This window comes from Carya illinoinensis, chromosome 14 (genome assembly GCF_018687715.1).
Source record: "Carya illinoinensis cultivar Pawnee chromosome 14, C.illinoinensisPawnee_v1, whole genome shotgun sequence".
Taxonomy (NCBI): domain Eukaryota; kingdom Viridiplantae; phylum Streptophyta; class Magnoliopsida; order Fagales; family Juglandaceae; genus Carya; species Carya illinoinensis.
The window spans coordinates 30,365,218-30,437,306 of NC_056765.1; the positions used below are offsets into that span (position 1 = coordinate 30,365,218).

Genomic DNA, 72,089 nt, shown 5'->3' on the forward strand with positions numbered 1-72,089 from the left:
AAAGTAGATCATACATATATTATAAAATCATGTGATCAGTCTATGAGTTTAATTTTATGCGATCTTTTCGTGGCTATATATATTAATAACACTTCTCATTTTCAAAACCAATCTCTTCAGGTTCCTAAAGGTAGTAGTAATAAATCAGACATCCTTAATTTATTTACACATTTATTTGAACGAGAGAAGTTTTATATCTATAAAGAGATATTACAAAAATAAGTTTGCATGTTGTATGTTGTTGTAACTTAATATGCACTACAACATATGCTATTTTTTGCCGCGCTCGATAGTCGCCGTAACAACTACAAAAACTATGACTAAAATCACTTTTCAGCAGTTTTTACATCGCAGATGAAACGCTAGGATTTAGGCGTGACATCTGCTCTGATACTCGCCGCAATGATGTCGCTGAAGAATATGGCATCTTCCTGTTGATCTACCTGTCGAGAATGGGGAGCATAGTAACTTCCGCTATTGACAGCAACTCAAGTCGAGCCAGCACCGCTAAGGCTTTCCTCTTTCTTGCGAGCGTGCATTCGTTGCGGACTAAGGCCACCGCGTTCGACGATTTACAAGATGCAGATCATATCTTTTCGTGACGCATGTTTCTCGCAGAGAAATTGGACCGGCGATTTAAGATCGGCGGGCAAACTATGGCTAAAAGACCCAATGGCCGAAGGTGAAAATCTTCCCCAAATTTCTTGCGATAAACACTCACCGGATTCTTGCGTCTTTCTCGCGGGTGTGAGGTTGCTACAATCAACGGCGGACTGGTTCATCGTGGCCAGCAACAATTATCGACGACTACCCCCAACTAATGCTCCGACGCTAGGTATTAGTTTTCTTGGCGACCCTTTTTTCCCCTGAATTTTTTTTTTTTTCACATTTGCTAATCAAAATTGGGTGTAAATTTAATGGCAATCGAAAATCTCCCACATCATTAAAACTTTTCACACTCAAATTAACTGGAAGTGTTAATTTGGCACTAATTAAATTCCTGTAATTAATCTTGCTATTTTGCTCCTCCCAATCGATATTGTACTCATGCTATGGATTATTTGACACTTTATTACCAATCAACTCTGTTTTCTCATATTGGGTTCTGGTTTATATAGAGTTACTTTTCACACACAATTATGCACGTATATATCCTCTTCAACACTGGTCTTGATTGAATCTGGTTTTGCAACTTTGTTTATATATTCTACCACACACTTGAATCAGGTTATGCACACATGATGAATATCAGCACATATAGGCGCCTATATATATAGGCATCAGTGTGTTTATATCAGAGTGACAGAGAGGAGATTGCATATCTTCGTGAGTATATAAATATAAATATATATATATATATATCTCTATTTATCAACCATGCAAGTATAGAACACCTTCTGAAAATAGCAGTATGTCAAGTATCAAACTGTTAGATATTACTCTTTCCTTCAATTTTGTCCATAACTTAGTTTAGCAATGAGAGGGAAATTGTCATCCATACATATCATTTCAACATGTCAGCAGTCATATATACTATAATTCCTTTACAAATACATACCCCATATACAAGGGGGTAGAAATTTGAACACATTGATATTTGGGATCTGGGTAGCACATCTAAGCTGGACCACACTATTGGAGGCAAAAAATTGACCTGTTCCAATACACAACAATGGAATGAAAATCAGTATGCGTAAATATTACTTTGTATAACTTTTTAAGTTTTGCAAATTTCACATCTTCATGTGAAATTTTTTGTACAATTCAACTGCCAAAACCCATACAAATAATGTGCTTATTGTGTGCTGGGCAACCTTAAAGTCATTTACACATTTATTCCTCAATCAGCTAGAAATTAGTCTCATTTTTCCTTCATTACAAGAAATTGACTTATGACATTCAGATTCAAGTGTCTTTACAGGAAATGCACAACTGCAAACATGTGTATCATGATACAACCACTGATACACATTATGTCATTTTTCATATTCATTTTGTTTGTAGTGGAATTTGATGGATGTTATTTGCTTTTTACATTACTGTCCACGGAGCCATGAACAACCTTTCACTCACTACCACCTTGCTAGTGCAGCTCGCTTCTAACATTTCTGTCCTTGTAATACAAGATCCCTGTGATGTATATATAACCAATGTAGAGGGTCAGCAAAACTGTGATTACTACATAATGGCAAAGTAGTTATATTGACATATATCTATAGCACTATAGATAATTTGAGTGTAGGCAATAATTAAGTATGGTGGTCATACAAAGCACTAAGCATGCCTAGTTATTATACATGTAAAGGCAAAAATTAGTTAGGATTAGATGACTAAATGATAAGGTTTATCTTATCATTATTTGATTAAATTTGGATGAATGATAAGGTTTATCTTATCATTATTTGATTAAATTTGGATGAATGTAAAATAAGTATTGATTTGTATCTAAATAATATTGAGTCTATCTAGAAGTCTTAGGTGTTGTTTAGATAAGTCTTTGAGGTTAAAATCGAGTTATGAAAGATTGGCATTTATCCAGAAGAAAACTGAATAGAGTTTAGTCAATAACAGAAGATGTTATCGCGAAATGTTAGCAGTCTGTCGGAACACGTTTTCGCGTCTGTTGCTAACTGTCAGCAGAGTCCTACTATGACTAGAACTCTTTACAGACTTTCTATTTAAAGGGATTCAGTTTTGTATCTTTTTAAGGACTTTGAGCCACGAATTTCAGAGAGGATATTCTGAGCATTTATGAGAGAAAATTCACTTGAGAATTTTCATGGAATTTTTCATATCTTCTTGAGTGTGATCATGCTTTGAGTGTGAAGGAACATCTATTGGATTTCAGCCTCTGGAGTTCCAGAAGGGAAGTTAACATTTGAAGATCGCCAAAGGTTCTGGCTGCTACTGCGGTAGAAGACAAACAGGTCGTTTGTCTAGGCAAGTAAGAGAGTCAAATTGCAAAGATTTTGTAATTGATTATTGCTTGTAATTTTTCTTCAAATAATAAGATTGACTTTCCTGAGTTTGGCTGCCCCGTAGGGTTTTACCTTTAAAGGATTTTTTAAAAGGTTTCCCTTCGTAACCAATCGTTGTGTCTTGCAAGTTTGATTACTTATTTTAAAGTATTTGATTCGTTTAATAATTTTGATAATTGAGATCTAACTTATTTGTTTAAGGAAATTGGTAGACAATTTCGTAGTTTTACAAAGGTACGTTGGGGATTTCAATATAAAAAGGGTAGTAGGGTATAACTAAATCTATGTATGCCAATTGTAGAGAGTATAATGTACTATAATAGGCCACTAAGTAGAGAAGCATGCTGAATACTCAAGTTTATGTGTTGTTAAAATTGGGAAACATAGTAAAAATCATTACCCAAAGAAAAGATTAATTAATTATAATCTATATTTATATAACCATCACTACTGAGTTTAAAATTGGCCAATAATACCCATTGTTCGTGCACCCAAACCACATTACCACTCATGGGCTGGGATTTCTCATTGGGTATTTTTAGTCCATTTCGAAGACACAATAAAACCGAACTTGGTAATCCCCATCCTTCAACCTCTATTTCAATGTGAACCGATATTTGTCCTAAAAACAAATCGTGGTTTTCCTAAGTTATAACATACAATTCATCATGTGGGTAGTTTAAATCAAGACAAATTCTTACATACAAAAAATGAAAAGCAAATATTCAACCAAAATCATATGTACTGAATGACAGAGAATGGATCGAAAAGGTAGAGAGACAGAGAGCATATCGCAGGTTGTATAGTCTGGCCATCGGCTGGTGCGGCAACATGGTGGGCAACAAATCACTCTTGGTGGTGATCGGCGAGAGACAAGAAGGGCCGGAGTAAGAGTTATATTTATGGAGAGAGAGAGAGAGAGAGAGAGAGAGAGAGAGAGAGAGAGAGAGAGAGAGAGAGAGAGAGAGAGAGAGAGAGAGAGAGATAACCACGGAGAGAGAAACACCAAGCTGATTGCAGGGAAGATGATGCGAACCAGCGGCAAGAATTTCACGGTGCCGATCTGTGGCTACAATTGGCGTGAGGAGATCACCGAAATATGAGCAAGAGTGATGGCAAGAAATCCCAGAGAAATATCAGGAATGAGGGGAAACCCACGAGCGGTGCCTCATCGAAATTCCTAGGAAATGAAAATATATATAGTCTACTTATAATAGCAGCGACATCTTGACGTTAAAAGATTTCAGATATGTGAGAAATTTCTTGCGGTGACCTTGATTGCCGTACGACCCCCGATTTCCCACAATTGAAGTCACTGTCGGCTTATGAAGAAAGCCGTTAACTGTTGCGGCAAATTACTGTCGCCGCTGTAGCTCCTTCATAGCTGCGGGTCCCCAAATTGCCGTAGAATGATCCCAACTACGGCAATTCAAAATAGCTGCAACCATATCTTGCCGCAAAGCAAGATATTTTGATCGCGCTTCAGTAACTCCCTTAGAACTTATCTACCCATCACGAAGTCTTTGAAACTATCGACGGAGTTTTCATCCCTGGTGGAAAAAACGCCGCAATTGGCCATAAATGTTGTAGTGATGATATGAAAATTCTATTTTATATCAAATATTTTTTTGCAATTTAAAGTATCAAATCAAATTATATTAGTTTATAAGTGTTTTTTTTTTGTAAGTAATACTACTAGTACTACAATAGCATAAGAAATCTCCATCCAAAGTTCAATTATCCATCAAATTAAGTCTCATCTCATGATTGTTGCCATTTCCATATGTATAAATGTTACAATGTATACTCATTATTACTTTGAATTTGTAAAAGGAATGAGAAATTGAGTTGTGTGCCCAATCAAACTATTATTTAAGAACTTGATTGCAACGTACGACTTGGGAAAAGCTCAAACAATATCAATCGCCCCATCGATGTTTAACTTAATTATCAAATCAACATAGATTGGGGGCCGGTGACCCCAAAATGATCTAGATAGTTACGATATAGAATATTATTAGTTCTAGACCATCCTAACAATGATATATATTGTCAATCGATGCATGTGGCCAGTTGGCGCTTAATGCATGGTTGACACATCTATTAGAATTAAGTGCATTCAAAGAAAGGAAAAGTGTATATATATATATATATATATCCGTCACTCATTTATAGAACATAGTGAAATAATAAATGGTATTATGGACATGATAATTATAGTTATAATAAATTTAAAAGGGTTTATAGTACTTGGAGTGAGTGAGAAAGGGAGGCCTGCGGGGAGATCAGGTAGGCCAGCAGGGCATGCAAGAAGGTGATCAAAGAAAAAAAATTATATAGTTTTCAAATAGCTAGAGACAACCACTTGCATATACTCTCGATAATTGGATCAGCTAGCTTCTTAACCTCCTTATAAGAAAATGAACATGGATTATCAACCATGCGTACATGTTATTAATAAACTAATAGAATATGCAAAGGGCATGTGCATGGCATTGTCTTGTTTTCTGCAATAGATATAGGGCATAAAATAATCACTTAATTTAAGGAAGTAGGTATTAGAAACGCTAATGACATATAGTGATCCTAGATTGGAGGGAGCAAGGAGACCTTCTGAAATTTGATTTTGTTTGTTCATTCAGTCATACTAGGATTCTTTTGAAGCTTAAGGCGATGGAAATCATTTGTTTATAAACTGCAACTTGGATCTTATGTGCGGGCCAGGAAATGTTTTGTTTGTGTTATAAACAAGTGACCATAATCATTATCATCATTCAAGCCCAGTAAGAAGAAGATAATGATATAATTTTCAGGCCTGCATGATGATCTTTTGATTGGAATATTCGAACACATGCAAATACATTAAACACGTACGATTGCATGCATGCAGTTGTACTATGCGTACACATATTAAGCAAATAAGCCAAGTACTACATACATATATTTCTAAGATTAAACGTCGAAGGAATTACAAACTAAAAAGAAAAGAAAAGAGGAAATGAAAGTAAAAAAAAAAAAAAAATCCGTCCAAGAAGTACTTAGAGATTTATCTAATGCGTTAGTACGTACGTACTAATTATCCATGCTATTAAGGCATCTCGCCCAGCTGCAGCAGCACAAGCATCTGCCCCTCACCTGGCAGCAGCAGTGCAACGCACTACACCTGCCATGCACGGCACACGCAGTACAGCACAGAAAGAATTATCTGGAATCTGTATATTCTAGACTATAACCGAATGTAATTGCTAGAGTGACATCTGTACGTCAAAATATGATAGGAATCAAAAGGAATCAAAGTTATATATTATGGAAAGTGTCTATATATAGAATGATGTAATACAATTTCAAGCAATAAGAAAATGATGGGAATCCGAAAGCTTTTCTAAAAGCCTGCTCTGTGTTAGACATTTCCTCAAAACACTTTATGCCTTTCCTACTCTGTCTATTATTTAGTATGGTATCACGAGTCTCTTGACTAACGTCTCCCTCCTTTCCTCATGGCCAACTCTGATAAACCCACCACTTCACCCACTGCTCATTCCATCCTTTCTTCCTCCACAAACTTCATCAACATTAAGCTCACCATCGATAATTTCCTCCCCTGGAAAACCCAAATTGTTCCTTTCTTAAAAGGTCATCAACTTTTTGGATATATTGATGGATCTATTCCTACTCTCACAGCCTTCATTGATGGCTCTCGCAACCCTGCCATGCTCAACGGGTTTTACAGGATCAACTTCTCATCTCCACCACAAACTCATCCTTATCAGACTCGGTTCTAGCTAGCTCAAGTTCTAGAATTTTCTACCTCCCATGAAATCTGGACTACCCTTCAAAATCTTTTTTCAACCAAATCAAACGCCCATATCATCCAAGCACAATATCAACTTGCTACTCTTAGGAAAGGACCTGAAATCATCACCGAATATTATAACAAGCCAAAATCCCTTTCTTCCTCACTGAGTGCGGTAGGTCATACATTGACCGATCAGGAATTTTCCATTTATCTTTTTGCTGGACTTGGGACAAAATATGAGTCCCTTGTCACTTCTATAACCAGTCGCCTAGATCCTCTTTCACCCCCATCAAATCTATAGCTTCCTCCTTAATCACGAATCTCGTCTAGCTCATCAGACTAAGGCTTTGCTTTCAGGTACTCACTTTTCTGCTAACACAACTACTTCAAATATGTTATAAAAAACCAGCTTCTGTTATAAAAGCTTAGCTTATTGTGATAATAAACAAAACCAGTTATGAATATAAAAAAACCTTTCGGGCTGTTTAAAACACTGTGTTTTGAATCCAAAGAAAAAACTCAGATGCAAGAATCACAATAACCTCAGATTGACATCAACTACAATATCGAAAACAACAGTATACCAATACATGACCATATCATCAATATATATACAGAAAGCTATTTACTCGCATGCTATACAGATTCACAAGATAATCTATCAAAATATAACAAGATGCAAATATTATCAATAAAGAATATGAAAGAATATTAAAGACTATGAAAAACAAGAAAGAACACACCAATATACGTGGTTCGACCCTAATGGTCTACGTCCACGGCATGAATGGGTCTCAGAGCTCTTTATTGATGAACAATACTTCACAAAGAAGCCTCAGTACATTTAGAGTAACAAGATCCCTCTCAGAAAACACCAGAAATCACTCAGATTTCTTCTCTCTACAAGGAAACCAAGAAAACCCTAAAATCCCTCTCTGTTTTCTCTCCCGAGCTCTCTGTCTCTCAAAGCAGCCGCTTTGTACAAAAGGAAAAATGAATCAATCCAAAAACTAGGTTTACACCGTATCGCTATGTATAAGGCTATGTACAAGAGATGTCAACACGTGTAATGATCCAGCGGCTCAACCCTCAGACCTTCGGCAAGGATGCACGGGCTAGCTCACGTGATCAGGCAGCTTAATAGCCTTAACTTGAAAGGTCCAGATTTTGCCACTTGTCCACCATCCATTTAATAAACACTTCAAGAGAACATAAAGCAGATTAAATGGTACGTATCATATAAATGTATTGACAACTATATACTATATATATTACAAATCTCCACCTTGGCAAACATTTATTTACCAGAAAAAAAAATTTCCTCATCATTGGCTCATTCCTGCATTGTCCCCTCTAATGGGGACTTATTCTAGACTCCATACCAACTAAGTTCAAACAGTGTCTGAACTTAGACCAAGGGACTGACTTGGTCATCATATCTGAGGGGTTATCCTCAGTTAAGACCTTCTCCACACTTACTAGCTTAGATTCTATAGCATCCCTTACAAAATGAAGCCTTACATCAATATGTTTTGATCTTTCATGAAAAACTTAGTTTTTAGCTAAGTGCAGTGTGCTTTGGTTGTCACAGTGTACTGTGATATTTTCATTAAAAATATTTAACTCACTAGCTATTCCTTTAAGCCATATGGTCTCTTTAATGGCTTCTGTCAATGCTATATATTCAGCTTCTGTGGTGGACAATGCCACCACAAATTGTAAGTGTGACTTCCAGCTAATAGCCCCCCCAAAAGCAGTAAACACATAACCAGTCAATGACTTTCTAGTGTCTATGCTACCAGCATAATCAGAGTCTACAAAATCTGCCAGTTCACACCCCTTCTTCACATTGTTCCCAAAAATAATCCCCAAGTTAGTAGTACCAGCTAGGTATCTTAATACCCATTTAATGGCCTGCCAATGAGGTTTTCCTGGGTTTCCCATAAATCTACTAACCACACTCATAGCATATGTTAAGTCAGGTCTGGAACAAACCATTGCATACATTATACTTCCCACCATGCTAGCATACGGGATTTGTTGCATAAAACAAATATCAGAGTCTGTTTTTGGGGCCTGATCTAAGGACAGTTTGAACTGCTGTCCTAAGGGTGTAACTACAGGCTTTACTTGTTCCATACCAAATCTAGAAAGAATTTTAGAGATGTAATTTTTCTGAGATAAGAATAGCAACCTAGCATTTCTATCTCTTTCAATTTCCATTCCTAAAATTTTCTTAGCAGAGCCCAATTCCTTCATTTCAAATTCTGACTTCAACATGTTTTTAACTTGATCAATTAAAACAGTGTCTTTACAAGCTATCAACATGTCATCAACATATAAAAGGAGATAAACAAATATTCCTTTTTCTTCCTTGTAATAGACACAACTATCATAGCAGCTTCTTTTAAAATTATTGTTAATCATGTGTGTATCAAATCTATTATACCACTGCCTAGGTGATTGTTTAAGACCATATAAAGATTTTTTAAGTAGACACACTTGATTACTTTTAATTTCATTTGTAAAGCCTTCAGGAGGCTGCATATGAATTTCTTCCTCAAGTTCTCCATGCAGAAATGTAGTTTTAACATCTAGCTGTTCTAAATGCAGATTTTCATAAGCAGTATAAGCTAACAGTAGCCTAATTGAGGTATGTTTAACCACTGGAGAGAAGATTTCATTGAAATCTATTCCTTCTCTCTGTGAAAATCCTTTGGCTACAAGTCTAGCCTTATACCTGGTCCCTTCTACCCCTGGTATGCCTTCCTTTTTCTTAAAGATCCATTTGGATCCTATAAGTTTTACCCCCTTAGGTTTAGGTACTAAAACCCAGGTTTTATTTTTATTTAGAGATTCCATTTCCTCTTGCATAGCAAGAATCCATTTTGAAGAATCCTTGCTATTCACTGCCTCTTTATAGGTCCTAGGTTCTTGTAAACCACTTCATCAGCTACAGTTAGTGCAAACATAGTGAGATCTGTCTGCCCATACCTTATAGGTGGTTTTATAACTCTCTTCTGCCTATCTCTCACTAAGTTATAGGAGTTAGCACCACCTTTTTCAGTGTCCCCTGAGTCTTCTTCCTCAGGTTTGCTACTTTCCCCAATTTCAGGTTCAAATTGGACACTTACTTGCTCCACCTCAATCTGAGATCCCCTTGGGGTTTGGTTAGTTTTTAGATCACTATTTTTCTCCTGTACCCGAGCCATTTGTGACTCATTGAAGGTCACATCCCTGCTCATAATGCAGTTATACCTACCAGGTGCATCTACCCAAAGTTTGTAGCCCTTAACTCCTTCAGGATACCCTATAAAGATGCACTTGAGTGCCCTGGGTTCCAACTTGTCTGTTTTTGAGTGTGCATAAGCAACACACCCAAAAATTCTTAGGTAGTCATAGCTGGGAGGTTTCCCAGACCACAACTCATGTGGAGTTTTAAACTCTATGGCAGATGATGGGCATCTATTTATGAGATGTACAGCAGTAGTGGCAGCCTCAGCCCAAAATGTTTTAGGCAGCCCTGAGTTTGACAACATACACCTTACCCTTTCTAGGATGGTTCTGTTCATCCTTTCAGCTAAACCATTCTGTTGGGGTGTTTCCCTCACTGTCTTATGCCTAAGAATTCCTTCTTTTTGACAGTACATATTAAACTCATTAGACAGAAACTCTAGGCCATTATTTGTTCTAAGGATTTTGAGTTTTCTACCTACTTGGTTTTCCACTAGAGTCTTCCACTCCTTGAATTTTTCAAAAGTGTCACTCTTGTTTTTAAGGATGTATATCCAGACCTTCCTAGAGTAATCATCCACTAATGATAGAAAATAACTCCCTCCACTATGTGAGTTTACTCTTGCTGGACCCCATAGATCAGAATGAACATAATCTAGAGTTTGTTTGGTGTTGTGGGTTGCTGACTTAAAACTAACCCTCTTAGCCTTTCCATAGATACAATCTTCACAGAAAGGTAAGTTTCCTAAGTTTTGGTCACTCAGCAGCCCTTGTTTTTGTACTTCTAAGAGTCCCCCTTGACTTACATGTCCAAGCCTCCTATGCCATAGTACAGCTTTGTTTTCTACTATGTTCTGAGTTTGGTACGCTTCCCCAACTACTGTTTTCCCAAGAAGTGTATACAACCCATTTTTAATTATTCCTTTCATAATAACTAGAGACCCTTTAGTAACTCTAAGAACTCCTCCTTCAGATTTAAAGGTGTAGCCTGCCAAATCAAGCATACCAAGAGAAATTAAGTTTCTCTTTAGTTCAGGTATGAACCTGACCTCCCTCAGAACCTTTTCAATCCCATCATGCATTTTGAGTCTCACTGACCCTATACCCATGACTTTATAGGACTTGTTATTTCTTAGAATTACTTGCCCCCCTTCCATCTTAGTGAAAGTCTCAAACCACTCTCTAATTGGACACATATGAAAAGAACAACCAGAGTCCATTATCCACTCTGTTTTAGAGTCCACTTCACTCACAGTAAGGACCTCAGCACTTTCATACCCCTCTAAGACCACAGAAGCATCCCCTGCCTCTTTGGTCTTGTTCCCAAGGTTTGCTTTCCTTTCAGGACAGTCCTTCTTAAAATGCCCTTCCTTGTGGCAATGAAAACATTTAAACTGTTTTCCCTTTGATTTAGACCTAGATTTCTTGTTTTCATTTTTAGTCTTTTTCTCCCTTTTTTCTGTTCTACCCCTAACTGATAAACCTTCCCCATGACTTTGTTTGGTATCTCCCCTATTTTGAAGTTCCCTAGTATGGAGTACAGATTGTACTTCATCTAGTGTCAAAGAGTCTCTACCATACATCATGGTTTCTTTAAGACTTAGATATGATGAGTCCAAAGAACTCATCAAGAGGATGGCCTGATCCTCATCCTCCACCTTAATGTCTATGTTAGCTAGGTCTAGAATAATCTTGTTGAACTCATCAAGGTGCTGTCCTATTGGTGTTCCTGGGGTCATCTTGAAGGTATACAATTTGGTTTTCTTGTGTAGTCTATTTGCTAGAGACTTTGTCATATACAAATTTTCTAATTTTAACCATATGCCTGCAGCCGTGTCCTCACTAGCCACCTCTCTCAGGACTTTATCTCCAAGAGAGAGGATTAGGGCACTATGGGCCTTCTGGAGAATGTCCTTCTGGACAATCCCTTTTTCTTCCTCTTTTGAGGAAGAGCCCTTTAATTTCTCACCAAGAAGGGCATCTTGCAGTCCATGTTGGACTAGCAGTGCCCTCATTTTTATTCTCCATAAGCCAAAATCATTGTCTCCAGTAAACTTCTCTATGTCAAACCTCATTGTCCCCATTGAACCTAGGGCTCTAGATACCAGTTGTTATAAAAAACCAGTTTCTGTTATAAAAGCTTAGCTCATTGTGATAATAAACAAAACCAGTTATGAATATAAAAAAACCTTTCAGGCTGTTTAAAACACTGTGTTTTGAATCCAAAGAAAAAACTCAGATGCAAGAATCACAATAACCTCAGATTGACATCAACTACAATATCGAAAACAACAGTATACCAGTACATGACCATATCATCAATATATACAGAAAGCTATTTACTCGCATGCTATACAGATTCACAAGATAATCTATCAAAATATAACAAGATGCAAATATTATCAATAAAGAATATGAAAGAATATTAAAGACTATGAAAAACAAAAAAGAACACACCAATATACGTGGTTCGACCCTAATGGTCTACGTCCACGGCATAAATGGGCCTCAGAGCTCTTTATTGATGAACAATACTTCACAAAGAAGCCTCAGTACATTTAGAGTAACAAGATCCCTCTCAGAAAACACCAGAAATCACTCAAATTTCTTCTCTCTACAAGGAAACCAAGAAAACCCTAAAATCCCTCTCTGTTTTCTCTCCCGAGCTCTCTGTCTCTCAAAGCAGCCGCTTTGTACAAAAGGAAAAATGAATCAATCCAAAAACTAGGTTTACACCGTATCGCTATGTATATATAGTTTACAAGAGATGTCAACACGTGTAATGATCTAGCGGCTCAGCTCTCAGACCTTCGGCAAGGATGCACGGGCTAGCTCACGTGATCAGGCAGCTTAATAGCCTTAACTTGAAAGGTCCAGATTTTGCCACTTGTCCACCATCCATTTAATAAACACTTCAAGAGAACATAAAGCATATTAAATGGTACGTATCATATAAATGTATTGACAACTATATACTATATATATTACAAAATACTTCTTCAGGTCACAACTCTTCTAGTTGAGGCCACTTTTTCTCAAAATCGACCATCAAGGTCGTGGAAATGGGCATCACAACTTCAACACAGGTTGCAACTTAGCCTCATCTCCAAACTACTTTCAAAACCGAGCTTAGACACGACCCTTTTGTCAAGTCTGCAATTTGGCTGGTCATATAGCTTTTACCTGTTACAATCGGTTCAATCAAGCCTACGAGGCATCAGCCCCGCGATCAGTTACAGCGAACTTCACGGCATTTCCACCTAATGATTAGGCGTCATCAAGCTGGTATCCTAATTCAGCTACCACTCATCCTTGCATCCCTCAACTTGGACTTAGTTTCTTATCAGGGGTCCGACCAAGTGAGCATCGGTGATGGTTCCTCCTTACTTATCCAGCATGTTGGCTCTGCCCAACTCAGTTCCACCTATGGCAAATTCTTTCTTCACAATCTTCTTCATGTTCCTTCAATTTGTCGAAATTTATTATCTGTTAGGCAGTTTTGTACTAATAATCGTGTGTTTTTTGAGTTTCATTCAACTTTTTTTCTTGTGAAGGATTCAGCTTCTCAGGCAGTGCTTCTCAAGGGTCTCGTTGAGGATGGACTCTATGTTCTACTGTCACCCTCTTCCACTTCGTCCTCTGCCTCTTCACTAAAAGCTTTTCTCAGTTCACACACCTCTATTTAGCAATGACATTCTAGGCTAGGTTATCCCTTTCCTCGAGTCACCAACATCACTCTTCAAAAGTTCAACCTTCCCATCTCTGATCGCCAGCTTTGTTTTTTCTCATCTGTGCCTTAGCCCAGGCCCATTTGCCCATTCCCCGTTCCCCACACGGTCCACTGGACCTTTTATCTTACTTTTTGCTGATGTATGGGACAGTACCTCGGTTTTATCCAATAATTCAAGTCGGTTTTATTTGTCTATCTTAGATGATTACTCTAAATATATGTGTTTTTTTTTCTTTACAGTCCGAATCCAATGTGTCCTCTATCATTGTTTCTTTTATTCAATAGTTAAGAATGTCTTTTCTCGAAACATTATTTCCTTCCAAATGGATTGGAGCGGAGAGTTTCACTCTCTTCGAGATATTTTTAAGAAATATGACATCCTCCATAGGGTTACTTGCCCATACTCCCATCAACAAAATGGGAGTGTTGAAAGGTATCACCGCCACATTGTAGAAACGTGCCTTTTTCTTTTATCTCATGCATCCATGCCTCAAAAATATTGGGCCAACGCTTTTCAAACTGCTGTTTTTCTCATTGATTGCATGCCCACTCTAGTCCTCAATCACAAATCACCTTATGAAATCTTGATGGGACAATCACCCGATTATCATTTTCTTTGTGTCTTTGGGTCATCTTGTTAGCCTAATTTAAGGCCTTTAAATCATAATAAGCTTGATATTCGGTCCAAATACTTTGCTTTAATGGGCTATAGCCTAGACCACAAAGGATAACTTTGTTTTCACATTCCCTTTTGGTCATACTTACATCTCACATGATGTAGTCCTCAATGAATTGGTTTTCCCATTTGCCTAAGAGCCCCACTCAGCAATTTCCTCTCCCTCCGTAAGGTCACAGCCCATGATTCACACACCCATACCTCACTCACTACCTAGTCCTCCACCATCAGCCTTATCCTCACCTCATTCTATAAGTCCATCTATTGATACCCACACGACCCATGACTTACCCAGGCCCTTAATTGACTTGTCTTCACCTCAGAACCCTAATACTCCTTCATCTCCAAAACTCCCAAACCCTAGCCCTATTCTTCCATCTTCCTCATTAGTGCTAGAAATTTCCTCATCTTCTCCACCTTCTCCTCAGCTTAGTCCTCACCCCATGGTTACTCGGTCCAAGGCTCATATATTTTGCCCTAAAAAGCACATTGATGATACAATATCTTGGCCTCCTCCTTGACCCTCCACCTCCACTATCACTCCCTCTACTTCCTCTTTGAGCCTCACCTCTGAAGAGCCCACCTCATTCTCTGAAGCCTCAAAATATCCTGAGTGGAGGGCTGCTATGCAATTTGAGTTTCAAGCCTTGATTCAAAATCAGACGTGGGATCTTGTTCCCCTTCTCTTGATCTGAATATGTTAGGTTCCAAATGGGTCTTGAAGACCAATAGTCATGTTGATGGGACCTTGGAACACCGTTAAGCATGACTTGTGGCCAAGAGCTTCCATCAGCAGCCTAAGATTGATTTCTCTGAGACTTTTAGTCCAATTATCAAACTTGTAACTGTCTGACTCTTGATTTCTCTTACAGTCTCAAAACAATAGCCACTCCACCAATTAGGTGCAGAATGTGTTCCTTCATGGTGACCTATAGGAAGACATTTTCATGAAACAACTGCCTAGATACCTTCATCCTAATCACCCAAACCATGTTTGTAAGTTGAGAAAATCCATTTATGAATTAAAGTAGGCCCCTCGGGCTTGGTTTGCAAAACTCACTGAGAAATTACTTGACTTAGGTTTTCATGGTTCTCGATCAGATAATTCTTTGTTTATTTTGAGTACTCCCACTGATTGCATTTATTTATTAATATATGTTGATGACATAATTGTCACTGGTTCAAGCTCTGCTCTTATCTCTGATTTTATAGCATCCTTAAGTTTGTCATTTCTAATTAAAGATTTGGGTTTGTTGCATTACTTTCTAGGGGCTGGTTGAGGTCCATGGTATACCTTCTGGTCTATTCTTGTCTCAGTAAAAACAAATTGTTGATCTTCTAGTACGCACTAACATGAATAAGGCCAAAATCTGTTTCAACTCCAATGGCCACCTCTATTAGGCTTTCTACTCTTGATGGACATACGATTGAAGACCCCCAACTATACCAAAGCATAGTAGGGAGTCTTCCATACCTGTCATTTACATGGCTTGATATATCATTTACTATAAATAAGGTCTGTCAGTACATGCATTGTCCTCGCCAGTCCCATTGGCAAGTTGTTAAGTGAATTCTCAGATATCTTTAAAACACACAACATTTGGGCTTATTCTTTTCTACCTCATCAAATTTTAAACTTTCTGTATTCTTAGATGTTGACTGGGCAGGATGCCCTGATGACTGAAATTCCCCGCAAGGTTTCTGTGTTTACTTTGGCTCTCACCTAATTTCATGGGAGTCCAAGAAACAAGCCACCATAGCTCGCTCATCTACTGAAGTGGAATATAAGTCAGTGGCCAACATGGCCTGTGAGATCCTTTGACTTCAATCTTTGTTAAAAGAATTAGGCATTTTTTTGACTGACCCACCTACTTTGTAGTGTGATAATTTAGGAGCCACTTATTTAGCTGTTAATCCTGTTCTACATGCTCGTACCAAACATGTGGAGTTAAACTACCACTTTGTCTGTGATCGTGTTGTTGCCAAGACACTGCAGGTCTCCTTTGAATCAAGTAAAAACCAATTGGCTGACATCTTAACCAAGCCCCTCTCCAAAACTTGATTTCTTCAGTTACAATGAAGCCTCACACTTACAGTTGTGCTGCTTGAATCACGGGAGGATATTAAGGCATCTTGACCAGTTGCAACAGCACAAGCATCTACTCCTCACCTGGCAGCAATAGTGCAACACACTACACCTGCAATGCACGTACGACACACACAATACAACACATAAAGAATAATTTGGAATATGTATATTCTAGACTATAACTGAATGTAATTGCTAGAGTGATATCTGTCAAAATATGATAGGAAAAGGAATCAAAGTTGTTATGGAAAGTGTCTATATATAGAATGATGTAATACAATTTCAAGCAATAAGAAAAGGATGGGAATCCGAAAGCTTTTCTAAAAGCCTGCTCTATGTTAGACATTTCCTCAAACACTTTGTGCCTTTCCTACTCTGTCTATTATTTAGTTATGCCACCTTTCAGGACAAACCAATAGGCAATAGAAAAGAAGGATGAAGTTTGGTTAATTAGAATGTTAAACGTGTTAATGGTACATTAACTGGCCCATCTGCAGTCAACTGCACATGATTATAAGTTCATGATGATCACGATCAGTGCAGTCCATGCTGATATATATATTATTATATATATATATATATATATATATAGGAAAGCCCAGCAAGCAGCGCTTATTTCTTTCTAAACATTTGTGCAATCGATCTGCAGGTCAAAGAATTTGGAGACCCAGCTGCATGCATGGCTTGTAGCTATATATACGTACTGAACCAATATTACGTACTACCATTATATACACATGAAATATACAAGAAAGAGATACTATTTCTATATGCACATGATCATGATGTTTTGTGTTTAAATATATGCATGTTGATCTGCATCAAGTCTTTGCAGCCAACAAAGCTGGCTCGGAATTGAAATTGTTTAGAAGAAAATTAGGGGAATAAAAAAGAGTTGCATGGGTTCTTTGAAATGATAATCTAATAGATAGAAGAAATATACAGTCCTACTGGAACAATATCTCTATATGTGCATGTGAAGCACAACTCTCGAACAACCAAAAGAAATGACCATGCGTGCAGAGTAATCATATAAGATAAATGATATTTACAGTCATGATTATGCAAGTTTCATGTAATTATTTTGAAAAAAGTAAATAAATATTAGATTTACATAAAAAAATTAATTTTTCAAGAATGGACTTTACTCATTTTTAAAGCTACTATGCGGTACTTACACATTTTACGACTGTATATAGTATTACTCAACGTATGAATATAAGCTAGCATGACCATCGATCTGAAAATTATAAAACCGGCCTGTTCTCATTATTTAATATTACACAATATATTGTAAATTAGATACAAATTAGACTAGTTTTATATGTATAATGGCTAGACTTGAAAATATTTCGCTAGGAATAATTATATATACAAATGCAATTTTTTTACAACTCTCTTTTAAATGGATAATAATTTTAAAAATTCTTATAATTATTTCATAATTTATTTACAAAAAAGGCCCTCAATTTAAAAGGTTATAAAGGTAATTATATATTTAATATTTATATTTTAATCGTATGATTTTTTATCTTAATTTTGAAAGTAACTTATGCAAAGACAAAATTATGAAAAATTTCCATTGAAATAGTTTTAGATGTAATTTTTAAATATTTATATATATACAAATAATGAATTTTTATAATATTTTAATAAAATAATAAATATAAAATGATGAAAAGTTGTATATATACAAACAGTTTAGGGACAGATGATATAATAATCGAATAAGTGAACTGACAAATGCAAATGTAATTTTTTTATTTTTTATTTTATATTTAATTTTAAATATTTTTTGAAAATAAAAAAATATTAATTCATTAATATTAATTTTCTTAATCATTAAGTAAATTAAAAAAATTAAAAAAAAATTTAAACAAATCATTTTTATCAATTCAACTAGCATTTTCCTATATTTGGAGAGAATTGAATAAGATGAAAAGCTTTTGTGGTAGAAGAAAATAGTTTTTAAATATTCTTAAAAACTCTTTAATAAAAAAATTAGGTCGTTTGAATGTTACATATTAAAATACTTTGATCTCAAATAAGTTAAAAAGTACGTTTAAAGAAAAGTATCAAACGTTCTTTTCTGAATAATGAGGAACGTAATTCAAATTTTAAAAAGACTGTCAATAGATTAAAATATCCCTACAACTTTAAGATAATTACAACTTTCAAACTTTCAAATATATGATCATAATCTTTACAAATTTAAATAATTTTTATTTTTACTTCAGAAAGTATTTTTTAATTTGTTTCTAAATAAACATAATATGTTTAAAAGTATTTTAAACGTATACATATAGTTATTAAATAGTAAATAAATTTTTAATAATAAAATTTATTATTTAAATTATAAATTATAAATCTTAAAATTATAAGTATATTTCTACAACCATCCCAAATATGCACTAAAACATGGGCTTATCTTTCTACGTCCAAACATGGGCTTAATCAGACAACGAAACAGGATTGGGATATGATAAAACCTGGCTAAAGTTTCGAGCCAAACGCACCTTTCCTCCTTCGAAAAAAAATCAGGGTCACTGCCTCCTCGCGTCTCCACCCAAACCAAAAGCAATCGCACCGCCCACCACATCTTCGAAATGGCAATTGAACACAGCACACCCAATGCGTGAAGACTGTAGGGAAGAACGATCCACTCTTCAAGGTATGGTTCTCTCTCTCTCTCTCTCTCTCTCTCTCTAAAATTAATTGTAAATGGAAACAGATCATCACGTTTCAAAGAGATTCGGCTGTGGTCAGCTTCTCTTCTTATTTTTATCTTGTTTGTTTTCTGAGTGGACTCCAAACTAACTGGCTCTGATACCAAATCGATAGGAACCTTGGAGATTAAAAATAATAATAATAATAAAGGAAAAGCTATAGAAACGAATATAAATTTATTTTAATTTTTAATTTCTTTATCAATTTTTCTTGGATTTTAGCTTTAGGGTTATTAATTGATACCACTTTTTCAATGATATGTGTATTTACTTTTAGTTTTGGTCGTGAAATGTTTTTTATTTTCCATTGCAGACGCATAGATTGTAGGATTAGTGTGTGCTCCGGGGGTTTTGATTAGGTTTTAAAGTAATATGGCTAGAAAGTACAGTAGTGAGTCTTCGGATTCTGAGAAAAGAAATGCACATAAACGTGATGACAAGCGAGGTGAACGCCACCGTGATGATAAAGATAGGGACAGAGCCAATGGTAGTAAGGATATGTTGGATTCTGATAAAAGAAGTAGAAAACAGCATGAGAGACGAGATGAGCATAATGGTTTTGATAAGGATAGGGAAAGAGTAAACGAGAAGGATGTTAGGGATGGAGATGGTAGGTCGCTAAGTGAGCATGTAGGGCGTAAGCAATCTCGGCAAAGTTCTGAAGAAGATGGTGAGTGGGTAGAGAGAGACTGGGGCAGGCAAGAAAGAGAGCGAACCCATCGACATGAGGGGAAGAGGCGTGGAGAAATGGGAGAGCTTGATAAGGTGAAAGAATCTTATCCAAGTTCTGATGAATATGATAGGCGATTTGAGAGAGAGAAGCAAGAAAGAAAGAGATCCCACCGGCATGAAGGTGGGCATAGACAACGGGAAACAGAGGGTGCCAGTAGAAAAAAGGACTGGCATGCACGTCATGATTCAGAGGACGACAATGACAGGAAAGCACGTAGAACTTCAGAACGACGAAAGGATAATACTGAACAACAGAAAGATAGTCAGAATTTTAGGAGTAAAGATGGTAGAGATGGCCAGGTGCTGGAAGAATCAAAACCTCAGAGACAGCCAAGATTGCAAGAAGGCAACGTGAATGCTGACACTTCAAATTTGGGCAAGAGTGGTGGAGTTTATATTCCACCATTTAAGTTGGCTCGAATGATGAAAGAGGTTGAGGATAAAAGTAGTGTTGAGTATCAGCGGTTGACATGGGATGCCCTTCGGAAGAGTATAAACGGGCTTGTCAACAAGGTTAATGCTGCTAATATAAAGAATATAATTCCAGAACTCTTCTCAGAGAATCTGATCCGGGGAAGGGGTCTTTTCTGCCGGTCATGTATGAAGTCACAGATGTCATCTCCAGGTTTCACAGATGTGTTTGCTGCACTGGTTGCTGTTGTCAACACCAAGTTTCCCGAGGTGGGGGATCTTCTTCTGAGAAGGATTATTTTGCAGCTCAAGAGAGCATACAAGCGTAATGACAAGGTGTGTATTTATCTCTTTTCTATAATTTTATTTTTGTTTACTGCAGTAGGAACCTTTTTTTACACGATTTCATCCTAATTTATCTTTTTCTGTTGTTTTACTTTCTGTTCAGCCGCAATTACTAGCTGCTGTTAAGTTTATTGCTCATCTAGTGAATCAGCAAGTGGCTCATGAGATTATTGCATTAGAGTTGCTCACAGTGCTGCTTGAGAATCCAACTGATGACAGTGTTGAGGTAGCTGTCGGCTTTGTCACAGAGTGTGGATCAATTTTGCAAGATCTCTCGCCTAAAGGCTTGCATGGTGGGTATGCTGTTGGAATTATGAAGTATATACTCCTTTTATTAGCTTATTTTGCTTTGAATTATCCTAATATTAGTTTTTAAATTTATCGGTTGCTTCCTAGAATAACTTCTCATTTTGGTTATGCAACTTAGTATAATTGACATCTGTGAAAAATCCTAGAATCATTAGTGATGGGGAAATTCCAGATAGAAAGATTCACCCATAGTAGATAAGGGGCAAAGCCAACCATGCAATGCATTATTTAAGAGATTAGAATCTTCAGGGTTTGCTGAAAAGTCTTGAAGTCAATTATTATCTTCCAACCTGCCAACCTGCACTCAATACTTGATCACTTCATTTCATATGGACTTAGACTTGAAGGAAGCTCCCAATGAGAAGCTAAGGTAATTCATGAGCAAAGAAGATACCTTACATCCCATTGAACTAGTCAAGCTCCTTAAATTGTTGAAATTCCCTACCAGGTCCATTTTTCAGACTTTGGAAGTTCACTTTAAGGCCAAGACAACCTCAAAGCATAGAAGAAGTGCTCTAATGATGATATGATTTGGTCCACATTGCAGAATATCAACGTATCATCTGCCAATAATAAATGGGATAGGTTAAGAAAACCTCGATTTGGATTCCCCACCAAGAAACCCTCATAAAGCCACTTGAACCATCACTGTTAACCTTCTACTAAAGGCTTCCGTGTCAATTACAAATAGTTGAGGAGACAACGGATCACCTTGCCTCAACCCATGTGAGGTATTAAAGAAGCATGTTGGAGTGTCGTTCACCAATACAGAGAAATGAGCTGTGGAGACACCATGCATAATCCAAGAAATCCACCGTTCCTCGAATCCATGCTTCCTGAGCAAAGAATGCAAAAATCCCCAATTGACATTATCATAGGCCTTAGAGCATTCACATTGGTATATGGATATGCATATGCAAAATTAACTCTTTTGCATATCCACTTTGGCATTTCAACAAAACTCCCACATTGGCTTATGCATATTTAAAGCAAAATAATAATAAAATATTATTATTTTAATATTTTTTTTTTTTTTTGCCTAATATTAATTTTTTTACCTTGCAATTTCCATGTACTGGTTTGTACATGCAATCAGTACCCAGTACATAGATAATATCCATTAAAACCGAACCTGTCAATGAAATAATATAGACTATGTGCTGCATCCATACCACCCTTTCATGCATCCAAATTTCCAGCATTCTATATATAATAATTTCTGACTAATATCAACTTCAGATTACATTTGACTAATATCAATTTCAGAATTTACATGTGACTAATTCTATGTATCAAAATCAACTTAATACAAGTTGCAAAAAGTTGATTTTTATACAAATTCAGCAACCAACAAATTCAGCATATATGTTCAGCAACCAGAAAATAACTGCACGCCCAGCACCCTCCAGCAGCCTCAGCAGCTCCAGCACCCTTCAGCAGCTCCAGCACTCTTCAGCAGCAACAAAAACAGCCTTGCCATTGGGTCCTCCAGCAGCTCCAGCACCAACAAGCAGCAAGCAATACAACAATATCCCACCCACAACAAAATTCATCCAACAAAATGTTCCCACCCACCACCAACCACCAACAAAACAATCTCCCCATAAAGAGAGGTACAAAAAAGGGTTTGGTGTTCATAGCAACCAGTAGTATATAAATATCCACAACAATGTCACCAAGGCTGTTTTAAATACACATTCAAAAACTGCACAAAACAAAAAAGACAACTATGTACCACCCTAGGCCTTATTTCTTTGTTCCTCAAGAATTTCCATTTGAAGATTATGGAAATACTCTTGCTGCACAGAATTCATAGACCCAATATCCATTTTCATTATTTCCATATCATTTTTTCTCTTCTTTTCAGCTAATATCATAGATCTTTCTTCTTGAGCCTTAATTTCCATTTCAACCTTTTTCTTCTTAATTTCCAATAACTCAGCATTGCGGTTTTCTACCCTCATTAAGCTTTCTTTTCTCTCTAACATTAGAATCTTCCTATCCTCTGTCATTTCCCTTAAGGCCTCACTAAATTCTTTATCTTCTCTTTCCCTACTTTTTCTTTTTTTCTCTCTTTCTTTTTCAGCCTTTTTCCCCGGAGGTCTCTCACACTCCACGGGCACATTTTCCATTGGGTCCCCTAATTGTATTGAGTTTGGAGTACTACCTGAACGTGAGACATTGTCCCTTCTTCTTACGGTCTCCATGTGTGTTTGCCATTTCGGTTGGTTCTTTAAAAGATTCCAACAATGATCCAAGGTGAAGTTGGTTTTTTGGGTCTCTCGATACAAAATTTTTGCCTTGTCAATCTACAAAATATAGAAACAATTAGTAGGACAAATCTGAAAAAATTTTACACAATAACAAAATAAACGATTATACCTTGTCTAGCTCGGTTGCACCGCTTGGATGCATTCCTTCAACTTGGGCCATTGAACCACAAAATTTATTGACACTTTTTTGAATGGTTGACCACCGATTGGTCAAAGAGGGTATAGATCTTTCTTGACTGTTAGGTTTTTTATAAGTGGAGTAGTAATCATAAATTCTACTCCACAATTGTGTGGAGGTTTGGTCAGTCCCCCGTATGGAATCTATACTAACGTTAAGCCAAGCTGAAATGAGGAGAGTATCTTCCTCAATAGTAAATGACACACCCCGCTGGGATTTATGTTTTGCTGCCTTTTTTTCCCGTTGGGGTTGTGTCGCTTGGACATCAACGAAATCAGCATCCACAATAGGGTTGTTTATACCACCCTCACCACTTTCCAACAATGTGGTGAAGAAGGGATCCTCATCAATTAAAGTGTTCATCCTTCAACAAAATATTGAAGGACAAAATGTTACTAAAACAGCACATATTAAGCAAAACAGGGCCAACATGTTTAAAAAAGACTGTTAAACTCATACCCAGTACCTGTTTTGAGGTAAAGCAAGGCCAACAAGCAGTACAAAATTCAGATTATGTAGTTTTTAAGATGATGTACAGATTTATCTAAATGCAGTTTTTATGAATTTAATGATGATGTGCAGATTTATCTATATGCAATTAAAAATCATCCATTTTTCTTGTAACAAGCAGTACAACATGGATTGCTTCCACCAACTGGCCTCGAATATGTACTCTAAACAAATGTTTTTGAAAGTAATTATATATATATATATATAAATATAAATATTATATAAACTTCTCTATTTACTGGACCTTTTTTTCAGTACATGGATCTGTTCCTCACTCGAGTAAATGGCCTAAGACGAAGACTCTTATTTACTACTGAAGTAGAGGATGTATTAAATTATTCATTAATAAGGGAAACCTTTCAGGTATTATTATATATTTTGCTCATCAATTTTTTTCACACCTGATTTGGTAAAATTTGAATATTGGGAGTTCTAGTTGCCTTGATGACTGTGTTGGCATCTGTTGGTCTGCTGAGTGAGGGTGGGCATGATGCAGTAGGATGGTGTTAGAGTTCGAATCTTTGTTAAATTTTATCATTAGAAAATGCAAAGGGCATAGACTGAGTATGCAAGACTTGTATAAGAAGAATTTGAATTTGACTTGACCTATTAATTGTTGTTATTTTCTTTACTCGAACAGGAAGAATATGTTTTCATTTTTTTTTTTATAAGTAGGAAGAATATGTTTTCATTAGACACAACCCTGGGTAATTAAGCATAAAGTTACTAATTACTGAAATCAACCGGCTATATCCTATATATTCATTTATATGAATTTGAAGAAGTTTATCCTCCCCCCCCCCCCCCCCCCCCTCACTTTTCCAGTTAAAAGAGTGCCATATCTAACTGTTCTCATACTAAGTTGCAAATTATGATGTGAAAGGTGCTCAAGGACAAATGACACTTCCAAATATTAACTAATTTAAACTGAATGGTAAGATCATAATTAGCCTCTGTTTTCAGCGGTATTCAATCCTCACCTAACATCTTCATGCTTCAATGAACAACCACTCTAATATCAATGGACATTTCAAACCAAATAAATGGAAAACTCTCCTAAACACAATCGGAAAGCAGATCCCAATTTGTTTTTCCTTATAGGAATTTTGGGGTTCCACTAAAGGAAATAGCCATGATCCATTAAAGTTAATTGCTATGATCGAATTAAAACAGCAACCAAATCCATTAAACTCAGATAATAGAACCCAAGAACAGAAAATCGAAACCAAGAAACCCATAATATCACACAATCACGAAACCCTAATCTAAACCAAGAACAAAATCAAATGAAGAAATGGCAACAGAAAAACAGAAAAATAGAAAAACACATGCACGATCTAAAACCCTAACCGAAACTGTGAAGAGAAAGGGAGAAATCATACCTGAAATAGCAGAAAATTAAGGAAACCAGCAACCTCCAGTGATTCCCAGCAACAGTCGCAGGCTCCGTCGATGACCGTCGTGAGAGAGAGGTGCACGGATCCAAGCTTCTTCCGATGGGGTTGTTTGGGTCGAGAGAGGGATGGGGATTCGGGAAAGGAGAAACCGAGGGAGAGAGAGTGTGGAAATATGGAAATAATCCCGTTTGGGGGGGGGGTCAGGGAGAGAGAGTGTGGGAGGAGAGAGAAATAAACATTAAAATAAAACTTGGAGAGTAAATAGTGGCTCGGGAAAATTGTAATGTTACTGTTCATAGTTAGCTAAAACTTTAGAGCTAGAGAATCCAATGTAGACTGATTTATGTTAATATTATGCAAAATTGACTTTGCATATGGGGATGCATAGTCCAATGTGAATGCTCTTAGCCATGACTAGTTTGAATGAAATCATTTTATTCGTCTATCCAAGCATTCATTAGCAATGAGCATTGAGTCTAGGATTTATCTGCTTGTAAGAACAACATTCTAAGACTTTGATATGATCTTCCCCAAAACTTCACTCAAAAGATTTGTGAGAATCTTGGATATAATCGTATACACTCCTTCACAAGACTAAAAGGGTGATAGCCCTTAATATCCGAAGCCCCTGATTTCTTAGCAATGAGCACAAGAAAGGTGGCATAGAGGCTTTTCTCGAACTGCCCGTATGTAAAACTCATGGAAGACTTTCATAATGTCATCTTTTACCACACCGAATAGGTCTGGAAAAAAGCAATGGTGAATCCATCCGGACCTGATGCTTTGTCTTTTGCCATCTTTTTAACCACTTCATACACATCATTTTCTTCAAATGTTCTCTCTAGCCACACAGCTCTGTAGTACTCAATGGGCTTGAGAGCTAATCCATCAAGTTTTGGCCTCCAATCAACTTGTTCCACGAGCAATTCTAGAATTGCAAAACCAGGAAATGTGATTCGTAATCTTGAAATGATCCAAAGAAACAAAATCGACAATACCGAGTTGCTCGATGGCATTCTTCCTCCAATGTGACTTGGCCGCTCAATGAAAGAATCTATGCACATTTATCCCCTTCCCTTAACCATAAAGTGCTAGATTTCTGGCTCCATGATATTTCCTCCATCAACGTGATTCTTTCTAGATTTCTGTCCCACTTTGTACATTTGGGTCAAGGATATATTCTCTCTCCTAGACTAGCCATAAACCTGTGTGACGCTCGGGCCGAAATAACTTAATTGCTAAGCACCTGAGGTGGAAACTCAAGGATTTTTTTTCGACTATCTGATAAGGAGAGGAAATGTTATTTTTCAATAAGAGTAGAGGAAAGGTTGAGAAACTGAAGAGTTTATACCACAGGAGAAGAAAGGTTTTTTCCAGCAAGATGAGAGAAAAAGTTGAGAAACCAAAAATTTTTTTATACAAAGAATGAATAAATAAGAAAGTTAATGAAAATGGTTGATACATAGTTCATTCTTTTGTGAAGACATTGCTTCAGCTTTTATATTGTTAATAGATTCTGCATTTACATATGGCCAACACTCAAATGGCATGGCCTCCTACTGTAAGAAGTGGGTGGTTCGTGAGGTATTGGGTTCGAATGTGCTGTCCTCCTTATTGTATTGATTCCTGGAAATTAATTTTAGATACTGTTCTCATGGTTTGTAATAACAGGAATATTTGAGCGTTTTCGTGGAATTCTTCATGAAGGGGAAATAGATAAACGGGTACAATTTCTGATTGAAGGGCTATTTGCTGTAAGAAAAGCAAAGTTTCAGGTAAGTACTTTTCTTATATTATTATTATTATTATTATTATTATTATTATTATTATTATTATTTTCTTTTGGCAGAGTAATGTCATCGCATACTAGTGTCCAAAGATAGCCAGTACAAAGATGCTCATTGTGATGTATTTGTTTGCAGGGATACCCTGCCGTTCGTCCTGATCTAGACCTTGTAGAGCAGGAAGATCAGTTAACGCATGAGGTCTCTCTCCAAGATGAAATAGATCCAGAGATTACACTCGGTATGTCTTGTCTTCTGCTTCTTTATCGATCTGCCTATAAATATGTACTATTTTAATTGTGCCTATAAGTATGTACTATTTTGATTCTGCCTATAAATATGTACTATTTTGATTTATCCTTTTTTTCCTTTTCAGATATATTCAAGGCAGATCCTGATTTCCTCGAGAATGAGAGACGCTATGAAGAAGTTAGGAAAACCATTCTGGGTGAGGAGTCTGAGGATGAAGCTGGTTCAGATGCAGGTTCAGATGATGACGAGGATGATGCTGATGATGACGAATCTGAGGAAGAGGATGAGCAGCAGATGAAAATCAAGGATGAAACAGAGACAAACCTTGTAAATCTTCGGAGGACAATCTACCTCACTATTATGTCTAGTGTAGATTTTGAGGAGGCTGGTCATAAGCTCCTGAAAATCAAACTAGAGCCAGGTCAAGAGGTAAGTGGTGCAAGCATTTTTCTGTTGTATAAACCAAGCCACCTTATTTGGGTATTTCTTTATTGGTGATGGGTAGGACAAGAGTAGATGAAGAGTGAATATTTGGTTACAGTTGATGTATTTGTGCAAATGACTGGTTCTTGACTAGTAGCACTATTTGGTAGAGAAGTGGGATCTGGGTCCAAGTCATTCTTTTAGGTTCAAGTCCCCCCCCACAAAAACAAAACCAACACACTCACCCACCCACACACACACAAAACCAGTAGTATTTTAATGAATAACTTGCATGGTGCTTAGATTAGCATTGCCGTTGGGTGTTAAGAGTGTAGACAAGACAAGCCATGCCGAGGTCCAGCCTAGATTTTTGCTGCTCGAGCTCAGCTTGTCTTGGGCTTGGATCATTGATACATTTTTTTTTTATAGTAAGATCATTGATTTTTACTAGGGCTTGGTCTTCTATTTGAACCTTAGGACTGTTTCTCAAGTTTTGGCTTGCATTGTGCTCAGTCAGGCTTGCAAGTGGCTCTAGCTTATCATACCCAGCCCCAGCTACATTTTTCACAATCTTGTTGAAATTTTGTACAAAAATATATTCAGAAACTTCTATCTAAAATGAAGAGCTCTGATAGACCCACTATGTTGTAATTTTAAAACATGCAAATCATCAGTCTCTTGAATTACCTTATTTGGTTCGACACTACTTGCTGACTTATAACTGTGTTATGCAGATGGAATTGTGCATTATGCTTTTGGAATGCTGCAGTCAGGAGAGAACTTACCTCCGATATTATGGTCTTTTGGGCCAGCGGTTCTGCATGATCAACAAAGTTCACCAGGAAAACTTTGAGAAATGCTTTGTCCAGCAGTATTCCATGATTCACCGGCTTGAAACAAATAAGCTGCGAAATGTGGCAAAGTTTTTTGCACATCTACTCGGCACAGATGCTCTGCCTTGGCATGTCTTAGCCTATATACGTCTAACTGAGGAGGATACCACTTCTTCTTCCCGTATATTTATTAAGATTCTATTTCAGGTAACCAAGGGGACATCTTCAATATTTTACACCCTCTTGTCAGGCATTCTTCCTAGTCCTCTTGTTATAGGTTGTTCTGTTGGAATATAATTTTTTAATATTATTTTTGTTTTGGGATTTGAAAAGTTGAATTTTTTTTTGTGTTTTGTTTGGAAGTTTGAGAAAGTTGTAATAATTAGATGAAAAAATTGAAAATTTGAAATTGAAGAGTGTTTGTGTTTGAGTGGTATTTGGATGTTGAGATAGATGAAATGTGATGGGATGAGATGGGTTGAAACCATCTCAATATCCAAACGGGACTTTTAAAGATGATCCTAAGACATTTAACATTAGACATCTTGCCTAAATTGAGAGGGTATGAATAATGATTATCATCATAGAAGGTAATTTATGTTTTCAGCTAGTGCAGTTTTAGAAGTCCTTTGCTCATGTTGGCATTGATTGGTCTGATAACCAATCCATATTCTACGTAGTTGAAGAACAACAAACTAGGGATAGGCAAATTCTAACAGTATATTTAGTGAAATTCAGAATAGGTGTGGAGTTTGCTTTTTGTATGGGATTGCATGACTCGTGATGATGCAATTATCAGGATTATGAATACAATTACAGTCATCTGTTGCAATGCCAGTTATGTAGACTTGTAGTCCTTGTTATTTTCTTATGATCATACATATGACCTGGGAGTTAATACGTAACTAGTTACTCTTAGTCGGGTAAGTGGGCCTGTCAACTTTGATTGTTCTGTCATATTGTGTTATTTGATACTATATTTTCTGCTGACTTTTAACCATTCAATTGTTCTGGTTATCAAAATACACATCGTTTGTTGTTCATGATGCCCTTGTAAAAAACTTACTACCAGAAATATCACCTTAGTTCCTCACTCATAAAAAATTAATGATTACGGTATTTTAAAACGATAAGCTGGGTTGCGTTAATTGGACTTGGTTGCCATTTCTTTTGGAAGCTGTTAAGCTTACTGTGGTAGCGTGGTGCAGGAATTGTCAGAGCATCTGGGCATCCGTCTGCTGAATGAACGGCTTTCAGATCCAACAATGCAGGACTCGTTTGAATCTATATTCCCGAGGGATAATCCCAAGAACACAAGGTTTTCAATTAACTTTTTCACATCCATTGGGCTTGGAGGCATCACAGAGAATTTACGAGAGTACCTGAAGAATATGCCACGCCTCATTATGCAACAAGAGCAGGCAGTGTCAGACTCTGAATCTGATGGTGAATCTGATAGTTCTGATAATTCAGACACAGAGACGGCTAGTTCTGAGACACAATCAGATTCAAGTTCAGATGAGAGTGAAAAGGATGATAGACGGAGGAAGCGGAGGAGAAAATAAAAGGGAATGGTGCATTAGAGTCGACAACACACCAGGAAGCTTTGAATATGTTGTATTTATATTGCACTGTAGTTCTATGTCAATGTTTGTGCATCTTTTGAATATTTTGTACCGGCAAGTTTTCACTGTCGAGCTCTGTAGAAGTTCCTTTCTCTAATGCAAGGTTGCTTGTTGCTATTTTAGGTTGGGTTTGGGTGTTCGGGATGAGAGATGCTATAGGGGACTGTATTGCAGTCCTAACATATAAAATGACTAGATTATCTCCATTTTTAGGCTGTAAATGACTACTTTATCACTCCTTCTGCTATAACCTAAAGCCAAACGAGAACACAAACACAAGTAGTTTGCAATATTTCTCTTCTGAAGCAATACTGTCGCGCCCCCCCCCCCCCCCCCCCCCCCCCCCTCTTCCAACCAAATCTCCAGCCTAGTGTCGACCACCACAACCTAATATCCTTCACCATCGACAGAATATGCTGTTTGTTTTCTTAACATTTTCCTCAAGCATTTTGCTCTCTAGTTCTACCTCACTTGCTTCTCTTTTCTTCCATTTTGGTTGTTTGCAGTTATTGTTTTTTCCAAATCCCAATACAAATTTTTCAGAACCAAACAAGATAAAATGCCTAGAAAAATATGAAAAAGGGCTAAAAATCAATTAAATTAACAAAAAAGAAAATGTGAAATCAGAGACAAAATTTATCAAAGTAACACCCTTTAACCTATCCTCCTGAAGATCACATTGCACATCAGCATTCCTCTGAACCGACAGTATCAACATTTTTTTGCACCTTTTTAAACTAAATACATCAGTGTACAAAGACAAGCTGGTCTATAACACCCAAGTGCCCTTGAAAACCAAGCCTAATGATCATAACAAAAACTCGGCGAGAACGCCGAAGGGTTAATCGATAAATACAAGAGAGAACCTGCACAAAGGATTGTCAATGCACCTAGCAAATTATATACACAAACGAAATTCCAGCAATAAGAATACAAAACCTACATTTATAAGCAAAAGGTCTATGTATCCAAGGAGAATGACAAGAATGATCAATGCTAAAAAAAAAAAAAAATGTCATTGATTGCACAAAAAATGAGAATCAATAGGTGGGGTGATCGGAGAAGGTCAAGAAGATGAAGATTTTGGAGAATGAGGCAATGGGGAGGGCGATGATGAGGGTGAAGAAATCAAGGTTTTTCCATCTAGGTTTGAATAAATATTGAAGCGACGGCAATGGAGTAGAGGCGAGGGCGAGTTCATCTACTCATTCAAGAGATTTTTCACTCACAGACACGGGTATTTTGCATGTCCTTAATTAGTGAAACGCTCTGTTTCATTTAGGCCTGTAAAGCAGTCCACATCTGTGAACTGTAATAAGCATTATTCATTCGGAATGTGTTGAGGTATGTTGTGAATAGTAATGAAAAGTAAATAAAAATTAATAAATAATAATAAAATATGTTAAGAAATATTGAGGTATTCTCAACATTCCAACACACCTAAAATGCAGACCCAAACACACCTAATTGTTTTAGTTACCTATTTCTAGGAAAAAAAATGCAGACCCAATCTGCTTTCTACCAAGACTTTGAAACTACTTCAGACCTAGACTTTTCTACGCTATTGCTTTTTTGACATTTTTGTTTTCAAACGAAAAGGGGTAGCAGGTGGAGATCGGTGGTCCTCACTCCCTAGGCATTCTCGTGATAGAATATTACCCCCTTTGTCAATCGGTATGCGATAAATGTTACAACAACTCGTTTGGATGTTGAATGGATGAGATGATCAAATGAGAAATTTTTAAATTATAATTAAATAATTTGTAAATGATAATAAAATTGTTTGAATTAAGATGTTTTATGAAATTTTGAGAGGAGAGAAAAAATTAAATAAAAATATTATAAAATTAAATAATATTATAATATAGTTTTTTAATATTATTTTTATTTTAGAATTTAAAAAAGTTGAATTATTTTTTATGTTTTGTTAGAAAATTTAGAAAAATTGTAACGATTAGGAAATGATTAGAAGAAAAGTTGAATATTTGAAATTGAAAAATATTTGTATTTATGATGTTTGAATGTTGAGATGAGATGAAACTAATTTACAATCCAAATGGGACCTAAGTTGTATAACGATGATGATAGAAAACCGATGCCGATGAGTGACAAAAAGCCTATAATTCTTAAAAAAAAAAATGATTTAGGTGATGTGATATTAAAATATAAGCCTTGCTACACATAAGTCTACACACCATTTTTTTATTTTTTTATTTCCTAATTTTTTTTTTAGTTTATTCTTTTTAAACTAATTGAATTATTCTCCTCATTATCAATATATCAAACATTTAGTAAAAGAAAAAAAATATATATGGTGTGTGATGTTTAGGATTATGTTTAGAATTTTTCTTAAAATATAAAGGTCTTATTTTAAGTTTTTATCCTAAGCTTCAATTCATATTAAGTGGTCAATGACAGTATGACAATAAGGACCTAGATGGTTGGCGTAAAGCGTATGGGTTATAGACACTCCAACTATTTGGGCTAAATTATAGTTGTACTCTAATCCCATCTAAGGCATAAGATTCTAATTCACGATCCCTCCTTCAACAAATCTAAGAAAACGCCATTAAAATATGGAGATGGCTAAAGTTGAAGGTAGTGTAGGTAGATCTTGGTTACTACATGCGTTATACAGGCTCCTAGGACGATGGCACCTTTGCTTCTGTATAATTAGAAGTACAAAAAATGGAACAGACCGATCAACAATGATGACAGTTCTGTTGTCCAATGAAGGAATGACAAATACAAAACCTACCACCTCAACCCTTGCACTGCTAGCATTAATGCCAAAGCATATTCCCCATTCCCCAACATTTAACCTTTCCTGCAGGGACACCGTATATATCATCTTCCAACTGCATAATCATTTCTCTTCTATACTCTTCTGTCACCATCCTGCGTAATTTAATCTACATATATATATATATATATATATGTATATAATATAGAAGGCAGTTGGGAAAGCCACCGTATTTCTTAGTGAAAGTTATAGGACTTTGGAAGGGTGTCTCTTTCAGCTTGTGTACTTGTCTTGGAAGTGAAACCTTCCCTCTTGTGTTTAGCTAATTGGCTTGGCGATGCGAGTGTCCACTTAGGCCACACTCAGTTAATGAATTCCTACTTGCAAGTAAGGTCATGATCCTAATTTAAGGTTGTGAAAGCAATAGAAACCAACCCTTCGATCTCACAGGTATTTCCTAGCTGGTTCTACTTATTTTGCCTGCCCACAATTATTTCTGCAAGCAAACTGTTTGGGGCATGATCTAACCATGGACCCAACATGAATAACTATCCTAGAAAAGGCTATAGGGTGATACCTAGCTCATTCTGATACTTATACTCTGTAAAAAGTGTGACAAGCAGCGTGCAAACCTCTTTAGAGGACGGATTTTCTTCTAAGATTGAATTTAAGAATTAACATCGAACTATATATTCATATTTACTTTATTTTATGGTATTCTCCTTTATTTCTCGTGTTTAAGATTGAGCAACATTTCCATCTGAATTGTGTACAAGTCTTCCTACAAATTACTACTGACCGTTGGAATTCAAAATCTAATGTCAAACACAAATAATTAAGCCTAATCTATTTTAGGCCAAATGTATGGTTAAGGTTGCATATGTATTCAAACCAACAACTCATTACTTCAACGAAAATATCCTCGTCTAATCACGGACAAGCGCCATCAATGATGATGTTGATTTTAATCTTGGATATATATATATATATATATATATGAAAAATTTTATATACTATACTATCATCTCACTTTCATCTTACTAAGTATGATGTGACATATTTATTACTATTGAATGATCATTTATTACATATTTATTTATCATCTAATAGTGATAAATGAGCCACATCTTACTTAATAGGATAAAAATAAGATGAGAGTATAATATATAGTATTACTCTATATTTAAATATATATATTTCAATCATGAAAACCTCAAAATATATAATTTTATACTAAATGTTTGGAACTTTCTGTCCCTTCTTAATGATACATGAATTTTAAGACCTCTCTCTCAAATGTTATAAAACGATCATTTAGATTTTAGATCCTCTGATGTCCTTGCTAATTGAAAGGGATTTCCTTCCCGTCCACGAGGTGGCAGCTTGTTGTCACTCAACATTTATGGCCACAAGTCTCCTTTAGCCTTTCCCTCATAGGCTTAAAGGACTTGGCTTCCCACCTTATGGAGATCATGGAAGAAGCATGCAACCACCATCCCAAATGGACTTAGATTTAGGTCGCATTTTGATGTTAAGTTGAATAGAATTTTCATGAATAGTAGTGAATTGAGATAGTAGAGTGAATCTTATGAAATCCACTCAAAAGAAATTTAAATCTACTTCAAAGCTTCTTATCAAAAATATTTTCTAAGACAAATGTAACAATGCTTGTAACTAAAAAGAGATAATATAGGAGATGATACTCCAACTAGTCAAACCATGTAAAAGGTCACAATATTGTTTGTCGGAGATAAAACAAAAGTTTCTTTTCCAAAAAGATTATAATAAATACAAATAGCAATAAGAAAAAACAAAAGTTGGAGTTATTTAAACGGTCTAATGTGCCGCTTTGTTTTGACAAAAGCACCCCAATGAGATTTAAAATATAATATAATATAATATTATATAATGAAATCAACGTCATTGAATTTATTTATTTAAAAAATTAAATTAATTCTTTAATAATATATTATCAATTTTCATTACCTAATAGTAAGCTATATGTTAACGAGTCGAGTTAGGATGAGATAGTCAAATTTAAATTTTATATCAAATTAGGAGTTTAAATTTGTTCACACGTCATTTTAATAAAATATATTTTATAATAATATATTTATATATTATTTACAAATCTTGACAAACAAGTTTTGGATTTTTGCTAATATCATTATAAATTGATGTATACATATATCAATGATTATATTTATAAGAATCTAATCTATTTAAATATTTAAAGTATTTTTATTATATATATAAAGAATACTATAAAAAATATATACTCTATTTATTCAAATTTATACGAGTTGATCCAAATTTTATACGAGTTATATGGTTTAATAATTTATTATAATTTTGTGTTCATGACTAACACATTTAATAAGTAAATATAACTGAACCGATTTCTAGCAGCTTGTCGAATAGATACTAATTATTTATTATATCGTAATAAATAATTTTTTTAATCCACATTATAGACAAAGATATGTGTGAATTTATTTCTTGCATTCGGACTTAAAAGGTTTTGCTTATTTTTATTTTTGTAGATTCTACTTTTGTATACATTTTTGCAATTCAGCTGCAATTTTAGTGTAAACCCTATCTTAACATACAAATTTTAAGTATAAGAAAATGAACAAAAATCATTGAGGTTTGTTTCGTTGAAGAATTTGGATTTAATTTGATTTAAATGTAATTTAAAATTCAAAATTTTGCAAAAGGATTAACATCTGACCTAAATACAAATTTAATACAATTTCTAGATAGAGAATTTGAGTTTAAATACTCAAATCCAAATCGTCTTTGAATCAAACTATTTTAAAATTTATTTTTACAGATAAGATGAGTTAAGATAAAAGTTAGAAAGTTAAATAAAATATTATTAAAATATATTTTTTTAATATTATTTTTATTTTAAAATTTAAAAAAATTAAATAATTTATTTTATTTTGTTTGAGAATTTTAAAAAAGATATATAAATAAAATTAATGATATAATATTTATTAAACATGGAATAATATTTGAGAGACTTGCAAGGTCAATTATATATAAATATTGAAAAATTCATGTTAATTATTTTACAAATTTATGTTAATAATATATATAGAAGAAAAATAAATTATATAAGTTTAGGCTATTTTTTTTTTAATATTTATTTTTTATTGAATTTTATTTTATTTTTTAAAAAGCTTACGTGGATATGGTATTAGAACTAAAATAATTAAGTAAATAAATAAAAGAGAAAAAGAAGAAGAAAAAAAGGAGCTCTTACGGCATAATTTTTAAGCGTAGTGAGGGGCGAGAAGTGGGCGATTTCTAATTTTCTTCAGCGATCTCTCTCTCAGCTGTCAGTAATACATTTATGGCGATTCCGTACGGTTGTTACCTTTCGTTTCAGCAACAGATGGCTTCGACGACAACAACAACAACCCTAAAATATCGATACGATTATCTAGGCCAAATCCACTCCTGCAGAAAACGACACCGTATTCGTGATCCTCACAAGTCCTTGTCGAGAAAGTAAAAAACCTCATCCTATGGTAGTTTTGAACTATTGCTAGTTAGAGGTGTAGTTATTTTCTTTTCTTACCTTTGAGTTGTTTTTTATTTTTGTTTTATTTGCTTGACACGATACGAATGCTTACCTTTCACGAGATTGTTTTGGGATATGGCTTGAATTATTGGACTCTTGCTTGGCCGACGCTATATAGCTTGGTGTGTGTGTTTCTATATATAGGCCCTCACATGTGCTTGTGATTTTCACTATTCAAGCTTTGCCTGTGACTATCTTTTGGACTGAATTCGAATTTGGAGTGTGTGTCTGTGTTTTGGACTGTGTTCCTCTTTGGTTCGGCGAGTTTACAGATTTTGCGTTCTGGGTGTTTGACATAATGTATGCTTTCATTGACTTTAGTTGAATTTGTCGTCGAAGTGTATCTGTCCGACTGTCCCTCGCAGGATTATCTAAGTTTAGAATTTGTGTTCTGGGTGTTGGTTGAAAGTTCATGCTTTGATTCTTTTTAGTTGATTTTTAACTCGCACTCTCCGGATTTTGCTGTTTTGGTAAAATATATGTTTGGATTCTCTTTAGTTGAATTTGAGATCATTGTGTGTTTGACTTTGGTCTACTAAAAGTTTAGGTTCTTTTAATCTGAGTTCTATTTTTTAAAAATAATATGAAGGGGTTTGCGTCCTTTGAAATGTTAGTTTTTCTTTTAATCTGTGTGCTATGCGGTTGTGCTGTGGGTAAGGAGTGTACAAACACTCCAACTCAGCTCTCATCACATACCTATCGATACGAGCTCCTATCCTCAGAAAATGAAACGTGGAAGGAAGAGATGTTTTCACACTACCATTTGATACCGACTGATGATTCTGCGTGGTCAAATTTGCTACCAAGAAAGGTTTTGCGGGAAGCAGATGAAAACAGTTGGTCAGTGATGTATCGGAAAATGAAAAACCAGGGTGGGTTTAAGCTGTCTGGAGATTTTCTGAAGGAGGTGTCTCTGCATGACGTGAGATTGGATGCAGATTCGATGCATGGACGAGCACAGCAAACAAATTTGGAATATCTATTGCTTTTGGATGTGGATAGATTGGTTTGGAGCTTTAGGAAGACGGCTGGTTTGCCAACTCCTGGTAAAGCATATAAAGGCTGGGAGGACCCGACTTGTGAGCTTCGGGGTCATTTTGTAGGTTGGTTTCTTTTTTTAATCACTATTGTTACTCATGATTTTTCTACCATATCTTTTGTTTTTCTCCTTGTCTATGTGCAAAGCAATTATCTGTTTATTAGATTTTCTTTATTTCCTGTAGAAAATAAAGATTAAAAAAATATATTATTGACTACCATAATGCAAGAAAATTGCGGAAAGAAACCCAAAGGTCTTCAAAAAGTAGACTATCTCCAAATCAATGCATTTTGGCCACCCTCTATAATTTCCCTTTAAAGACAAACGAGATCATTTCATTCAAAAGTTAGAGAATATTTGTTTTTCTATATTGCTATTTTCCTAGATCCCACGTTTTCTTGGATAATTCTATTGATGATTCCTCTACTTTCAAACAAGTGAAATGATAAGCATGAGTGCAATTTTAGTCTTTAAAATTTGATCTCTATTTTTTATAATGGGAAGCTGGCTTTCGTTATCTTGAAGGGCATTACTTGAGTGCGTCTGCACTAATGTGGGCTAGCACTTACAATGATACTCTCAAGCAGAAAATGACAGCATTAGTATCAGCGTTATCTGAGTGTCAGCAGGAAATGGGCACGGGATATCTTTCTGCTTTCCCGTCTGAGCAATTTGATCGTTTTGAAGCTATAAAACCTGTTTGGGCTCCATATTATACCATTCACAAGGTAGAGTCTACTTTAATTGTTTCACTAATTGTTTTCCCTGAACATTTTATGCAATTAGCTATCAACTGTCTAGTTATATATAAAAAAAAAGCTATCTACTGTCTTGACAGATCTTGGCAGGCCTTCTGGATCAATATACATTTGCTCGTAATGCTCAAGCTTTGAAAATGATGACATGGATGGTTGAGTATTTTTACAATCGTGTTCAGAATGTGATAATGAAATACAGCGTAGAAAGGCACTATCTGTCACTTAATGAAGAAACTGGTGGCATGAATGATGTCCTTTACAAGTTATACAGCATAACGGTTAGTGAACTTATCTAGACAGTTCTGTTTGCTTCACTCCTTGATACTTCACTCTACTTGCATGATATTAATTTTCTTTATACTTGGTTGAAATATATTTGAAGAAAAATGACCAGGTTGGCCAATCCTTTGGACTTTTACAAAGTATTTCCTGAATTCTCTGTTAATCATAGGCAGTCTATGCTCAGACCTCTTTCTTCTGAACTTAGGAAGGGTGTATCTAGAAACTATTTGAATTTACAATTGATTTGAATCCTGAGCTTTTGGATATCTATGGTATGATAGGACCCTGTAGTGAGTGATGCGTTGAAAGAAATAACCTTTATGCTCTCAATAGTTTGTCAATATTAAAGATCTAAATTTGTCATCTTTTTTATAAGTAAAAAAGAAAAAGAAAAAGGAAACTATCTTGAAGTTTTACCATCATCGCATTAGAAGTTTTTCTTGGATACCATCATACCATGGATGATGGTCAATTGTAACTTGTTATAGTTGATTATATCCGTAGTAAGCTCCTAGTAGCATGTTGTTACCGTTGGTTCACTAATGTGAAATTTGAGTTCTAATATGAGCCTTTCATGTTACTATATGCAGGAAGATCCAAAGCATTTATTATTGGCCCACCTTTTCGACAAACCATGCTTTCTAGGAATACTAGCAGTAGAGGTAATCGTTACCAAATGATCTATCTCTATTATCTCTTGGTCTCTTCAATTGTTTTATTGTTAGTCTGTTCAATTATTTTAAACATATTCATCTTTAACTTTAAAAAAATGCGGTCTGCTGTGCCTGTCTAATCCAACTAAGCCAGATCTCGAAATTGGAAGCCATTTTGTGATTTCTGGTCTATTAATTTAGTAATTTCACTTTTGGAGCAAAATATCTCCTATGATAAGTGACATCAGTAGCACTTATAGTGTCTCATACTCATTGGGATTGTAAATAGTTTTTGGTAAGAATACTCCCACCAGAGTGACACAGAAGAGTAGTAGTAATGTTTAAAATCCAATTCGAAATTACAATTAAAAAAATAAATTTAACAATGTATTACTGAAGCACCACATATATTATTTGTTACCATTGTTAGAGAACTCATCAAAAAATTACTGAATTCAGTCATTCTTAGCAGACCACATTGATTTTATGCTTTTATTGAAAGTTACATCAGCCATACTCTCTCAGTTTTCTTAAGGCAATTTTTTCTGAAATGATTCATATTAAGTTTCTAGGTTATTTTAAATTCTGATTTGCATGTTTTCTATATTTTAACAAAACTTTTCCTGTAGGCTGATGACATATCTGGCTTTCATGCCAATACACACATCCCAATTGTTATAGGATCTCAAATGCGGTATGAAGTCACTGGCGATCCGCTTTATAAGGTAAATTGGTTTATATGAATCACATATCCTCTGAAACTACCCAGCATCATTTTTACTATTTGTGCGTTGTCATGATACTTCTTTTTACCGTCCCTTTTCATTGTGGCGATCTGTTTTACGAGATAAATTGGTTTATATGAATCATGGATCCTCTGAAACTACCCGGCATCATTTTTTTTTGTTTGTGCATAATCATGAAATGCTTTTCTACCCTCCCTTTCTGTTGCTTGTTCTTGAACTTGCTCTTTCAATTTGGTGGGTCTGATCCTTTTATTGCTATTAGCAGTGTATTCTGAAGGTTTATGTGATTAAATCATATGATCATGCACTTATCTTTTTCATGTTTATCAAAATAATGGTGTTCCAGGCAATGGCGGCGTTCTTCATGGAGATTGTTAACTCGTCTCACAGCTATGCAACGGGAGGCACATCAGTTAGTGAGTTCTGGTAATAATCATAATTAATAACTACCCATAAAAAATAATCATAATTCATATTTTGATTTATTTACTTGTTACTGAATCTCTATATACTGTGCAGTGTAAATAAGAACAATTGAAAAACTTGCATTTTCACTTAATGTTTGCTAGTTTCTTTCAGATTATCTTGTGACTGTGCATCATTCTGACCCCCTTAACCATTGCAGGTCAGACCCAAAGAGATTGGCAAGCACCCTACAAGCAGAGAATGAAGAATCTTGCACAACTTATAACATGCTGAAGGTATGCCATATTCTCCCCCTCCCCCAAAACAACCCCCAATTATAACTGGCACATTTTCTTGTCTCACTTCTTATTCATTTGTGGATTGGCTGCATTTTATGTTGGATATTCATTTTCACATTTGTGTGCATTTTATGTTGGATATTCATTTTCACATTTGTGTGTGGCGTTTTATTGTTATTATTATTATTATTGAAATAAATTACCTTATATGGTAACTGGTAGTCTTGCTGATTCTGTAGGTCTCTCGCCAGTTGTTTACATGGACCAAAGAAATGGCATATGCAGATTATTATGAGCGTGCCTTGACTAATGGTGTGCTAGGCATTCAAAGAGGAACAGAGCCTGGAGTGATGATTTATATGCTCCCTCTAGGTCGTGGAGTTTCCAAGGCCAGAAGCTTCCATGGATGGGGAACAAAAGAAGAGTCTTTTTGGTGTTGCTATGGCACAGGTTTGAATCGACTGTCAAATTTGAACTTGTTGCTTTAGAATGAAAGCCAACAATTTATCCTTTTTCCGTTTCGCATCAATCTTAAGTTCTTTGAATCTGAGGATTTTTTTTTTCATATTTTGTTGTTCTGATTGCGAAATTTAATCTGGTTTTCTACATCTCTACTATGAATGATGCCCGGTAAACCACTGATTTATTTCTTTATTACTACATCCACTTGATAAGTGTTTTTTTTTTAAATTTTTTTTCAGGCATTGAATCATTCTCAAAGTTAGGAGATTCCATATATTTTGAAGAGGAAGGAACAGTTCCTGGTCTTTACATCATCCAGTACATATCAAGCTCACTTGATTGGAAATCTGGACAAATAATGCTCAATCTGAAAGTTGATCCTGTTGGTTCCTGGGATCCTTACCTTCGAGTGACATTCACATTTTCTTCCAAGGGAGTTAAGGTAAAAATTATTCCCCTTCAGAGAGATAGGAGGTAGTTTTTTTTTTGCTTAATGTAATTTATATATCCCAGCTGAATTTATCTCCTTTTTTACTTCTCTTACTAAGACAATTAATGAGGAAATTGCTAATTATCAAAATTAAATATAGGTCCTAAATTGCTAATCATAGAGTTTACACATAATACTTCAGTAGTATGGAAGTACTAGTTATCAAAATTAAAAATGGATCCTAAATTGCTAATCATAAAGATTGCCCATTAATATTTTAGTTGGATGGAAGCCATTTATCTATCTATCATGCACACTGGATTTAGTGGTAATAAAACCTAGATCTGAACGGGGAACTTGGGATTATTCTCGTACCCAAAAAAAGTTCCTTTTTTCTCTTTTAATTGGTAAGATTGTCACTCTGTTGTTCAGATCTATAGTTTTCAAGACAAAGGAGAGTATTTTTTACTAATTGGAGGGTGCTGTCTGATTACCTATCAACAAATAAAATAGAAATGGAGGGTGCTGTCTGGTAAATAGGCTGTTTTTTCAATATGACATTATTCTTTATGTTTTGTGTCTGAACTTTCCCAAGATAGCATTCTGTATCACTGTGCTATTTTTTTATATTTATACATGACTAAGAATTTTATTAATGAAAGCATTAGGCATAACCCATGTGCATATGACTCTGATAAAACTGGTATCTGGCCCTAATAATATCCATGAAATTTATATATCAAAAAAATAATATCCATGAAATTTATTTGTCAATATTTCAGAGTCATAGATATCTCTCCCTTCCTCCTTCCCAGTCAAATCCTTCGTCTATCCTCCCAGGGTACACACGAACACACTTGACAACATATCCTATCACATATGCACTTGTGTTGTGAAAGTAATCTCAAGTTATACTGAATAATTTTTTTATTTGATAAAATATATTGTAGTTAAATAATAAACCCTGAACCATCTGATTTAAGGGCTTTGACTAAAAATGTGGAGAGTGAATAGCTTATGCAATTTCTTGAAGTACTAATTAGGTACAAAGTTAAAGCAAAGAATGATTTTGTGAGTTACACAGCCAGGAGGTTAATCAGGTATCAATTGGTCTTAAGTAATCTTTCCATTTCTGAGGAAAATTCAGTTACAAATGAAGTAGGAGAAACACTCATATCTTACGTGTCTGTCTGACTACAAATAGATATAAGATTTTTTTTACTGGATTGAATATGTAGGGAGCTGGCCAATCATCTAGCTTGAAGTTTCGTATACCAAGTTGGACAGATACCCAAGGTGCAATGGTTTCACTAAATGATGAGAGTCTGCCTCTAGCACCTCCAGGTGAGTTTCTTCATTATATCCGCTAGTTTATCTTGGAAGGGACCCATCATATAGTGCAGTTATATATATATATATATATTTTTTGGGTCTTTTGTTTATCTTTTTCATGAATATTCTCATCACTTTCACGTCAATGGAATTTAGTCTGTGTTGGATCTACTATTGAGTCCTTAGAGCATGTAGAGTTTCTTGGAAAGGAACTACAGTTTCTTTGCTTGTCAAAGGGGTAGGGGTGTGGGGGTGTGTGTGTGTGTGTGAGGGAGGGAGAGAGAGAGAGAGAGAGAGAGAGAGAGAGAGAGAGAGAGTTTATTGATTATTGGCATTCTGATGCAGGCAACTTCTTATCAGTCACTAGAAATTGGGGACCTGATGACAAATTAATTCTTCAGCTGCCCGTTAGTTTGAGAACAGAAGCTATCAAAGGTAATATGGTGGATGCTTGAACAGTTCATTCATATGCTGAACCCCAGCACAATATAATGTCTAGAAAATGATATTTTATGGATGATGAATTACTGAAATTGTTTTGAACGAACTCCAGATGAACGGTCTGAGTATGCCTCTATTCAGGCAATACTTTATGGCCCATATCTGCTAGCAGGTCATTCCAGTGGCGACTGGGACGTCAAAACCAGCTCAGGCAAAACTCCTTCAGACTGGATAACACCAATTCCTGCTGCTTACAGTACTTACCTGGTTTCTTTGTACCAAGAGTCCAGTGACTCAACATTTGTCTTAACCAATTCAAACCAATCGATTACGATGGAAGAATTGCCTGCATATGGGACTGATTCTGCCATTCATGCCACTTTCAGACTGATCTTAAATGACTCATCTTCTGAAATACTTTCAGCAATGACAGATGCTATTGGCGAGTCAGTTATGCTGGAACCATTCAGCTTTCCAGGAATGGTTGTTGTGCAACTCGGAACAGATAAAAACCTTGCAATTGCAGATTCTCTTAGTGACGATGGCTCTTCTGTTTTCCGGTTGGTCCCAGGATTGGATGGAAGGCCTGAAACAGTATCTTTGGAATCAGAGAGCAACAAGGATTGCTTTGTGTATAGTGGTGTGAACTATCAATCAGGTACAAGCATAAAGCTCAGCTGCAAACCAGAGTCATCAGACGAAGATTTTAATCGAGCTGCTAGCTTTATATTAAGCAAGGGAATTAGGGAATACCATCCTATAAGCTTTGTGGCTAAAGGCGTGAAGAGGAATTTTCTTCTGGCTCCATTACACAGCTTCCAGGATGAATCTTATACTGTTTATTTCAACGTTCAAGCTTAATAATTTGGGGACCAGGAAGTCCCTGATAAACCGATTGCACAATAAATTTCGTCCGCCGTGTTGCTTCTCTCAAGAGGAGTTCAAATTTATTCGTAAATTTTTGAACTGCACAGATGGACTGATTTAATGTTGATTCAAGGCACTTTGAGCCTGACTTTGTATAGGAGTCATTAGATTATCCAGAATGTAAACATTGGTGAAAGGAGATTCTATGATGCTATCTTTTCATATATTCTTAAATTTCGTAGTCAGCTGTATGTCATTCAAGGTTTTTTTTTTCATTTTTGATCTCTTTTTTTTTTCACAACTTGCCATGCCGTGAAAAGATTCATTGGAGTTGCATGATTTAGCTGCGGTTTATTTTATTTATGAGGATTGTCTTCAGGCTGGGGTACCTGCTATATATACATGAAGAAAACATCATTTTTTTCCATTTTCCAAACAGTTAAAGAGTGGTGAAAAGTTGACATGTTAAATCATCAAGTTTATTAACCTTTCCTTTATTGCTTGAACTATTTTCCTTACCTTCTACTCCCTTCCCAGCCCCAGCTTCTCCTAGAAGCCTTGTTTGCATTGGTCACTTTAGGATGAGGAGCCACCACATTAGATACATTGCTGCACTGATTCACTTCATCACCACAAACCGGATGGGCTGCCGAGGTCATAGTTGATGGTTATTGAATCATTCTCTACAGAATTTTTCACAGTTGCACACTGCTTCAAAGCTTCTTTTATGGCACGTAGAAGAGTATAAGCTTTACAAACGTGAAGCTGTAGACACCCCAGCAAAAGATACATCTTTCATAGAAGTAGGCACCCAATGTGTGTGACACTCGTACAAGGATTAGACCCAAATGAGATAAGATGGCTTTAGATAAAAGTTTATAGTGGAATAAAATATTATTAGAATATTAGTTTTAATATTATTATTATTTTAGAATTTGAAAAAGCTGAATTATTTTTAATGTTTTGTGTGAGAATTTGTAAAAATTATAATGATGAGATAAGAAAAGATGGTTTTAGTATCCAAACAAGCCCTAAATCTGTCGAGAATTTTCCACCATCTCTTTTCAAATTGTTCCTCTGTCCATGACTTATAGACACACTTTGTAAATTTTAGCATAAAACTATCATTCCACATGCACTAAAACTCAAGCTGTCTAGGGATCTTTTCCCGTACATGCCACAAACAACAACAATGGCAGGTGCCTGGAAGACTACCGCAATAGCTGCATTTATGGCATTGTTTTGGTCTGTGAGTATTACTCTTGGAGCTCGTTCCTCCATTGCTATAAACCATGTTTGAAATAACCAAACAAAAGTATAAGCTGTCTCGTCTGCAATCAATGCACAACCAAGTAACGTGGGTTGAATATGATGGTTTACTCCGATAAAGAGAACCAATGGTATCTTATACTTGTTTGTAAAATAGGTGGGGTGTCAATTTATAAATAGAAGTAGTCTTCGGAATCCCACATCAAAAGTATGTAAATGCATAACTCAATTTATAAATGGAAAATCAAAATAGTTTGTTGGCCATAATGAAGAACTGCTGTGGTATTAGGCAATCAATGATGATAAACAATGTATGACTGCACTGATGCGGCCCCTCCAAAGAGACCACGCTGGCTATACATTGATCTTACAAAATAATACAATAACAATAATTATTTTGTCCTATTTTATTTGGAGCAACTCACCCTTTCATTTGAAAACATGGTAAATAAGCTTTACCTTTATCATTTTTGTTTAGAAAATTTATTATTATTTTGATTTGATTAGTTATTAGCATGTTGTGTTTGTTTATGCGATAATAGTTTTTCTACAATATTTCATACAAAACAGAATTTTAGTGAGAAGAAAAGTTGACAACAAAAGATTATTATATGACAATAATTCATTGTAATTTTAATTCTAGTTATCTAAATTGACAACAAAAGATTATTAAAAAAAAAAAATTGATAAGATTGAATAATACAATGCATGAGAAAAGTTATAATTGGACATATGAACAGAAGATTAAGTGTTTCAAATTTGTACACAAATCATATATATCATATGAGCTTTGCCATTCATAAGCCTATACACCACTGTCACCACACACCATATAATTTTTTTTTTTTAAATTTTATTTAGTTTTATTCTTTTTAAAATAATAGAATTCTTCTATTAATCATTCATATACTATACATTTAATAAGAGAAAAAAATTAAAAAAAAAATAATAAAAAGAGTGGTGTGTGGTGTATGAGGCTTATGAATAGAATTTTTCATATTATATTGTACAAGATCAAAAGTACTGACGAGTTTTAAATTCTGCAACATTTTTTAGAATTCTAATGTAAATCATTTTAAAAATACAAACAAAAATCAAGAAAAAATTACATGCCGGCCGGGGTGGAAACTGGAAAGGAGCATATCGCAGCTTAATGGCTATTAATTGACAAAAAAAAAAAAAAAAAAAAATCCACCCCATGTAACGCATTTTAATTTCATTCCCTTCTGTTTGTATTTTCAGTTCTTGGATGAGATGAGCCTTAATTAGTCATCTTTACCCATTTGAATTTTGTTCCCTTTTGCATGTATTTCCAGTTTCCTCCTTTTATTCCTAGTTTTTGGATGAGCCTAGCAGTCATCTTGACGCATTTTAATTTTGTTTCATCCAGCGTGTGTTCTTAGTTCCTGGGTGAGCAACAGTCGTCTTGACCCATTTTATTTGGAGAAACTCATCATTTCATTTGAAAATATGGTAAGTATGCTTTACCATTGTCATTTTTATTTTTATTTTTTGATTTTATTAGTGATTAGTCTGTTGTGGTTGTTTAGGCAATGGTAATTATTCTGCAATATTTCATACACAGATAAATTTTAATGAGAAGAAAAATAACACTATTTTTTTTTTTTTAATGGAAAAGATGAAACTTCATTAACTTAAAAGAAATAGCATAAACCTGCATACAATCTGGACTAATATCCAGTTCAACGGCATCTAATTCTAACTCTATATATGCCTTAGCAAGATTATGAGCAAATTCATTGCCACATCTTTTAATAAAAACAACCTTCCAACTAAAATTGCTAAAATAAGTACAAACATATACATAAAAATATCTCAAAATAGGATAATGTGACAATAAATTCTGAATTATTTTCAAAGATAGAGTACTACTATAAGTAGTGTAAGTTTAATTTCTTATATTGCATTTTATTTTATACTTTTTACTGTCACCAAGTCTATAATTTGAAACTTTACCATTTGAGGCATCTTTTTATGATTGGGTGTGATAAATACTTCAATACTTTTCAATAATAAATATATATCTTAAATTCACATCATTTATTATCATATGATAATAATTAATTATAATTTTAATTCCAATTATTTAAATTGACAACAAAAGATTATGAAAAAAAAATTGATGAGATTGAATTAATTTTAAGGGATCAAATATAATGCACAAGAAAAGTTATAATTAGACATATGAATAGAAATTAAGTGCTTCAAACTTCTACACAAATCATACATATTATATTGCACAAGATCAAAAGTATTGGCGATTTCTGAATTCTACAACATTTTTTAAAATTCTAGGAGAAATTACATGCCAACCGAGCCGAAACTAGAAAGGGGCATATAGCAACTTAACGGCTCCACCACATGTAATATTGCAGTTCCTGGATGAGGTGAGCCTTAAGCAGTAAGAAAAATTTAGTTGCAAACATAACTGCGCATTAATATGTGTACTAATCGAATGTGATTGGTCAAAAAGTTGATTTGATTGAAAACAATGCTAATTTAAATTTTAAATATAAAGGAATCAGTATTGGTACGCAGATTAGTACATGACTTTACTTGTATGTAACAAAACTCCAAGCAGTCATGTTCACCTATTTTAATTTCATTCCCTCTTGCATGCAAGTATTCTCAATTCCTGGACAAGCGTAGCAGTCATCTTGATCATTTTAATTTTAGAACCAATAAAACGTAACCAATCAAGTGTAGTATAACAGTACACAACTTGTATCAATAACTCAAAAATTATGCATTTATCTTTTATGCATGGAAATATGTTTAAAAATTTTAAAAACAATAAGAATTACGCTACTGTTTCTATTAAATTCTTCAATATACATTTGGCATACTACTGCATCCCAAAACGACAACACCCGAAAGCAAAAAACTTCTATTGATTTAGCCTATTAATATCCATCTCGATCCTTCTGACTCATAATCATTTAGCAGAAAATACAGTCACAACAAAATCCAGAAATACAAAATCCCTATACAGTATACACCCTTCATTTACATATAAAACTCAATATTCATAATCAAACTCTAAACATATAAACACAAAAATTACTATACAAACTGACATTCGTATTCAAAAAATCAAAAGTCAGAAAAAGAGAAAGAGGAACGTACCAAGCGACAATCGAAACAAGCAAACCAAACCAATCAGCCAACACTTTCAACCAAATATGGTGTAGTATGACAACTAATTGTACATATTAAAATCATCGTTTGTTTCATATTTTAACACTACACAAGTTGCATCAGTAACCAAAAAATTATGCATTTAAAGATGGAAATACATTCATAATGATAATTACAAGGACCAGAAGTCCTCCAACTTTCCAGGAAAAAAAATATTTTAAAATCAACTTCTTTTATCTTTTATGCCTAGAAATATTTAAAAAAAAATTAAAAACAATAATAATTACACCAAAACCAGCTCAGGCAAAACTCTTTCAGACTGGACAACACCAATTCCTGCTGCTCACAGTACTAACCTGGTTTCTTTGTCCCAAGAGTCTAGGGACTCAAAATTTGTCTTAAACAATTCGAACCAATCGATTACGATGGAAGAATTTCTTGCATATGGGACTGATTCTATGATGCTAAACTGCTATTCTTCTGAAGTTTTTCATATGTCATTCAAGGTTCTTATTTTTTATCTCTTTTTTTCACAAGTTGCCACGCCGTGAAAAGATTCATTGGAGTTGCATAATTTAGCTGAAGTTTATTTTATTTATGAGGATTGATTTCTGAATTTATACTCTGGGTTGGTGTTTTTTATGCCATATATATGATATGAAATGTTTCTATTTCTGGTCGCTAAACAGCAGATGTTTCTATTTAGTGAATGTAAGGTCTAAAGTTAATGTCCGTTAAATTTATTACATTAAACGTAAAATTCAGAAATAATGTAAAAAAAACAAAATAAGTAATTAGCTAAATAAAATTTAGTTAATAAAATATGCAAGTCTTTTTATTTTTTTTTCAAATAGAGTGCGCAAGATTTGCACAACCATATATATAAATTTAATAGATTCAATTCTCATAATCACCACGTAGAAACTAACCCATAAAGCTGAAGATCGTTTTGTCAATAATCCAGTATCCTATCATGCACTCTAGCAAGTGGCTGCCAAATGGCTAAATAAGGTCATTCAGAAGATAAAAACTTTTGGATTTCAATTGACCAAACTGTTCCCATTTTCTTTTCTTTTAACTGTTCTTATAAATATTCTATTTGCAAGCTTCTTTTTTGAGACACCCAATACACTATTGAAGTGAGTACACTATTAAGAAAAAGTAGCACAACTCAATTTTCACCAAACTGGACAGCACCCATTTCTTCTCGCTTTGAACGTTTGCAACTGCAAAAATGTTGAAGTGCTTTTGTTACAGTCCTTAATTAGTTAATGTTTACATAATCTTTACAAAGAAGCTCTTAAAAGAGGAGGAGGAGGAGAGGAGAGAGAAAAGGGGGGGGGGGGGTGTGGAAGAAGAAAAACATCTTTACAAAAGAGGCTAAAAGTCGAGCTATCGAGGGAGCCCATTCTCATGCAAACTTGTTGCTACATGTGTCGACGTGATATTGTGAAACATTGGTGGTACCATGTTATGTAACTGTGCTGGCACAACATTGTGTAAGTGAGTGGGCCTCATGCCAGACATTTCCTGCCACAAGAAAGAGGGGCATCAAAACAAAACTGTGATAACATGCATGCATCTCATGAATAGATTAAGCTTTGTACCTAAACATACATCAACAAAACATGCCAGATTTTGCAAATACGACTAGTTGGTGATCAACTAGAGGTCTAAACTATTCCTAACTCTACAAAACCTCAAAGATGAAAAGCTTCTCATCATAGCAAACGTAACAATGTAGCCTAATAATTTTCCGATTTGATCTTGCATGGCAAACCGGTGTGATCTGCGTGCCTGGCCATGTACAAAAGCTGGGCCATCTATCAAGGGTTGTGAAAGTTTATTCTTTCCCAGCATTTTCAAAAACATGCCAGAAGTTTCAGCCCAAACCCAAATATCATAAGACTGTTAAGATGTTCCAGCCAGCACTGCACTCCAAATTCTTGCTAATAGCATCATAGCAACATGCATATTCCATATCAGCTCCCCAATAAATACAGTCAACGAATTTAGTTGCTTTATTCCATGCTGGTGAGAATTTCAAGAGTCTCGAGTGTGTGTGTGTGTGTGTGAGAACTAAATAATTCCAGAAAGAGATTCAACTCTGAGAAAGTTCCCTGCCAAATTTCGAGTTAATTGAAAATTGAAAAGGAAGTAATCTTTTTTTTTTTTCTTTCCAGCTAAATTAGTAAACTGGTGAGGGCATGCATACCATTTGGTGAAGGCTATCATGTATACCCATGCTGACAGCTTCTGGCTGTACCTGCTATATACATGAAGAAAACATCATTTTTTTTCCATTTTCCAAACAGTTTTCAGTGGGAACCACATTTGAAAAGTTGACTTGTTAAATCATCAAGTTTACTAACCTTTCCTTTATTGCTTGAACTATTTTCCTTACTTGCTACTCCCTTCCCAGCCCCAGTTCTCCTAGAAGCCTTGTTTGCATTGGTCACTTTAGGAGGAGTCACCATATTAGATACATTGCTGCACTGATTCACTTCATCACCACAAACAGGATGGGCCGCTGAGGTCACAGTTCTTGAATCATTCTCTACAGAGTTATTCACAGTTGCACACTGCTTCAAAGCTTCTTTTATGGCACAGAGTGCAATATTGTAACTTTCTTGAGACAGAGAACCTTCTTCACCCAATATTATGGCTCTTCGACATAAATCATTGTAACGACGGACCTTAGTCTGCACCTCATCCAATCTTTCACCAATGCCATGCCTGCTCAGAGCAGCATTAGTCCATCGCTGCAATACATATTTAGACGGGATGCTGAAAACACCAGACATTTGGAGAACAACAATTGCATGTCTGCAGAGATAACCTTTATATTCAAATGATCGGCATGAACAATAAATATCTGATTTTGATTCATTCCATTCGACTATATAATTCTGATTATCTTCAAAGTCTTTAACAGTATATGTTGTCGTCATCTCATCTTCATTTTCTTTCTTAAGGTGACAAGCAGCTGCTCCCAAAACCTCAACTTGAAATTTCTTAAAGATTTCATGTGTGTACACTTGCGACATCTGTTTCTCAAACGGCGATGGAGACTTCAATTCAGGTGTTTCATGCCATGCATCAAAATTTGCCTTGGCTTCCTCTTCATATCTATCCTCAAGAATTACCCTGTATCGTTCTATAAACTCTCTCATTGAAGTCTCCCCCTGCACATATTTGTCAAATGAAGAGTTTAAGCTTTCTGAACGTGAAGCTGTAGACAACCCAGCATAAGATACATCTTTCATAAAAGTAGGCACCCAATGTGTGCGATCCTCGTACAAGGATTGGACCCAGTCAACCTCTCTAAGGCTAAATCTGTCGAGCATTTTACACCATCTCTTTTCAAATTGTTCCTCTGTCCATGACTTATAGACACACTTTGTAAATTTTAGCATAAAACTATCATTCCACATGCACAAAAACTCAAGCTGTCTAGGGATCTTTTCCAGTACATGCCACAAACAATAACAATGGCGGGTGCCTGGAAAGACTGCCGCAATAGCTGCTTTTATGGCATTATTTTGGTCTGTGAGTATTACTCTTGGAGCTCGTTCCTCCATTGCTATAAACCATGTTTGCAATAACCAAACAAAAGTATAAGCTGTCTCGTCTGCAATCAATGCACAACCAAGTAACGTGGGTTGAATATGATGGTTTACTCCAATAAAGAGAACCAATGGTATCTTATACTTGTTTGTAAAATAGGTGGTGTCGAAAGAAACCACATCACCAAAGGTAGTATAATCTTCCATGCCTTTGGCATCCACCCAAAACACATTTCTCAATCGATGCTCTTCATTCAAATCAACTGCATAAAAGAACTTTGGATTCTGTTCCTGCATATGCATAAAATGTTCAAGTAGTATTTGAGCATCCCCTGGTTCTAAAACCAAGCTCCGTCCTTTATCATGCTGACTTTTCATATAACTCTCTAAACAATCAGCATTCTGATAGGCACTAAACAGCTTGGACACTGCAGGTAAACTCTTCCGTCTTCGTACTCGAACATCATTCTTAAGTAGCTCAGCATTTCTATGACTCCGAAAGAAATGCACTTGAGAAGGCAAAAGGTCATGATTATGTTCCTTCACAAAACTATAAATATACCACTTTCCATTTTGTCTTCTTTTTACATGCATGCTAGCTTTACAACCAATTTTTGGAGAAGGCCGTGGATTGATGGCATCATCAGACTGTTGCTTATTGCCGTATCTTATGCATGAGAATTTTGCATCAATAAATTCCCTTGATGCCCTAGACCGACGACTGCTCAATTTAGCAGTGCCAAAGCCCACAGACTTAGCATATTCTTTGTAAAACAAGTATGCCGCTTCATGAGAATCAAATTCCATGTCATCACGAGGCTCTATACTTGCATTTTCCATGATGACGTTAGAATCCATGGTTGTGATGGGTATATTCATATCCACTTCACATCCACCTCGCACTTCAACTCCAAAACTGCTCAGAATTGGTCATCACTCATCTGATGTCCCATTAATAGAGTACAGAATCTCCGCCATGGAAACAATGTACATTTCCATCTCACAGATCCCATCACCAAGGCACCTTTTTTTTTATGAATAAAAATTTTATTGAGATAAGTAACAAGGCAAAGCCTAGTACACAGGAAGAATCACCAAGGCACCTGAATTAAAGGACAAGTGCCATCAGCCATTAGAATCATAAAATTAAAAAAAAAAAACAAAAAACAAAAAACAAAAAAACAAAAAAAAAACTGCTATTTAAGGTTTTATGAGCACAAGATATATCCCATAAACTGATTGTGAACTAATAATATACATGCTGCATTCGGATTCGCAGAATTGGAATTAGAGTTCTCAGTGACCTTAGAAAATTATAACTCCCTTGTACAACTCAATCCTGGAATCAATGTTACATTGCTTCCACATGCAAAATCTGTTGTTTGGATGCACACACTCAATGCCTCCAAGTCCCTCATATGTCAGGTTTGTACCCATCACTTTCTTAATTTGAATCACACAAGCAAGCCCCCAGCTTGAAAGTAGAAAAAGAATAGGATGCAATCAACCTCATTGCTTGTAAGGCATGCACAAAACCTCCAATATTTGAACAAGAAAATGAAGTCACATGTCCAACAAAGATACACAATTATTCACAGTTATTATCCTGCACAATCATGTTCCTGACTTGAGAAACCCATTGGGGAATCCATTTCAGTTGTCACATTCTGGTAATCTTAGGAGAATTGCTCAATCCCCTTCCCCCCCCCCCCCCCCCCCCCCTCCCCTTTTTCCAAAAAAAAAAAGAAAGAAACAAAAGCAAAAGTCAATAAGTTCATACTCATTAAAGACCTAGGGCATGCACTAGTAAGATAGCACAACCCACCTTTGTCCCTCTCTTTCTCTTCCTCTCCGTTTTTTCCCTTCAATTGGAGGTGCCTTGAAATTGGGCCATCCTATCTTATGCAAGAGGATAACATGAAGAACTTGTTCGGGTGGTTTCAAAAGGAAATGGGTCATTATACCACAGAAACAAAGTTATTAGAATTCTACAAGAAGATGAACGATGTATAGATTTGAAAGTTTGATATCATCTTCTAAAACCTCGGTATATATATATATATATTTTTTCCGATCTATAGATGAACTGAATTATGAATTTCTGAATGGGGCAAAAAGAACAGTTTATAATCAAAATAGAGAAAATGACAGGACTTAAGAAATGATGACTAAATGCTAAGGAATCTCCCCACCCCCCCCCCCCCCCCTCTCTCTCTCTCTCTCTCACACACACACACACACACAACATGCAAACGAAATAAAACACCTCCTTCCCAAAGTTTGGTTCATAACCCAACGGATTTATACAAACACTTGCCAGGAATCTCTCTCTCTCTCTCTCTCTCCCCACAACATGCTAGCGGAATGAAACACCTGCTTCCCAAAGTTTGATTGCACACCGTTAATCCCAGAGCAGAAAATAAAATCAGCAAAACTCGGTCAGTATTCCCTCTCTTCTCTCTCAAAACAGCTCCACTAATCTAAAACTAACCTCTGAGTAAAGGAATAAAACTCCCATGACACAAAAAACTAAACAAGGTACCATTCCCATCACACCACTTAACCAATCTCAAACACTCATTACTAACTCGTTCTCATTACAAAAAAGGTCAGTGGGCTTTCATCCCATGTCATTTGCTACAATACAACACAACAATAAACTAACAATAAAATTCCAGCAACTTCACATAACCAAATCAATAGTAACTACTTAATAAACAACACAATTAAGAACGCCCGAAAATTCTGATCTTTAGGATTCCGAACCTATTTCTAAGCAAATGGACACGTCAATGTTAGGCTCATATGAGAGAGAGAGAGAGAGAGAGAGAGAGAGAGAGAGAGAGAGAGAGAGAGAGAGAGAGAATTTGGAATATCCAAGGCATAAGAGAAAAGGGGTTCGACTCAAGTTACATCCTTGCACAAATTTTAGCCACATACACAGTTCCCTTCCTTTACCAAGCCGAAATTTCACAAACATTAAAATAAAAAACACAAACAAACAAAAACTAGTGAATTCTGGTATTTCATCCAACCTTTAATCCTCAATCGAAGACCACATCGACCCCGGGGATAGCGCGGGAGAGCTCTCTGTCGAGATCGATGGCAAAAACAAAGGCAGTGATCTCTCAATGTCGGAAAGCAGGTTGCGGACGAGTGCCAGCAGTGACCCTGGCGTTCCAGAAGCGGCGGAGACGGCCTGAGAAGGGAGACTAGAACTAGAAGGCCCGGGCGGAGAGACAAAACTCAGAATTTTAGAGATAATTGACGTGGCAAAGTCTTGCCCTTTGGACCGGTTTTATTTATGTTTGTGTGAAATTTTTTTCAATTATGCCGTTTACACTCAATTATGCGGATTTTCTATTATTTTATATTTAAAAATAAAAATACAGTCAATCACGTCAGTATACATAAATAAATATATAAAATTAACTACACATAAAGTTTTTAATTTTTTTTTATATACAGCTTTCTTCTAACTATTTTACATTTATTTTTAAAAATTTTTAATTTTTTTAATAAGTCACGTGGTACTACATTGTAGTATCGGACATAAGGAATGGTATAAATTAGAAAACATGTTATGATTCCTTTTATGAATCATATCATGTTCAATATTTTCTAGTAAAGATAACAAATAATATAAATTATCTTATGCATTAGCAATAAAGGAATTAATCATTACAAGCAATATCTTTCATTGCAAGAGAAAAAATCCCATTTGGTCCATCTTCAATCAAGCGTTGCTCTCCTTCTAAATGTAAAGGCTTCTTTGACAAGCTATGAGCCACACTGTTTCTACTTTCCTTTTCAGTAGATGAACAAAGCATTCCAATATGATCTTTGAGAGAAAACATGTTTTATGTCATCCATCAGCTGCCCCATCCATCACCATTATTCTCACTATCTCGTAAGGCCTTAACCATCGTTCGAGCATCACCTTAAAAAAGTAGATCTTTTACATCAAGCTATCTACTTAGCTCCACCGCCCTCCATAAATCACAACATTCAGCAAAAGCAGGTTGCCCTATTGAATTTCATAGCAGCACACAAAGAAATCAATTGCTCTCCCTTGCAATTTCTTGTAATGATCCATATTCCCATTTTTTGATTTGCCACATCCAATGCTGCATCAAAATCAATTTGAGTAAGAGCCTTCTGCTGGCCGGTGGATGCCATTTTGTTTCTCTTCTACTTGAGCCTTCCCTTTTCTGTTCCCTTCTCTCAGCCTATGTGTTAGTCTCCAAGGTTATTAGATATAGCAACAATTGTATTACTTTACTAGGGCTGTCAAACTTGTTTTCAAATATGGTTTTATTTATTCTAATCTAGATTCCTTATTTCATCATTTCCCATAGGAGTTCTTCTACAGTTACCAAAGAATTCATCCGAAAAAGTGTCCCAAACAGTATATTTCATTTTTTTAATTTTTCTTTTTTTTAATGCATTTTTTTTAATCATTATAAACATCTAAAAAAACACGCAACATTATTTAAAAATATTTTCTTATTTACGAAGTAAAAAAAATAGGGGATTTAGGACACTCATTCATGACACATATTCGGGACAAATAGTATTTCTGTTCCCATAGATGAATAAACTTCATTTCTCTATTGCACCACTTATGGGCAGGGCTTTGCTTCTCTTCCCACACATCACATGCGGTAGGATGAGACCATAAGACAAGCATAATTGTTTATCTTTCAAAATCTTCTTATGATGCAAACTTTGCCTCGTAGGAAGAATAGAATTTAAAAATTTTCAAAAAAACTGTTTTATTATGCCTGCAGGTATGTTCAGCTTCCAGTCTTCTCCCAAATATGTTTCTGTGCATGATGTCTACTGGAATAAATTATTTGATGTTGAGTCTATTTATTCACCTTGATCTCAACTATTTATTCAGTTTTTTTTTTTTTTTTTTAAGTTACACATTTTGGTTCGTCATGTATCCTGTATTTACAATTTTACAATTTTATTGTTGTCATACGTTTCCATCCTGCTCGTGTTTCTCTTAGTTTATTGTTGCCGATCGACTAAGGTTTGGCGCATAAGAATTTTCATCTCAATTTTAAAATTCTCATCTCATTATTATAATTTTTTTAAATTCTTATACAAAATATAATAAATAATTTAACTTTTTATTAACTTTTTTAAATTTTAAAACAATAATAATATTTAATATTTCATCTTAAAAGTCAAAATTCTCATCTCAAAATTATCTACTACCAAACCGAACCTTAGGTACGAGTACTTGTGATGAACTTATATATGTACAATTTTTTTATTTATAATTATAGTTTAAATTATTTCAAAAATCAGAAACAAAATTGAGGGAGAAATTACATGCCGGAGAGGAAAGAGGCAAAAAAAAATTATATTTGAAGTCATAAAGTGAGCAAACATCGCGGACTCGTTTTGAACAAAATTTAGTAAATATGAGACCTACATGTAATAATTAATTTTTTATATAAATGATATTTGCAGTCATAAAGTCCACAAGTGTCGCATACTCATTTTAAAAAAATGAGTAAATATAAAATCCATATAAAAAAATTAATTTTTTAACAATAAACCTCATTTTTTTTCAAAAGGAGTGGGAGGCGCCTACAAAATCCATACATGTATCTAATATTACTCAATTTTGTAGTAATAGATCTCACTTTTTTTCAAAAAGTGTATACAATACTTGCACAATCTATAGCTAAAAAGTCATGAGTTATACAAGTATCGCGTATTTTTTTTTTAAATAATGATCGGGTTCATTATTAGAAAATTATTTTTTTCACACGAGTTTTTTATTTACTTATTTTTTTAAAAAGAGTTCAGACGTTAACACACTACAAATATCATATCTAGGCTTATAGAGGAGGAGGAGGAGGAGGAGGAAAAGAAGAAGAAGAAGAAGAAGAAGAAAAAACCACCACGTTTGGCACTTCCATCGATCTAGCTGTAAAGACTTTAAAGGGTATATTCTCACATGTATGTATTTGTATAATATCGATAATTAAAGTTTTAATATTAATTTTTTTATATTTAAAATTTAAATTAATATTATTTTTAATAAAATTTATTTTTTAATTAATCATAATAAATTAATATATATATTAATATATAATTATGTTTACAATTAAATTTTTTCACAACTTTTAAGTGTCATGCAGCAGCATCATCATCATGTTACATTTACGTACAACAGTACTATAGCTAGCGGCCAAAGCAATGTATTGTGATGACGGTGATCACCTTAGCCAAATTCATTCTTTCCTGCCCGATCAATCTCCTTGGATTTGTTTAGCATCCCTGCATTGATGCATGTGATGTGATCTGATCTGATCTTGATCGAGGAGCCATGCCAGTACGTACGTACCCAAAGATCATAAAAAACGTATGTCTCCCACTCGAGTTATATATGCCTCTCTCTCTCTCTCTCTCTCTCTCTCTATATATATATATATATATATAAATGTCCACAAATTATGTATATTGCACGATAAATGTACGTAGTACTACTAGTAGTACATGTATAGTATACTTCTAGTTATTTTCATGCATTTTGAATGAGAAAAGCGTTCAAATTTTGTATATATATATAATATTTAGTGTATGAATGTCGTGCACTTTTTTTTCTTTTAAAAAATAAATAAATATAAAATATATATATAAAAAAATTAATTTTTTAATATTAAATCTTGCTCTTTAAAAAAATTATAACACTAGTACAATATAAGAGTATATTAAGCATTACTCAATAGAAAATGTTGGAAAGCCCGCTGGCAGCTCCAGTTGGGGGTTAATATTAGGCTTTTTTTTATTTAATAATTAAATAAGTATTTTTTAATAATATTTTTTTTTTAATATTTAAAAATATTAAAAAAATACATATAAAAAAAATTAAGAATAGAAACACAATATTAACTAGCTGTAACTTCCGGCTGTCGCTGTAGAGCCACGCTTACCAGTTACTACTGCATAGAAGTGTACTGGCCTTATATCATGAATTGATTTGCAGCAGGAGAGAATCAAAAGTACTATACGTGCATATGTGGTCCAAGTAATTTGTACGTTTATACAATTAAATTAAATGGCGCAATTTGTTAATTTTTATATTTTGAAATGCAAAATGTAAAAGTGCTGGCTCGTATACGTAAATTTCATTTCTTTTTTTTTTTTATGCGCCCGGCCACATTCAATACCGAATTTTCTTTTTATTTAATTATTTCGTTAGGTTGGTTTGAATTCAGATATAAAAAGAGATAAAATAATTTTAAATAAAAGATAAAAATTAAATAAAATATTATTATAATCTTATTTTTAATATTATTATTATTTTTAAATTTTAAAAAATTGAATTGAAATTTAAAAAAATTAAAATATTAATTATATTTTGTATAAAAATTTTAAAAAATTATAATGATGAGATAAAATAATATACTTTCTGAATCCAAACGAGCAAAACCACGAAAAGGATGGAAAGGTATGACAACAATAAAATTGTAAATTAAATAAATACAATTAAAAAAATTAAGTTATCTTAGGTACATTTTTCATTTCTATAATATTTTAATTTATTAATTTATAAATATAAATAAAAAAAACACAACTCAAGTCGGCTGTTGAGCTTTTTTTTTTGTTGAAAATCGAGCTTAATGGAAGTTTGACTTATTGAGTCGATCTTAAGTTAAAAAATAAAATAAAAAATAAAAAAGCATTTTTTGTTGCTTTCGATGTTTTGGATTTCTGATTTATTTTTGTGGTTGCTTGTCTTTATGTTTGTATTGTTGACACATATAGACTAAAACTGAAGAGAGTCAACCTTAGGGTAGTAAAAAGCACTGGTGCAGGCAGATCTTGAGATGGCTTCTCTATCTTCATAGCCGTGACTCTTATGACTGATCTACACATATCTCAAGTGTGACAATATCTTTATTAATGGGAACCAAAGCGAGGTGAAGATCGGTAAAACTTCCAGAAAGTCACTATGACGGTGAAAGAAAGCTGAATTGAGGGACGAAACCGTAAAACAAGAATCACAGATGGAAAAAATTAGAAAAAAATGAAGAGATAATAATACTCGGTCAAGGCAAAACCGTAATAACCACAAGCTATATGGGCACAAATGGAACAAAAGTGTCAAACAAAAATGCTATTCATCCCTGTACATAGCCTTAATAGATATGGCATATCTTTCTTAAAATAAATGCATGCATGGCTGCCTATTTTTTAATTTTCATTTTTTGAATTGTCTGAAGAGTGCCGCTTCTAAACGGTCCGGCTGTTTTTTGAAGAGAATCAGCTCTCCTATGATGAGCTGCCACGTCAGAAATCACACAAAATAAAGAATAGATGCAACACACACAATCAGAAAGCTAGGTCACAACCAGTCCCTTCCTTTCGAAACTATCTCATCGTTGCATTTCTTGTTTCATCTCTTCCATCGGAATATTACTGCTCACTACGAGACCATTTTATATCTTCCGTCTCTTTGCATCGCCGCCCAAGAGCTTTGGAAGTTCCACCACCGTCCAACGCCGACAGATTTCAACCCATTAAACAAGAAAGCCAGGCTACTTATTGTACACTTTTGACATTGTTTAGCATCTAATATCCCACATTCTTGTTCAATTGAAGCTCCATTGTTTTGAATACAACCTGATAAATCACTTTAAGAGGATATCGATTGCTCTGGATTTTGCGTTGCATCCATTCCTTGCGTCTTCCCCTTATAATCAATATTTAAAATCAGCCTTATAATCAAACCCATAAGCAAAACAATCCTCAAATCTAATTCAACTCGAAAATACCAAAGGCTTTTTACATCGATGATGATGCGTGAAGCCATGATTCCACTCACAGTGCTTTCAACCCCAAATTGATCCACAATATCAGAGCAACGATTCTGGATTATGGTTCTCAATAATAAGTTCTAAAAAAATCCAGTTTTTTGAGAGATAGGGATTGCAGATGGTTAAATAAATATATAAGAGAAAATGGAAGAAGAAACTAATGCCCATATATGTCGGCCTTTCCATTTGCGATCCAACCTAAGTTGTGTAGTAATTGCTTCTTTCATGCGAGAGGGGTGAAGTGGACAACTCAAAGATCGGCTGAAGTGGGGTCACACAGAAACTAAATTGTGAAGCTTACGTGGCAATCAACTGTTGGGGGACTGTTATTTGTGGGTTATCAGCCCAACCGGTTTTAAGATATTCTCTTGTCTAAATGCACTATTGTAGTCACTGTTATGCAACTTCTATATTAATTAATTATATGTTTGTCTTATGTTTTTTAGCTTCTTTTATATATATATATATGTATATAGAAAAATTCTAGACATAAGCCTCACACCCTGCACACTCACTCAAAAATGTCATTTTACCTTTTTATCCACATAATAAAAATGATTCTAGACATGTTTGTAAGTAAAATAGGATAAAAAGATAAAATGACATGTTTGTTAGTTGCGTTTTTTGATTGTCTTATACAAATATTTGTTCAGAGCAAATTTGAACAAAAAAATAAAAATACAAACAGAATTTTATTTTATTTTTTTATCATTGTAGTTCTCGGCCATATTGCATAGGGCCAAGAGAGAGAACATTGAAATTTTGTTGTTGTTGCTGATTGAATATTTCTGAATCTACAGTAAGTTGAACCATCCACTGTTTTTCTGAAACTTATACTGCAACAGTCTCTATAAACGGCAAATGCTCATTTATGTTAAATATTTAATGGGATTAGAGAATGAATAAATGTGTAAATAATTAATTTACAAAAAAAGCAAAATAAAAAAATAATTAGTATGCTCCTATATGTTATATATTTAATGGGATTAGAAAATGAATAAATATGTAAATAATTAATTTTTTTAAAAAAAGCAAAATAAAAAAATAATTAGTATTTTATTATAATTTAAAGTTGAAATGTTTCATGTATAGTATAGAAACTGTAGGAATGAAAAAATTATTTTATGAATTTTAAGTTGTGAAATTTATTTTGATGTGTTTTATTGGTATTAATTATTGTTTTGCATTTAAATTGATCTTTACTTTAAATTAGTTTAATGTTAGACTTTAATTATTTTATTTTATTAATATTGAGTTGTAGTGTTTTTATTTGACTTTTAATTTTTTTTTTTTATTGTGCATTTTTCTTTTGTTGAACTCTTCTATTTTCGGACTGGGCCTATTAACCCAACCCGTGAGCCTTCATTTTGGGCCCAAGCCCATTCGGAAACCCAGCCTAGCCCGTGAGCCATGAAACCCAGCCCTCTCCCCTTGGCAATACGGTGTCGTTTGGCATGCCTTAGGGCTTCTTCTTCTTTTCTTTCTTTCCTTCTCAGTGCCGTTTACATTTTTCTTCTTCTTCCTTTAACTGTCGCAGCTCTCTTCCACCATTCTTCAACTGATAATTTCAACCTTTCACTTCTTCTTGTTTTGGTTCTATAATTTTCTGCATAATCGATTAAATCTTCTCTCATTTTTGTATTTTCAATTTGCTATGTTTATATTTTCTGTAGGTCGGCCGAAGCCTCATTTCGCACCTTCTTTCCTCTTCTTTGTTGTCTTACGTATTTCTTGTTATTGTGGTGTAAAAGCTTTGCTTTTTCTCTTGTTTCTCCCCTTGAATCGCGATCTGTTTGGCTCTTGAAATTGTCCTTTGTTTTGCCTCTAAACATGAAGCTTGAGACCCAGTCCAGAGGGCGTGGAGGTCGGGAAGGGCGTGCGGCCGTGCGAATGGCGTTTGATGAAGATCCTGAATGCCCACCAATCAACGGCGTTCCCATGCTATCCACCGGATGCGACCTCCAGTGCTACGATTCATGGGTTCCGACGAAGGAGCACAACCGGCTCAGCCACGAAAAGCCGGTTGGAGGTTAGGGTTCATGGGGTTGATGGAGCAGGGGAGGAAGATGGGGATTGTACGGAATGTAAACAGAGCAGTGCCTAAATTTTCTATGTACACAAAAACAAAAACAGAAGTAGAATTTCCTATTTATTTCTGTAGCAATGTAATAGACATTTATTATTATAAATAGATATATATAACTGATATTTTTGCTTTTATATATATGTTAGGAGTGGGATTGGTGTAATATTATTTTTTATGGATTGTTGCAGCCCGTTACAAGGCAGAGTTGTAGACAATCATAATAAGTAAGTGATGCAAAAAGTTTGATGCATTAATTACTATTTTCTACTAATATATATTAGCATTGTTGATAAAAAAAAATACAAAGTCACTTCATGCACGTATTTGATAGGATATTTAAAAATAACACGTCTTTTTCAAATTACTAGGTTTTGTGCTTTTGTGAATTTAATTAGTGGATAAATGTAATTAATATGCATATTGCAAGGGTCATGAATTGGTCGTTTATTCACTTTATCTTAACTATTTATTCATTTTATTTGAAATTATATATTTGGCAAACAATAATTAATTTAATGTCTTAACTATTTTTTTATTACTTTTTTCTTTTTTTCAGATTGTTGTTGGACAGTTATAACTATGGAAGTTATTGCCGCCACAATAAAAAGCAAGGACCCGGAAAAAGATTATTAGACCCTTCTTTCCATGAGCTTATTGATTGTTGTAAAGAAGAGAGTGAGCAATTCATTTGAGTGTATCCAAAGAAATGGAATTAGAAAGAAGAAAGATTATCCTTTCAAAACGTATAAATCTTCTTGCAAATCTAAAAGGGAAGAAGAGTGTATAAAAATAATTATTGGTTGATAAAAAAAATAGTCTCGAAATCTGCTAGAAAGCAAGAAAATATACAGAAAAATGAGATGAATTTTCTGCTCTTTTTCATTCAAAAGAATGTATTCCCAAACCCAACAATATATACAAGCTTGGAATATAATTTTTTTTTTTCTAAATAATCCCAATCATTTCATTAAATATTCAAAGCATTACATATCTTTTCCTTTACACTCAAATTTTCTATTTGAATTGGACCATCTTCAATCCAACAATATTCCTCTTCTATGCTTAATGCCATTTTTGCTAAAGCATGTACCACTTCATTCCCTTCTCTATGTATAAAAGTCAAAGACCACATGTCACATCTTCTCAACATTGTTTTCAAATCCTGAATAACTTGTTCCCATTCTGACTCATCCTCCATTTTAGAGTTGACTGCATCAATCACATTCTTGGCATCCCCTTCCAAAACTACATCCTAAAAGTCCAGCTCTCTACATAGCTCCTTCGATCTCCAAAGTGCATAAAACTCTATCAAGAAAGGGGAGACTACGAGACTCCTTGGAGAGCACACAGTAACCATAATGTCTCCTGAGTTGTTTCTAACTATAATCCCTAGCCCTATCCTCTTCTTCTGCTCTTTATCCATAGTAGCATCAAAGTTGACCTTGCAATAATTTTTCATAGGCTTTCCCCATTTATGTTGACTGCTAGATGAAGAGTCCCTCTGCTGTTGATAGATTTTATTTGCTTTAAGAAAGGCTTCCCACATTGTGATGGCTTCATGTACTAGTTTCTCTGGACACGTGAATTTATTATCAAAGATAACCCCATTCCTCCTACACCAGATTTTCTTCATAATGGTAATTGTCCTCTCAAGCTAGTCCTTCATAAGTCCCTTAACCATCTTCATGCACAGTTGTTGAAAATCTTTCCCCTCATATTGCCACTTTTGCATAGGACTCAACTTTTCTGTCCATACATTAGATGCTGCTGGACAACACTATAGGGCATGTAGCACAGTTTCTTCCTCTCTTAGGCATAGAGGACACAAATGATCATCTATTATATTCCTCTCACATAGATTAACCCTTGTTGCCGGTGTATTACTAATAGCTTTCCATAAGAAATGCTTACACCCTCCATACACATCAAGATCCCAGATTTATTTCCACTGCTTTGATAACCTACTTTTGTTAGAAGTCTCACCCAATTTCTCTTTCAACCTTTGCAGTTCATTGTAATAAGCATTTCTTATTGAACATTTTCCATTGTTGGTTAGGCCCCAAAACTGTTGATCATCACTCCCCACTTAACTAATAGGAATAGATAATATTACTTCTACTTCATGCCTATAAAATATGCTTCTGACCAGATGTTCCTTCCAACTTCTCTCTACTTTGTCAATCAGTTCATTCACTTTCGCATCAACATTTAGGACTTTTACAGGTGACTGAACACAGAAAGTTGTAGGTGTTGGCAACCATCTATGACCCAAATTTTTATCTCCCTTCCATTCCTCACTCACCACCTTATTCCCAGCAGCACCACCTCCCTCGTTGACTAGATACTCCTCCATATTAGAGAAGGGGCCCTTCCTAGTTTTGCCTAAAAAAACTGCACATGCTTAAAATGCTTTTCTTTGAAGATCATGGCCACCACTAATGAGATTGGTTCCTTCAAAAGTTTCCACCCTTGCTTTGCCACCATTGCCCTATTAAAGCACTCCATATTTCTGAAACCCAATCCATCCTCCTTTTTTGAACACCTAACCTTGTCCCAACTCCACCAATGTCTCCCTCTATCATTTTGATTATGTCTCTACCAGAACCTAGAAAACATAGTCTCCAAATCCCTACATGATTTCTTCAGGAGCATAAAAACACTCATTGAATATGTTGGGATAGTCTATAACACTGTCTTTATTAAAACTTCCTTCCTTGCTCTAGAGAGAAATTTTTTTTTCCAACTCTGTATCCTCTGCCATACCTTCTCTTTTATGCTGCTAAAAGCCTTATATTTTTCTTTCCCTACAATTGCAGGTAATCCCAAATATTTCTAATAATTTTCATCTATACCTGCTCCAGCCTCTTTCACAATCAAGGTTTTATTAGTCCTACTTCTATTAGAACTAAAAATAATGGAAGCCTTATGTTTATTAAGTGTCTGTCTCGAGACCCTCTCATATTACTTCGAGATTAATTGGACCTGTTGCCATTCCTCCAATCTTGCATTATAGAAGATCACATTGTCATATGCAAACATTAAGTGATTTACACTAGTACCTCCTCTAGCCACTACCACCCCGCTTATTTCACCCCTAACTTTTGCTGACTTAAGCAACTGACTTAAACCTTCAGCAGATTATAAAGAGGTAAGGAGATAGGGGGTCTCCTTGCCTCAATCCCCTAGATGGGGTAATCAATTTCCCTTGCCCTCCATTTAACAAAACAGAATATTTTATTGAGCTAACACACTCCATGATCAAATTGATGAGCTTCTGTCCAAAACCTACTTTTCTCAGCATTGCTTCTAAGAAAGGCTACTCAATTCTATCATAGGCCTTAGACATGTCTAACTTTATTGCAATCATAGGCCACTCAATTCTCTTCATGCTATGCAACAACTCATATACAATCATAATATTATCAGAGATAAGCCTCCCAAGGATGAAGGCACTCTAGTTTTTAGAAATCATCTCATTTAAGGCCCTTTTTATTCTATTTGTTAAAACTTTGGAAATCAACTTGTATATTACACGACAAAGGCTAATTGGTCTAAAGTCCATTATTGAAACAGGAGATTTTACCTTTGGTATTAAGGCAAGGTACGTGTGGTTGAACCCAGTCTACATTCTCCCTTCCCTCAAGAAATCCAGTATAGCCATGGTTGTCCCTTTTCCCACTATTCCCCAATTATTTTTATAAAAGCCAACTCCAAAACCATCCGGACCAAGTGATTTTAGTGCTAACATTTACTTCAAAGGCCTTTCCACCTCCTCAGCATTGAATTCTCTCTCTAGCATAGCCTTCCTCTCCATTGAAATTCTAGCCTTAGTTGTATTAACACATTCCTCTATCTGATCATACGTAAGGTCAGAATAAGTGTATATATATATGCAAAGTAACTCCTGAAAGCCTTTTCCATCACCAAACTTAGAATATACTTGAAGATACCAAAGAGAATAAAAGAATAAAACTATTGCCAATTCTGACATTATACTATCGCATTTACAAGAATGAAAACAATTCTGACTAACTTCTTCCACCAAGGCAATTGTGCTATGGGGAATCTTTTCTTTATTCTTAGATAAGGACGTGGTCTGCTACTCTGCTACATAGTTGTTACAAGGGAGTGTGGTGGACATGGTCTACTGCTCTGCTACATATGTGCTACAGGAAAGTGTGGTGGATGTGGTCTGCTGTTTTGTTGCATATCTGCTACAAGGGAGTGTGGTCGACTATTTATGTGATTTGTTTCCTTTGAGACTCCCTCACAAGATGGGCATAAATATTAAGAACACCCATATCGAATAATAGAAAATGAAAAATAAGAGCTGACAAAGCCTTAATAAAGATATCTGCCAGCTGGAACTTTGAAGCCATATGAACCGTGATTATAATCCTAGCCAAAACTTTCTCTCGAACAAGGTGCCAATTTAGGTCTACATGTTTAGTTCTTTCATGAAAGGTGAGATTTTTAGTCAAATGAATCGCTGACTAAGCTATTTTCCTTGGGTTTTGAACTTATTCTTTTCACCAGATTCGAAGATGAAGGGTGGGAAGACGTCAATTGTGCCATTAGAGGAATTAATCAGCTGTTTCCGTTCTATCTTCTCTAGACCCCTTTGCCTTACGTGTAGCCAGCCCGTTGGTGGGCTGTTTTTTATCCAACAGCAACAAGACTGTTACAAAGTGTTTCTCTTGAATGTACGACAATATTGCAACATTTGTAATTGTTATTTAATTTGTATTTGTATATATTCTCAATTAATTTGTTGTTTGGAAGACATTATTGTCAATTCTACCGTTGTGAACTTGAGTAACGGTTCAGGCATGCTACTGGGTACATGTATAATAAATGATGGAATTGAAGGTTTAAATAAAATTCTTTTTGAGATGGAAAGATGTTTTGTTTGAAATTATGAGAGCTGTATATTGAGAATATTTCCATTTTCTTGAAAACTTAGGTGTTTAAGTGTAGGCGTGTGTATGCAAGAATTTAATTATTATTTTCTAGACCGGAGACATTCTTGGTTTTTCGCTATATATAAGCGAGTTTTTTGCATGCTTTCCGAAGGCCTTACTCTAAGAACTTGACTAATTTCATTCACTCCTTGATTGAATATTAATGTCGTATTTCTGTCAGACATCGACAACACTTTATATCTTTTCTCATGTTAAGGAGAAAAAAACATCGATTTCATGTATTAATAATACATCATGACCACCTTAATCGCAAAATTAATAATAATAATTAAAAAAAAAAAAACCCCACTAAAAATGTTCAAATATAGCAGCCATCCATAGTTAAATTTAAAACAATTTTCGAAACAAAATTTCAAGTTAAATAAGGGAAAGTTGAAATATCACAAAAACCAAATAAAAACATAGTATTCTTCCCTCGAGGACAACCTCCTTAAACTCCGATCCATAAGAATGTCACCTCTGAATATCTTCTCAAGCTCCATCAAGTAAATGGCCTGAAAATGACACTCGAATATTAATAGCCTTAAGCCTGTCAATAAAACCATACAGACGACACTACATATCCACCAATTGGCCACTAATGTAAAATTTTTAAGGACAAAAAATCTCATGAAGTGACGATGATAACAGTACGAGTTTTAATATCCACAATCAGTTTTCAAGTAATGCATATACCGGCATCTAGACAACCACAACTCCCATCCGCTTTGGCTTTTCCCTTCCCAAAATTAGCCTTCAAATTCAACCTACTCAAAATGCAGTCAACTATTTAATCCTCTAATCGTAGCATGTAATCCGGTGCAGCCAATATTACACAAGGTGTCTTGCCACTCACTCAACTTCCTTCACAAAATTTTACCTAGGCCTGTGCAGAAAATTCTATAACCCGGTCCATCCGTGAGATCTGACCCAACCCGTCCGAAAAGTGGTTGAAAGCAGCTTGCAGGTTGAACCCGCTGAAACTGACTGCATGTTTTAACTTGCGGTTTGGGAATTGATATAGTCACAGCAGAGGAAAAGGCCGAATAGAAGATGATTTCCAGCCAAAAAGCAGCCATGGCAGCAATAATACTGAAATTAAAATGATTTCTTTACATAAGAAACCAGGCCATGGACGCCACCTTAACTTGTGTTGCTCCTGTGCAAACCTGCACAAACCGCATGAAAAGCCAACATCAGACCATGTGATCATGCATTCTCAAGTTGCCTTAACCACAGAGGTTCTTAAGTCATTATCACACCTGCAGAATAGCCAAGCAAGCCAATGTTCAAGGAAAAGTCAACACGAAGTCCGGGATTTCACCGGAAAGGAGGTTACCTTGCAAAGTAAAGGTTGCGAAGGTTCACGGGTCCAACTCGGTGATGTTCCAGAGAAGGGTCCTGCCGACCGGAGGGCCAAGAGTGAAGATCGATCCAAACCCAGATCTGGTCTTGACAAGGGGAACACAATGAGAGGCAGTGTGGTTAACTTCTCGGAAAAAGAAAGGGATAGTTTTCATAAACTTGAGACGAATCGGGTTGAATTGGTTTTGTTGGTCTGGGCTGCGGTTTGGGCCCAAATACAGGGCGGTTTGGTCGGTTGCAGACCTAATTTTACCCCAGTTCAAATTTGCATACTATCACCACCTTTGAAGCCTTAAGACTTATACAATGACAAGAACAATGCTTGCCTTACAAACTATTCACTTGTTTCATCGCACACTCTTGAATTGTTCACCATCCTTTGGGATCCAACCATCAAATTGTAACACCACTTATTTACCAAATTACCATCCATGTTAACCGCCAGAATCAAACCAAAGTACTATATATTTGTCAGGTTTTCCCATTCAGGGTTGCAATATATTAATTTTGATAGTTTAAAAAGAAAAATATAAAAGAAATGATAGTTTTAAGTTTAAGGAGGATTTCAATCGTCCATAGTTCCTGACCAAACTGAACTTGACTAATTTCATTCCCCTCTCTCACCCTAGGCCCTACAGTTCGAGCAGGAGCTCTAAGAGATCTAATATCGTTTGGGAATAAAAACTGTACTAAGAAAAAGGAAAGAAAAGAAAATAGAAATGTCACTAAAAAATATAGAAATTCAGGTTAAAAAAATTACAGACCAAACATTCGTGAGAGGGAAGAAAATATATATATAGATCCCATATCCATTCAAGATGCAAAAATGCTAACCATCGAAGAGATGGCCTTCCCAAATCCATTTTTTGCCATGGTTTCCTGAACCTACTTGACACAAATAAAACAAAATAATGAAAAATAAGAAGCAGAAATGGAATCCTAATATCAAATACCTACGAAAAATCAAGGAAAAGCAGAGTTACAAAAATCACTCATATTTTTTTTTTTTTATCAGTTCACTCTCATATCTTATAATTCCAAAGCAAATAAAATTTCTCATCCCAAGTACTGATTTGTTATTTCAGTAATTCTTTTTAAGGAAAATAAAATAAAGGAACCCACAAACCGGTAGCCAAAACTAGACCTAAAAGCCAAGATTTAGCTGTGGAGACATTCATAGGCCTCCGATATGCCCACGAGGTCAATGCCCAACAAATTCTCCTGTTTAGATTATGCAATGTTTCTTTCTTTGACATCAAACCGAAGGTTCTTCTCACCTTGACTACCACAAGGGACAACAATGATCCCTAAAAAGCAATAATTGGTTGAAGAAGAACAAAATTATCATAGGAAGAGATGCTTACATAAGAAAGAAAGGGAATAAATATCTTGAATATCATAACTCCGTAGAATCAACTAAATTTCAAATCAAATCTTTTACGATAACAACTTTTTGGAATCTTTTTCTTGGTTTGAAATTTGAATAGTTTTGGCTTTAGGCAGTGAATGCTGTTTTTTAATCTATAATACTACTTATGCATAAAATAAAAACAGTCGAAAGTTCAAATCCAACTTTTAAATGCTTCCTGCTGCAAAATTATGGTTATGGTTGTTCTTTACTGGAATCGTAGAGAATTACTTACGAATAGGACCATTGGCACGATGTTCTTCTTAATTATTAATGGTTTGATGTTCTTCTTAAAAATGGCTATGTTGGTTTATATAAGAGAAAACAAATGAGGTTGTTTGAATACCTGTTTTTGTTTAGCTTTTAAAATTATTTACGTTATCAATCTATGTCCTTGGTTGCAGGTTTATATTGAAAATACCAACACAATTGACGGGTGTGCAACATTTTTATGAAGAGACAGATTTTCACATGTTAAAAAAATGAGGTCTGGAATCCTTCTCCAATTATAATACTTTTTGGTTCAACCACATTTTATTGATCGATGAAACAGCAGGAAAATTTAATAATATTTTTCATGGCAATGAGAACATTGCTTTTAGAGCATCTGGCGTAGAGTTTTTCCCTATTGAGGTCAATTTTCGATTTCTAAACTAGGTTTATACCTTGCATTTATATTAGTTAATAAAGGAGTTGTCATATGGACATGATGAGCTGTGCATCGATCATTAAACTCACATCTTCATATATCTTGAATTAAACTTGCATAAGCAAGGTGCCAAGTTGTTGGACCTTAAAGTGTGGGAATCATTAAACTTCCCACACTAAATTACATATTAAGTTTCTTGTACATCACAACCTTACATAGACCAAAACTTTAAAGATATGTTTAAGAAAATACTGAAACATTTGAAAAAAATATCCCTCTCCAGATCACTGTCATTCATGTTGTTGCCCTTGATGGTTAAGTTTCTTACCTTGTTTTTTAAAAAACTTGGTTTTCTTTTGACTTTTTTTTATTGGCAAATATTCTTGAAATAATACAAAGTATACTTGTTTTTTATGGCAATGCCTTCCACTTCCAT

General features: G+C 35.1%; 5 protein-coding genes across 14 annotated transcripts in view; 2 read left to right on the top strand and 3 right to left on the bottom strand.

The window, feature by feature from the left end:
* Nucleotides 1-18,992: 18,992 nt before the first annotated feature.
* LOC122294178 (pre-mRNA-splicing factor CWC22 homolog) lies at nucleotides 18,993-30,423 on the top strand. Its single transcript, XM_043102689.1, has 8 exons — nucleotides 18,993-19,174; nucleotides 19,543-20,708; nucleotides 20,821-21,010; nucleotides 27,056-27,159; nucleotides 27,307-27,409; nucleotides 27,545-27,849; nucleotides 28,578-28,883; nucleotides 29,885-30,423. The coding sequence occupies exons 2-8, from the start codon at nucleotides 19,602-19,604 to the stop codon at nucleotides 30,239-30,241; spliced, it is 2,472 nt and encodes an 823-aa protein (XP_042958623.1). The 5' UTR covers nucleotides 18,993-19,174; nucleotides 19,543-19,601; the 3' UTR covers nucleotides 30,242-30,423.
* On the bottom strand, nucleotides 22,209-23,937 carry LOC122294180 (glutathione S-transferase T3-like). Its single transcript, XM_043102690.1, has 2 exons — nucleotides 23,409-23,937; nucleotides 22,209-23,335 (listed from the first exon to the last, which is right to left on the bottom strand). The coding sequence occupies exons 1-2, from the start codon at nucleotides 23,838-23,840 to the stop codon at nucleotides 22,766-22,768; spliced, it is 1,002 nt and encodes a 333-aa protein (XP_042958624.1). The 5' UTR covers nucleotides 23,841-23,937; the 3' UTR covers nucleotides 22,209-22,765.
* A 5,895-nt stretch (nucleotides 30,424-36,318) lies between the features above and the next one.
* LOC122294133 lies at nucleotides 36,319-44,619 on the top strand. The gene is made up of 12 exons (XM_043102615.1): nucleotides 36,319-37,736; nucleotides 38,198-38,400; nucleotides 38,511-38,708; nucleotides 39,303-39,374; nucleotides 39,995-40,090; nucleotides 40,458-40,537; nucleotides 40,737-40,812; nucleotides 41,055-41,265; nucleotides 41,517-41,719; nucleotides 42,946-43,051; nucleotides 43,385-43,474; nucleotides 43,593-44,619. The coding sequence occupies exons 1-12, from the start codon at nucleotides 37,217-37,219 to the stop codon at nucleotides 44,339-44,341; spliced, it is 2,604 nt and encodes an 867-aa protein (XP_042958549.1). The 5' UTR covers nucleotides 36,319-37,216; the 3' UTR covers nucleotides 44,342-44,619.
* Nucleotides 44,620-49,950: 5,331 nt separating this feature from the next.
* LOC122294334 (protein FAR1-RELATED SEQUENCE 4-like) lies at nucleotides 49,951-55,627 on the bottom strand. Of its 3 annotated transcripts, none has more exons than XM_043102973.1 (4): nucleotides 55,377-55,627; nucleotides 51,148-53,444; nucleotides 50,991-51,041; nucleotides 49,951-50,305 (listed from the first exon to the last, which is right to left on the bottom strand). In XM_043102973.1, the coding sequence occupies exons 2-4, from the start codon at nucleotides 53,218-53,220 to the stop codon at nucleotides 50,168-50,170; spliced, it is 2,262 nt and encodes a 753-aa protein (XP_042958907.1). In that variant the 5' UTR covers nucleotides 53,221-53,444; nucleotides 55,377-55,627; the 3' UTR covers nucleotides 49,951-50,167. The 3 variants fall into 3 exon arrangements, with proteins under 3 accessions (XP_042958907.1, XP_042958905.1, XP_042958906.1); XM_043102971.1 differs by having other exon boundaries at nucleotides 50,991-51,044; nucleotides 55,377-55,626; XM_043102972.1 differs by lacking the exon at nucleotides 55,377-55,627 and adding an exon at nucleotides 54,167-54,432 and having other exon boundaries at nucleotides 50,991-51,044.
* A 13,003-nt stretch (nucleotides 55,628-68,630) lies between these two features.
* Nucleotides 68,631-72,089, bottom strand: part of LOC122294767 — a 10,142-nt gene continuing 6,683 nt past the window's right edge. The window contains exons 2-4 of one of the 8 annotated variants that reach the window (XR_006237719.1): nucleotides 70,431-70,481; nucleotides 69,571-69,677; nucleotides 68,631-69,400 (exon numbers count right to left, since the gene is read on the bottom strand). Coding sequence is in view for 2 of the 8 variants with exons in the window: in XM_043103702.1 (XP_042959636.1) it covers nucleotides 69,256-69,400; nucleotides 69,571-69,677; nucleotides 70,361-70,484 (376 nt within the window). In the remaining 6 variants the exon portion in view is untranslated. Of the gene's footprint in view, nucleotides 69,401-69,493; nucleotides 70,485-72,089 lie in introns of all 8 variants that reach the window. The other 7 variants (XR_006237718.1, XR_006237717.1, XM_043103703.1 and 4 more) reach the window with 7 other exon arrangements.

Excerpts from the sequence above, each read along its gene's own strand:
- LOC122294178 (XM_043102689.1), top strand. The coding sequence starts at position 19,602 with ATGGCTAGAAAGTACAGTAGTGAGTCTTCGGATTCTGAGAAAAGAAAT. Across the intron at positions 27,160-27,306 it reads TAAGAAAAGCAAAGTTTCAG|GGATACCCTGCCGTTCGTCC; the intron begins GTAAGTACTTTT and ends ATTTGTTTGCAG. Across the intron at positions 28,884-29,884 it reads TTATTAAGATTCTATTTCAG|GAATTGTCAGAGCATCTGGG; the intron begins GTAACCAAGGGG and ends AGCGTGGTGCAG.
- LOC122294180 (XM_043102690.1), bottom strand. The coding sequence starts at position 23,840 with ATGAACACTTTAATTGATGAGGATCCCTTCTTCACCACATTGTTGGAA. Across the intron at positions 23,336-23,408 it reads GTGCAACCGAGCTAGACAAG|ATTGACAAGGCAAAAATTTT; the intron begins GTATAATCGTTT and ends TATATTTTGTAG.
- LOC122294133 (XM_043102615.1), top strand. The coding sequence starts at position 37,217 with ATGAAGGGGTTTGCGTCCTTTGAAATGTTAGTTTTTCTTTTAATCTGT. Across the intron at positions 39,375-39,994 it reads TAGGAATACTAGCAGTAGAG|GCTGATGACATATCTGGCTT; the intron begins GTAATCGTTACC and ends CTTTTCCTGTAG. Across the intron at positions 40,813-41,054 it reads CAACTTATAACATGCTGAAG|GTCTCTCGCCAGTTGTTTAC; the intron begins GTATGCCATATT and ends CTGATTCTGTAG.
- LOC122294334 (XM_043102971.1), bottom strand. The coding sequence starts at position 53,220 with ATGAATATACCCATCACAACCATGGATTCTAACGTCATCATGGAAAAT. Across the intron at positions 51,045-51,147 it reads GTTCAAGCAATAAAGGAAAG|CAGGTACAGCCAGAAGCTGT; the intron begins GTTAGTAAACTT and ends TCATGTATATAG. Across the intron at positions 50,306-50,990 it reads ATGATAGCCTTCACCAAATG|GAAATGTCTGGCATGAGGCC; the intron begins GTATGCATGCCC and ends TTCTTGTGGCAG.